Source organism: Suncus etruscus, chromosome 13 (assembly GCF_024139225.1).
Source record: "Suncus etruscus isolate mSunEtr1 chromosome 13, mSunEtr1.pri.cur, whole genome shotgun sequence".
Classification (NCBI taxonomy): domain Eukaryota; kingdom Metazoa; phylum Chordata; class Mammalia; order Eulipotyphla; family Soricidae; genus Suncus; species Suncus etruscus.
In genome coordinates, this window is record NC_064860.1 from 15,890,845 (window position 1) to 15,962,583 (window position 71,739).

The 71,739-nt window shown below is 46.5% G+C and overlaps 1 protein-coding gene across 1 annotated transcript; it reads left to right on the plus strand.

The window, feature by feature from the left end:
• The first annotated feature begins 9,010 nt into the window (after nt 1–9,010).
• GRK7 (G protein-coupled receptor kinase 7) lies at nt 9,011–39,985 on the plus strand. The gene is made up of 4 exons (XM_049785981.1): nt 9,011–9,655; nt 12,035–12,472; nt 32,305–32,579; nt 39,649–39,985. Exons 1-4 carry the CDS (start codon nt 9,011–9,013, stop codon nt 39,983–39,985), a joined length of 1,695 nt encoding a protein of 564 aa, XP_049641938.1.
• Nucleotides 39,986–71,739: the final 31,754 nt, after the last annotated feature.

Consider the following 71,739-nt stretch of genomic DNA (forward strand, 5'->3'; position numbering starts at 1 on the left):
GGTCTGACCCAAAAAACCAAAAAAAAAAAAAAAAAACACAAACAAAAAAGAAAAACTGTAAACTAGCAATAATAACTTTAAAACTTTAAATAGGGGCCTGAGAGATAGCATAGCGGCGTTTGCCTTGCAAGCAGCCGATCCAGGACCAAAGGTGGTTGGTTCAAATCCTGGCATCTCATATGGTCCCCCATGCCTGCCAGGAGCTATTTCTGAGCAGATAGCCAGGAGTAACCCCTGAGCACTACTGGGTGTGGCCCCCCCCCAAAAAAAAAACTTTAAATAAAGTGCAAAAAACCGTAGCTTAACAGCTCATCAAGCTAAATCACAAAGGTTAAAATCCTTCAAAACTGGATTCCTCCTCCTCATCATCTATGTCTAAACAGCTTCAGCTGTATTCGATGTGAGGCTATCAGCATAGACATTGTCATCATCACTGAGTTCACAGATATCATCATCACTGCTGTCAGTCTCATACGAAGCGCAGAATATTGTGGGTTAAATAGTTCAATGGAGGGGCTGGAGAGATAACATGGAGGTAAGGCGTTTGCACCCCTGAGCACTGCTGTGTGTGACCCACTCCCCCAAAAAATAGTTCAATGGCATCCAGTTCAGTTCAGCCACCTACCTCCTCAGCTCAGCCCTGATTTGTGGACTGAGCTGAAGCACCGCCCACACTGAATCAAATAATCTGTATGGCCCAAGTTTAAGCTGAGTTCAGGTTTGGGGGCACAAATTTTGTGCCCGAAAAACTCGGCTTATTCTCTAGTATATACAGTAAATCCTTGGCACTTCATATGGCCCCTGAATCCTACCAGAAGTGCTCCCTAAGTATAAAGCAAGGAATAAGCCCTGAGCTCCAAAGCCAAATAAATAAAATGCTCCGGGCCCGGAGAGATAGCACAGCGGCGTTTGCCTTGCAAGCAGCCGATCCAGGACCAAAGGTGGTTGGTTCGAATCCCGGTGTCCCATATGGTCCCCCGTGCCTGCCAGGAGCTATTTCTGAGCAGACAGCCAGGAGTAACCCCTGAGCACCGCCGGGTGTAACCCAAAACCCAAAACCTAAAATAAAATAAAATAAAATAAAATAAAATAAAATAAAATGCTCCAACAGGGGCCAGAGCAATAGCACAGCGGGTAGGACGTTTGCCAGGCATATGACCTGCCAGCATTCCATATGGTCCCCAAGCTCACAAGGAGTGATTTCTGAGTGCAGAGCCCAGAGTAACCCGTGAGCACTGCTGGGTATGGCCCTAAAACAAACAAAAAATGCTCCAGCAGAACCTGAATGATAGTATTGCAAAGAATCCCACCAAAAGCAAGCAAAAACCCAAGCTATAAGTCTTGAGAAGTGGGAATGCCTGGTATAGTATAGTAGTAGATAAAATGGGTATCTTACACAGTGGACCCAGTTGAGCTCATGTTCCAAAAGAACTGGGTTCTGAACAAAGGCAGAACCTCTGTTTTATAGAATATATGATGGGGTTCATGGTATTTTTAGGGAGCTCACTGGAGAATACAGAAGCAGAAATTCCCAAGCATGTTATTTTGCAAAGCAGGGTCTGGACCACCTCAAGGCCATGAGCACATTTGGTTCTGTTCCCAAGTTCCCAAGGTCACAAAGCAGACTCAGACTTCTCAAGGACATCCCAAATGCACTCCATGGTTATGTCATGGCGCCAGACTCAGCTGTCCCTTGGCATCCCCTGTTCTCTGGTGTTAACCTGCCTGAAGTGAACCTGTGGGCAGGGGCCATTTTCCTCATAAATAGTACAGTGGATGGGCCTGTAAAGATAGATCACCACTAGAAGTGATCCCTGAATGTGATCTCCAAACCCAAATCCTAGCCCACCTCCCAAAATATAAGCTAATGTGTTGGTCTGAAAAAGACAGTATAAAACTTAAGCTCCTTGTCTTGAATACTGCCTACTTAATTCGATTCCTGGCACTATATGTAGTTCCTTGAGCACTGCCAGGAGTGATTCCTGAGCATAGAGCCAGGAGTAAGCCTGGACCATAGCAGAGAGTGGTCCAAAAGCAAACAAACAAAAGCCAAGATAGTGCTGGTGGTGGGTGTAGAATACATTGCTTAAATGAGGCTCAGTGGTAGCAACAACATCTTGCCTTTCACGCAGGCACCCCTGGATGTGTATTTTAGCATTATGAAACAAAAAGAAAGAAGGGAAAGCTTACTTTTTCTTTGGGGAGCACACCTGTGATAGCAGGGGCTATCACAGTTCAATGATCAGAGATTCCTCCTGTCAGTACTTAGAGGACCTTGTGGTACCTAGAATGGAATGTGGGCCTTCTGCATCTCATGCACGGCATATGCTCCTGTCCTGTGAGGACTCTCTGGTGCTCAAGGGCTATTCCCACTCTGTGCCTGGGGTACTGAGGATTTGAACCATGGACCATGGCTGCCAGCAAGGCAACTGCCATATTCTTGCATTATCTCTCCAGCTCCCAAAGATAATATATATTTTGTTGTTTATTTATTTGGGCCATACCCAGCAGTGCTCAAGGCTCAATCCTGGCTCTGTGCTTAGACTTAGGGCTAGCAGGGCTCAGGGGACCATATGTGGTGCTGGGGAAGGAACCTGGAGTCTGCTGTGCACAAACAAGGCACTCCATCTTATCTCTGACCTGTTCTTCTCTCTCTCTCTCTCTCTCTCTCTCTCTCTCTCTCTCTCTCTCTCTCTCTCTCTCTCTCTCTCTCTCTCTCTCTCTCTCTCTCTCTCTCTCTCTCTCTCTTCGCTTTTTGGGCCACAACCTGTGATGCTCAGGGGTTCCTCCTGGCTCTGCTCAGAAATCTCAGAAATCGCTCCTGGCTTGGGACACCGGGGATCAAACCAAGGTCCATCCTGGATCAGCTGCATGCAATGCAAATGCCCTATCTCTGTGCTATTGCTCTGGCCCTACATTTAACTTTCTGGAGAACATACTCAAGAATCAACATGCATTATCTATTTTCAGATATGAAGAAGACTCAGAGAGGTTAAGTAATTTGCTGAAGGTTACGCAGTCAGGATTTTCTGGAGCTGGGGTTTAGCTCCCCCAAGCTGTGCTGGAATGTGTAGGTCACTGAGAGGTCACATGTAATACAAGATTTTTGGTATTTTTCCCTATTGGTTCAGGGAATCCTGGACATGTCCAGGAGTTGGCTCCATTTCTGTGCTGTTCTTTAACTGGATGTACAATCACAATTTTATCAGTTTCAGAAAAGTTCTGAACCCTTTTTATTGGGAATGACAAGTAAGAGGGCTGAAGAAGATGCTGCAAGGATTAAGGATTAAGGACCTTCACACACACACACACACACACACACACACACACACACACACACACACACACACACACACACACACACAGAGTCACCCAGAATTGTCCTGACACTATGTGTGGTCCTCTCAGCACCACCGGGATTGCTCCTGAGCACAGCCAAGACACAGTCCTGAGCACTGTTAGATTATGACCCAAAACCAGAAAGGCAATCAATGGGATTGGATTGGGATTTAAATGAATTGAATGAGAATCAAATCTATTCATTTTATAACTTCTAAACTAGATTTTCAACTCCGTGCCAGCTTTCAAGCATGTATGACACAAGCTTTTTTTTTTTAATAATTAAATCACCATGAGATACAAAGTTAAAAAGTTGTTGATGGCCAAATTTCAGTCATAGTGTTTTACCATCCATCCCTTCACCAGGATGTGAGTCTGGCCACCAATGTCTCCAGTTTTCCAGTTTCTCTCTGCTCCCCAACCAGGTTTCCTCTATAATAGACACTTTACTTCTCTCTCTCTCTCTCTCTCTCTCTCTCTCTCTCTCTCTCTCTCTCTCTCTCTCTCTCTCTCTCTCTCTCTCTCTCTCTCTCTCTCTCTCTCTTTCTCTCTCTCTCTCCTCCCTATCCCCTCTTTTTCTTTTACCACCATGATTTGCAATATTCTTACTGAAAGGGTATCATACGTATCACTTTACCTCCTTTCAGCACACAGAGTGATCAGTCATTATCATAGTGGACCCTTCTTAAGACACATCTATCTTCTTGAGCATATCTATTCCCAGTCAGATACTTTTCCAGAACTAAGAGAAGGAATATTTTTGGGGGGTGGTAAGGAGGCCACATCCGTTGTCATTTAGGTGTTACTCCTGTTTCTGCACTCAGAAATTATTCCTGGCAGGCTCCGGAGACCATATGGGATAATAAGAATTGAACCCAGGTCGGCCACATACAGGGCAAAGACCCTACCTACTGTGTTATCACTTTGGCCTCTTGGGAAATTAGTTTGCTTATTTTTTTGTTTTGGGGCCACACCCAAAACAGGGGTTACTTCTGGCTCTTCATTCAGGGGTCATTCCTGGCGGTGCTTGGCAGACCATTTTGGATACCGGAGATCAAATCTGGGTCAGCTGGGTGCAAGGCAAACGCCCTACCCACTGTGCTATTGCTCCAAACCCAAAGGTTTTTTTTGTTTGTTTTTAGATCACCCTCGGTGGTGCTCAGAAGTTAGTTACTACTGGCTCTGCATTCAGAAATCATTCCTGACAGGCACGGGGGGGACCATATGGGAAACTGGAATCGAACCACCATCCGACCTGGATCAGCTGTGTGCAAGGCAAATGCCCTACAGCTGTGCTATCTCTTCAGGCCCCTTATATATTTTTTTTTGGCTTTTGGGTCACACCCAACAGTGCTCAGGGGTTACTCCTGGCTCTACACTCAGAAATCGCACCTGGCAGGCACGGGGGACCATATGGGATGCCGGGATTTGAACCACCATCCTTCTGAATGCAAGGCAAGTGCCCTACTTCCATGCTATCTCTCCAAACCCCCAAGATTGTTTTTAACACAAATGTTTTATGGTATTAATTGATAGAAAAGGAAGGAAAGAAGGAAGGAAGGAAGGAAGGAAGGAAGGAAGGAAGGAAGGAAGGAAAGAAGGAGGAAGGAAGGAAGGAAGGAAGGAAGGAGAAGGGGAGGAAGAAGAAGGGAAGAAAGGATTCTCACAGATTGAGGCTTTATTAAATAAGTTCATGTAATTTTCTAAATCCAGGCCAGAGCCATAGCACAAGACGCTGAGACACTCCTTACATGATGCCGGCTTTACATGTAGGAAGGAAGGAGAAGGGAGGGAAGGAAGGAAGGAAGGAAGGAAGGAAGGAAGGAAGGAAGGAAGGAAGGAAGGAAGGAAGGAAGGAAGGAAGGAGAAGGGAAGGAAGAAGAAGGGAAGGAAGGAAGGAAGGAGAAAGGGGGGAGGAAAGGAGGGAAAGAAAAAGAAAGGGGCTGGAGAGATAGCATGGAGGTAAGGCATTTGCCTTTCATGCAGAAGGACGATGATTCGAATCCTGGCATCCCGTATGGTACCCCCGGGCCTGCCAGGAGCAATTTCTGAGCATAGAGCCAGGAATAACCCCTGAGTGCTGCTGGGTGTGACCCAAAAACCAAAAAAAGGAAGGAAGGAAGGAAGGAAGGAAGGAAGGAAGGAAGGAAGGAAGGAAGGAAGGAAGGAAGGAAGGAAGGGAGGAAGGAAGGAGGGAGAAAGGAAGGAAGGAAGGAAGGAAGGGAGGGAGGGAGGGAGGAAGGAAGGAAGGAAGGAAGGAAGGAAGGAAGGAAGGAAGGAAGGAAGGAAGGAAGGAAGGAAGAAAGGGAGGGAGGGAGGGAGAGAGGGAGGGAGAGAGGGAGGAAGGAAGGAAGGAAGGAGGGAGAAAGGAAGGAAGGAAGGAAGGAAGGAAGGAAGGAGGGAGAAAGGAAGGAAGGAAGGAAGGAAGGAAGGAAGGAAGGAAGGAAGGAAGGAAGGAAGGAAGGAAGGAAGGAAGGGAGGGAGGGAGGGAGGGAGGGAGGGAGGAAGGAAGAAGGAAGGAAGGAGAAAGAAAACCGAACACACACCCCTTACCTCTGAATGAGAAAACAATATAAAGAAAAGTTCAGTCTGGGCTGTGGATGCAGCTCAGTAGATAGACGTGACCCTTGACTGTGGAAACAATTTTGATTTTGATTCTGTTTTTTGGGAGTCACACCTGGCAGTGCTCAGGGGCTACTTCCAGTTCAGGACTGAGGGTTCTATCCTGCCCGTGCTCAGGAGACCATGCATTGCCAGGAATTGGAACAGGTCTCCAGCTGGCTCAGCCTTTCCACTTGCTTCTTTTACCTTCCCCCTCACCAGGTTTTGGAGCCGTACCTGACAGTGCTCAGGGCTTACTCAAAGATCACTCCTGAGTTTCTCAGGGAACCACAAGGGGGACAAGTCTAGTGTCCTACCCATCGAAAATCGCTCTCATTTACCTTTTTTGTTTGGTTTTGCTTTTTGTTTTTTGGGCCACACCCTGTGACACTCAGAGGTTACTCCTGGCTATGTGCTCAGAAATCATTGCTCCTGGCTCGGGGACATATGGGATGCCGGGATCGAACCAAGGTCAGTCCTGGATCTGCTGCATGCAAGGCAAACACCTTACCACTGTGCTATTGCTCCGGCCTTCTCATTTACCTTTTAATGCAGCTTCAAAAAATGTTCCATTGCTTCTGTGGTTCTGTTTATTCCTATGAGGGACAGTGCTGGGTTCACTGACTAGCTGGTCATCAGAGAGAAAGCATTTCTGAGAGCTCCCAATTCCCCACCCCCCACTCATGGTGGACAACAGTCCTCCACTTCCTCCAAGCTCTGGCCCCTGTGGTCACCTGCTCCGGGGCCAGCATTTCTTCTCCAGAAGAGACTCCGGATATCTCACTGCTTAGTCACAGGGCTAGGGTGACATTTCAGGAACTGAATCAAATTGAAGGGCTGACTCCAAGTAATGGCCCTTTATGGGATCGCCCAGATGGACCTGAGGCAGCCAGGTCACTGCACAGTGGGTGAAGCCAAAGGGCGCCCAGAGTTCTTACATAATTCTCGGTAGCGTGGGGCTCAACGCCCAGCCGGTACTGGGGAAATTGTGAGCAGGCCCCTACGGGCAGGCAAGGGCCTGTTTAGACAGAGAATGTACTAAAGGTTGTTTGTTTGAGGGAACAAAAAAAATCACCAGCTCCCCTCATCTCCTCCTTCCTCCTTAACCTTTCTCTCCCTCTCTCGTTTCTCCCTCCGTCTCTCTCCCTTACCCCCTCTTTTCTTTCCCCTCTCTTCCTCCATCACTCTCTCTCCCTCCCTCTCCTCTCTCCCCCACTCTCTCTCCCACCTCCCTCTTCCCCAAACATCAAGTCACATCACTGAATAACCTTGTTTGCTAACTGGCCTGAGCCTTGCTTTGAGCAGCAAATGCCTGCTGCGTAGGACTGTTATTTTTGGAACCCAGGTTCTTAGCCTGATCTCTGTCTAAACCAATTTCAGTCCTCAATGGGGCCATCTCTTAGGGAGGAGGAACTGTGAGCCCAGGGAAGAGGGTGGGGTCCCCCCCCCAGATTCACTGCTCAAGCTGCAACAAGAGGCCGCTCTGCATTTTTCTCTGGTTTGTCACCTTCTGAGACTGCTTCCTTGGCACATTGGAGATCAAAGGAATCCTTTTCCTTTGCCTTCCACACACTTTCTCTTTTTTGGGTGTGGGGGCACACTCAGGAGTGGTCAGTGTTCTGAATTCAGTGTTCAGAAATTACTCCTGGCAGGCTCAGGGAGATCATATGTGATTGCAGTATTAAACTGGGCTTAGCCATGTGCAAGGCAAGTGCCGTGTTCCTATACCATCTGTCTGAAAATCACCTCTTCTTTTTTTAACCGGAATGCAGCCCTCTTCTGTGGCACAACCTACTATGGGAGAAAACACACACTTTGAGTTTGAGTCCCCAGGGGTCTCTGAAAACTGATCTCAGGACTCAGAGTTCAGAGGCCAGAGAGTTAGTGTAGAAAAGTGAAGGCATTGCTTGCTGTGGACCTGGGTTTGATCCCTGGCACTACATATGGCTCAGAGCTCCACTAGGAGTAAAATACCTGTTTAAAGAGCCAGGAGTTAGTCCTGAGCATCCTGGCATGACTCCCTCTAAGAAAACAGCTCCTTATTGGGCTTAGGATGGGGCTCAAAGGCAGCTTTGGCTTTGCCACAGGAAGCCCCCATTTATTCAGGATCCCCTGAGTACCTTCCATTGAGAGATTTGGCTGTAGCACTACTGTGTATGTCATAAAACAATTATATAAAAATAAAAACTAGGGGCTGGAGCGATAGCACAGAGGGTAGGGCATTTGCCTTGCATATGGCCAATCCAGGTTTGAAATCTGGCATCCCATAAGGTTCCCCGAGCCTGCCAGGAATGATTTCTATGTGCAGAAGCAGGAGTAACCCCTGTGTGCCGTTGGGTGTGGCCCAAAAAACAAAAGGCAAACAAACAAAACAAAAAAACAACTAACCAATCAACCAATCAAAAACCTGAAAAGGCTTCATTTCTGAGGACCCAGCAATAGCACAGCAGTAGGGCACTTGCCTTGGACGTGATAGACCAGGGTTTGATCCCTGGCACCCCATATGGTACCTCAATTTACACCAGGTGTGATCTCTAAGCACAGAGCCAGGAGTTAGTCCTGAGCACTGCCAGGGATGGTCCCAAACAAACTCCCTTCTTCAGACAGCAGTTTTTTTGGTTTTTGTTTTGTTTTTTGGGTCATACCCAGAAGCACTCAGGGATTACTCCTGGCTCTATGCTCAGAAATCGCTCCTGGCAGGCTCAGAGGACCATATGGGATGCCGGGATTCGAACCACTGACCTTCTGCATGCAGGGCAAACACCTTACCTCCATGCTATCTCTCTGGCCCCCAGACAGCAGTTTTGAAGGCTGCTGTGAACTGGGGTTTACAGGTGTTTGTGGGGAGTTATGCAGATGACCCTGGAGAATTAGTGGGCCCTGCCTCCTGGAGAGTGGGGAGACTGCCTCCTGGGGAGGGGGTGGCCAGGAGCTAAGAGGCTGGGCCCTCACCAGCCTGGCTGTACATAGGCAGCAAAGCTTCTTACAGGAGCAAACAGCACCAGCGCCTTGCTGCCTGTCTCAGGGGCGCAGACAGGGAAAGTGGCCGGTGCATTGTCTTTTCTCAGCCATGGTGGACATGGGGGGCCTGGACAACCTCATCGCCAACACAGCCTACCTGCAGGCACGCAAGAGCTCCGAGGCCGACAGTCGGGAGCTGCAGCGGAGGCGCCGGAGCTTGGTGCTACCCACGTTGCAGAGCTGTGAGCCGCTGCGTCAGGCCCTGTCCCAAGACTTCCACAGCCTGTGTGAGCAGCAGCCCATCGGCCGCCGCCTCTTTGCTGCCTTCCTGGCCACCGTGCCCGCCTATGCACAGACGGCTGCCTTCCTAGAGGAGGTGCGGGCCTGGGAGCTGGCCGAGGAGGGCCCGGTTCGGGCACGCATGCTGCAGACGTTGCTGGCCTCCTGCGTGGCCACTTGCAAGGACACCTGCCCGGCCACCTGCAAGGCCACCTGCACTGCTGCCCCGCAGCCCTTCCTCAGCCCAGCTCTGGCCACCCAATGCAGAGCCCCAAACACCGAACAGGAACAGAGGGTCCTGGTGGCACAGGCCAAGGAGGAGGCCATGGCTTTCTTGCAAGACCAGCCGTTCCAGGATTTCTTGGGCAGCCTCTTCTATGACAGGTTTCTGCAGTGGAAGGCCTTTGAGAGACAACCCGTGTCCGATAAGTACTTCACTGAGTTCCGGGTGCTGGGCAAAGGCGGATTTGGGGAGGTAAGTGGGACCAGCCAGGCCCAAGGGGGACACGGCAAAATAAAAGCCGTTTTTGTGTTAGGCCCTTTTTCCCCTTCTTCGATCCCAAGTGAGCTTGTTTAGGACTCATTTGAGTGCCAGATGGGGGAGGATTCCAGGCTCAGCATGGGAACAAACGGAATGGGGAAGGACAAGCGCAAAGAACAGCAGTACCAGGGAAACTTTGGGGTGTGGAGGGCACTGCCTCAGCAACACAACTGAGGTGGGCATTTGAGGGTTCTCCCCTTCATAGTGGTTCGGGAGGTAACCTGAGAGTCCTAGTGGGTAACTAGAGTGAGGTAACACTCATTTAGGACTCACCTACTGCCATGTCAGTTCTTTGTGGGATCCAACAAGTGTTTGGAGGGTAGGAGAGATCTTTCCGAGGGCCGAACGCCTGCTTTTGCATCTGAGCTTTCATCAAGGCACCCCCCCAGCCACCCCCCAGCACAGAAGCTGGAGCAGCTCTCCCTGCAACACCACTAAGTGTGGCCCCAAAACCAAGCAAATGAAACATTTCACAAAATTCACTGCAGTATCCACTAACCATTTTCAGGTGTTCAAATCTCACTGGTTATTTTCCCCATTTTAGTGACTGTCTCACACACACACACACACACACACACACACACACACACACACACTGTCTTTTTCTAGAAATCCAGTATCTACTTCTGATGGCTGGATCTTCCTTATTCAGGTGTTCCATAAAAATGGAATCACATGGAGGGCTTGATCGATAGTATAGCAGGGAGGATGCTTGCCTTACATGCAACAATCTGGATTCAATTCCTGGCGCCTGATATGGGCTTCTTAGCCTCATCAGGAGTGATTCCTGAGTACAGAGCCAGGAATAACCTCTGTGCAGCACCGGATGTACCCCCCCCAAATAAACCCAAAGGAATCACAAGGTGGAACAGATAGTATTGCAGATAAGGTAGTGACTTCCCTTGCACATGACTGATCTGCTCCCTGGCACCACCTGCTAGGAATGATCCTTGAACACAGAACCAGGAATAAGTCCTAAGCATGTCAGGTGTGGCACAAAAGACAAACATAAAAAGGAAGCATACTTGAGCCCCACACATACATGACCTTGTAAGTATTGCTGCATTAGCCCTGCTTTTAGACTTTGGGGTGAATGATGCCCCACCCCCCAGGGACTTAGAGCCTTCCTCTCCTATTCAAGGGCTGCTCTGTCTGTGGCAGAGCCCTTGGTTCTATCCTTTTATGCCTGTTGTAAGCAGTGCTGTTGGAATCCTTCCTGCAGGCAACTGCATGTCAGCACAAGTTTTCATTTCTCTTGGGATATTCCCGGCAGTGGAGGGAACATTTCCTGTCATCACCAGCAACGCATGGATTTCTACATCACAGGTGGGAGACAGAGGTCAAAGGTCAAAGGGCATGAGGGAGGCCTGGGGTCTAGCCCAAGTGCCTCATGGTCATCCTCTGCCCTAGTACCACCTAGATTCTAGGTTCTAGAACAATGATTAAGCACCAAACTAGAAACAGCCCCTGATCACTAACAATATGTGGCCCCCAAAGAAGGAACAAAACCAGTGCAAGAGAGATAGTACAGTGGGTACTCTTTGCCCTGAAAGAGTCAAGCCAGGTTCTATCCCTGGCAACACATAGGATCTCTCAAACTCTGCCACCACTACATGTGCCCACCCACCCCCAAAGAAAGCAACCGAATTCTCTTCCTCCTTATATTTTCCTTCAGTCAAGCAAAATAGCTTTTAGTGAAAGAAAGTTAGAGAGGGGGCCAGAGAGATAGCACAGTGGTAAGGTGTTTACCTTGCACGCAGGATGGATTGCACATAGACCCAGGATGAACTCAGGTTCGATTCCCGAGCATCCCACATGGTCCCCCAAGCCTGCCAGGAGCGATTTCTGAGTGCAGAGCCATGAGTAACTCCTGAGTGCTGCTGGGTGTGGCCCAAAAACCAAAAATACAAACAAAGAAAACCACCAAAAAAACCCAAAAACAAACAAAAAATAAATCTAGAGAAATGTGAGGGAAGAGAAGGAGAAATATTAGTTCAAGAGAGAAGGGTGGGGGGGGGATGCAAAGCAGAAATACATCAGGTATGTATGATGCTTGCCTTGCATGTGCCTAACCCAGGTTTCATCCCTGGTATTCCATTTGGTCTCCTGAGCCTGCCAGGAGTAATTCCTTAGTGTAAAGCCAGGAGTAAACCCTGAATACCACCGGGGATGGCCCAAAAAACAAAAGCGAGTGAGGGGGCAAGAGAGAGTGATCTTGGCCTTTCCATGGGAAAGAGGGAAAGGCCTTTCCACCAGCCCTCTTCCTTCTTTGGCTCTTCCTCTTCAGCATCCCCCTCGCTTTTGTCCACCCAGGTCTGCGCCGTGCAGGTGAGGAACACCGGGAAGATGTACGCCTGCAAGAAGCTGGACAAGAAGCGGTTGAAGAAGAAGAATGGGGAGAAGATGGCGCTGTTGGAAAAGGAGATCATGGAGCGTGTCCACAGCCCCTTCATTGTCTCCCTGGCCTACGCCTTTGAGAGCAAGTCGCATCTCTGCCTGGTCATGAGCCTGATGAACGGGGGAGACCTCAAGTTCCATATCTACCATGTGGGCACACGCGGCCTGGCCATGAGCCGCGTGGTTTTCTACTCGGCCCAGATGGCCTGCGCCCTGTTACACCTGCATGGGCTCCAGATCCTCTACAGGGACATGAAACCAGAGAACGTTCTGCTGGATGATGCGGGCAACTGCAGACTGTCTGACCTGGGGCTGGCCGTGCAGGTCCCGGAGGGCAAATCCGTCACACAGAGGGTGAGTGAGGTGTGGAGCTAGAAAGGAAGGGCACAGAGAGGCGTGTGGCTGCCCTCCTCCCTGCAAAGAGCATCTTCTGCAGTGATTTCTCTAATGTCCTTTTTTTAACTCCAAAGCCCTTAAGTTGTGGGTTTGTCTTCAGCAGTAAGAGGATTACAGTAAATAAGTCCGACAGATTCCCCAGAGACCTCTCTGCTCTTAAGAACCTTCTTTGGGGGACCGGAGAGCTAGCATGGAGATGGGGTGTTTGCCTTGCATGCAGAAGGATGGTGGTTCAGATCCCGGCATCCCAAATGGTCCCCTGAGCCTGCCTAGAGCGATTTCTGAGCTTAGAGCTAGGAGTAACCCCTGAGCGCTGCAGGGTGTGACCCAAAACCAAAACCAAAACAACAACCACAAAAAGAACCTTCTTTGGGGGGTTGGTAAATGGGCCTGGGTGAATCTTGAGTTCCAGCCTAGGGCTGTCTCATCCAGAGCCCCTCCCTCCCAATTCCAGAAAGAAAGCTTGAGGGGGAACCTTGGCACTTGTCTCAGAGAAGATTCTCCGCTGTGGTGGGCAGAGTGGGAGGTTTTTGCTCTGAGTCAAGGGAACATTTCAAGTGAAAATGTGGAAAAGAAGACAAGGCAGCAGATTCATGTTTGGGTTTGGAATTTGGCATGATTTGTTGAGAATTCTTTGACTTTCATATTCAGTGTTTACTTATTCTTGTGTTAAGGGAACAGCAAGATCTCTGAATTGTGTTGCTGAGTTTGAGGGTATAAAGCCCTTCGTCGGGGACTTAGACAGTCGCCTGTAAGATTTTTGTTTTTCAGAAGTAAAAGAGATAGTACAGCAGCAAAGGCACTTGTGGTTGTAAGCAGCTAACCCAGGTTTGATCACCAGCACCCCACATAGTCCTCTGTGCCCTGCTAGAAGTGATCCCTGAATGCATAGTCAGGAGTTGGCCCTGAGCACCATGACATTTGGCCCACAAACCACAAATCAAAAAGGTTTTATTTCCCATTTCTTTTTTTATCTTTTTTTTTTCTTTTTTTTTTTTTTATTTAAACACCTTGATTACATACATGATTGTGTTTGGGTTTCAGTCATAAAAGGAACACCACCCATCACCAGTGCAACATTCCCATCACCCAAGTCCCAAATCTCCCTCCTCCCCCCCCAACCCCCGCCTGTACCCTAAACAGGCTCTACATTTCCCTCATACATTCTCAATATTAGGACAGTTCAAAATGTAGTTATTTCTCTAACTAAACTCATCACTCTTTGTGGTGAGCTTCCTGAGGTGAGCTGGAACTTCCAGCTCTTTTCTCTTTTGTGTCTGAAAATTATTATTACAAGGGTGTCTTTCATTTTTCTTAAAACCCATAGATGAGTGAGACCATTCTGCGTTTTTCTCTCTCTCTCTGACTTATTTCACTCAGCATAATAGATTCCATGTACATCCATGTATAGGAAAATTTCATGACTTCATCTCTCCTGACAGCTGCATAATATTCCATTGTGTATATGTACCACAGTTTCTTTAGCCATTCGTCTGTTGAAGGGCATCTTGGTTGTTTCCAGAGTCTTGCTATGGTAAATAGAGCTGCAATGAATATAGGTGTAAGGAAGGGGTTTTTGTATTGTATTTTTGTGTTCCTAGGGTATATTCCTAGGAGTGGTATAGCTGGATCGTATGGGAGCTCGATTTCCAGTTTTTGGAGGAATCTCCATATCGCTTTCCATAAAGGTTGAACTAGACAGCATTCCCACCAGCAGTGGATAAGAGTTCCTTTCTCTCCACATCCCCGCCAACACTGTTTATTCTCATTCTTTGTGATGTGTGCCATTCTCTGGGGTGTGAGGTGGTATCTCATCGTTGTTTTGATTTGCATCTCCCTGATGATTAGTGATGTGGAACATTTTTTCATGTGTCTTTTGGCCATGCGTATTTCTTCTTTGTCAAAGTGTCTGTTCATTTCTTCTCCCCATTTTTTGATGGGGTTAGATGTTTTGGGTCACACCCGGCAGTGCTCAGGGGTTACTCCTGGCTCTATGCTCAGAAATCGCTCCTGGCAGGCACGGGGGACCATATGGGACGCCGGGATTTGAACCACGGACCTTCTGCATGAAAGGCAAACACCTTACCTCCATGCTATCTCTCCGGCCCCTATTTCCCATTTCTTACAAACTGGAGAGATGGAGGGATTTCGGCTCTTATCTGACATAGGCTGACTGATCATATTTTCAGGACAGCACATATACATATGGTCCCCTGAGCACCATCAGGGGTCACTCCAGAGCACAGAGCTAGGAATAGCCCCTGAGCACCACTGGGTGCTCCCTCCCCTTAAAAACATTCAAACCCAAGAAAAACTGTTTTCACATATTTATTACTGAGACCTAGAAGAGGTGCAAAAGTGTATACACAAAGGCCAGGAAGGTAGGCCAAAAGATGGGAATACAGGTTTGCCAGGCGGTAGCCAAGTTTCAAAGTCATTTCTGCATTACACATGTCCCAAAACAGGAAGGAAGGAAGGAAGGAAGGAAGGAAGGAAGGAAGGAAGGAAGGAAGGAAGGAAGGAAGGAAGGAAGGAAGGAAGGAAGGAAGGAAGGAAGGGTAGAGGAAGGAAGGAGTAGAGAAAGGAGTGGAGGAAGGAGTGAAGGAAGGAAGGAAAGCCAAGCCTCAAAGTCATTTCTGCTTTCACATGTCCCAAAACAGGAAGGAAGGAAGGAAGGAAGGAAGGAAGGAAGGAAGGAAGGAAGGAAGGAAGGAAGGAAGGAAGAAAGAAAGGAAAGTAGGAAGGAAGGAAGGAAAGAGGAAGGAAGAAAGGAAGGAAGGTAGGAAGGAAGGAAGGAATGGAGGGAGAGAGAAAGGAAGGAAGGAAAGCCAAGCCTCAAAGTCATTTCCACATTACACATGCGCCAACAGTAGTGATGTTTTCAGCTTCCCAAGTCAGTTATGGCAGCAAAAATGTGTGTGTATCTCACGTGAGTTTCATAGACCTCATTTGGTTCTTCTCTAGTATCTCTGCCTAGGAATGCACATTTGTACAGAATCAAGCATTAAACCCAGGTCCCACATACATGCTTTACCAACCCCTGGCCCTGAGATCAAACATGATTTTGTTACCAGTTTGCATCTGAATCCAATGGACTAAGTTATGCTCTGACAAGTAGACGGGGCACATCTGGCAATGCTCAGGATTTACTTCTGGCTCTGTGCCCTGTCATTCCCTTGACTGGTTAATGGAAAGTCGAGGATCAAACTAGGGTCAGCTATGTGCAAGGCAAGTGCCCCACTGTATTATCACTTTAGCCCCTATGGTATACCCCCCATGGTATAATTTTTTTTCGGGGATCACACCCGGAGGCGCTCAGGGGTTACTCTTGGCTCTACACTCAGAAATCGCTCCTGGCAGGCTCAGGGGACCGTATGGGATGCCGGGATTTGAGCCAATGCCCTTCTGCCTACAAGGCAAGCACCCTACCTCCATGTTATCTCTCTGTTCCTCCCCCCCTTGGTATAATTTTTATCTAGAATAAAACATCTTTCTTTGGGGGGTCACACCCGGCAGTGCTCAGGGGTTACTCCTGGTTCTATGCTCAGAAATCGCTCCTGGCATCCTTGGGAACCATATGGGATGCTGGGATTCGATCACTGTCCTTCTGCATGTAAGGCAAACACCTACCTCCATGCTATCTCTCCGGCCCCAGAATAAAACATCTTTCATAATTGGAGTCAAGGGGCCAGAGCAGAGCCAGGAATTAGCCCTGAAAAAGGCTGGGCGTGGCCTCAAAACAAAATAAAAATATAAGAAGGAGGGCAGAAGCAATGTACAATGGGGAGGTCCTTTGCCTTGCATGCAGCTGACTGGGGTTCAATCTTTCGTACCGGATAAGATTTCCTGAGCCTATTAGGAGTATTTCCTGAATGCAGAATCAGAAGTAAGCCCTGGGGACTATCAGGTGTACCCATAAACCCAAAACAAATCAAACCTGGCCAAACCAGGTTCAATTCCTGGTATCCCTTATGGTCCTCCAAGCCCTACCAGGAGTGATACCTGAGCTCAGGTATAAGCCTGAGGACTGCCAGGTATGGTTCCCCCACCCCCTCATCACCACCATTTTTCAACACTAACTGAAATCAATTCTCACAGATTGAGGCTTTATTAAATAAGTTCATATAATTTTCTAAATCCAGGCCAGAGCCATAGCACAAGAGGCTGAGACACTCCTTACATGATGCCGGCTTTAGATGTAGGATTCCTGGGTTTAATCCACAGCACTACATATCCTCTAAGTCCCTGCATATGTCCGCAAGTGGTCTCAAATCCCAAACTAAAATAAAATAAAACTGCTGTTACTGTTGATATTTTTACATGCTCCCATGGATTATAAATTCTCCTAATGGCATCCTGGATGGTGAATTCTTTCCAGAAGGTTTTCAGTGTGTTTGGCCCCATTCCATAAGAGGAAGCACTATTTACAGCAGCTGTGCCTTATAAAATAGCACTTCCTAAATAATAAGACTTAAAAATTGAGGGACTGGAGTGATGGTTCAGTGGGCAGGGTTTGATCTCTAGTACCACATATGGTCCCCTGAGGACTGCCTGGAGTAACTCCTACCTCTAGTAAGTACTACCAGGTTGCCTCCCACCTACCCCCAAAAGATTTAAAAGTTAAAATTGCTCCTTTTATTTTATTTTTTTAGTGATGCCGGGGGTTGAACCCAGAACCATACACAGGCAAGGCGAGTGTTCTCCTGCTGAGCTATAACCCTACAATCCTAACTACGGAAATGTTTCTTGGTTTTGATGTTTGGGCTATGCCTGGCAGTGCTCAGGGTCACTGCACATGTGTCTGGGGCTCCTACATACAAACATGCTTACTAAACTAGCTGACATCCCTTTATTATTGTTTTTGGGATTATACCTAGTGATGCTCAGGGGTACCATATAGGTGTTAGGGATTGCACATGGGTCCAATATGTGCAAAGCAAGTGTCCTATCCACTGTGCTATCACTCCAACACCTTGGTTGTTTTTGGTTTTGGTTTTTGGGTCACACCCAGTGATGCTCAGGGGTTCCTCCTGGCTTTGTGCTCAGACATTGCTCCTGGCTTGTAGGACCTATGGGACTTTAGGGGATTGAATGTGGTTCGTCCTAGGTCAGCCATGTGCAAGGCAAACGCCCTACCGCTGTGCCACTGCTCTGGCGCCATCTTAGTTAATTTTGAATTGGGGATTTAATGCTACTCTCCCACAGGCTCCAACTTCTGACTGCAGTTCTCCAGCACAGACTGCATGAGTGAGGCCCCAGTTGGATCTACTGCCCTTCTCATCCCAAACTGTTAGGATGCCTCTCCCCAAATAAAAAACACTAAATGGGGCCAGAGCAAATTCACCCCGGTTTCTATCCTCAGCATACTATGGGGTCCCCTAAACACCACCAGGATTAATTCCTGAATACCATTAGTAACCCCTGACACTGACAAAAGAAAAAAAAAAGGGGGGGAAGGACTTAACCAAGGGGACTCTGTATTTTTGACGGGAGGCTGGATGGAGGCTCTGAGCCACACCCAACAAGTTTAGGGGCTGTTTGTGATCTCAGGTACCCTCATCTGTGCTGGGGATTCAAATTAGGCTCGTGCAACAGAAGTGCTCTCCGTTTGGTCTGGTGTCTCAGGCTGCAGTACCAACTTGTTCAATAGCCCCAGTAAGACTCAGAGCATGTCCAGTCCTGTGTGGTCATATGAGCCAAGGACTCTACCGGGATACCAGGCTGGCTGCTTGCTGGCTGCAAACAGGGAGGTTTGGAATCAGCCTGTCTCTCTCCTACCCCTAGCCCCCCATAAGATGCTGAAGATGCCAGGAGCCTGGGAAATATTGACACCTTTTTGGATGGGAGTGAGGAAGGGTGGATGGAAATGCGAGTGTCTTCGAGGGTGCTCTCTAGAAATAACTGCCACTTGGTTCTATGGTTTTGTTTTTGTTTTTCTGGTTTTTGGGCCACACCCAGTGATGCTCAGGGGTTACTCCTGGCTATGGCTCAGAAATTGCTCCTGGCTTGGGGGACCATATGGGATGCCGGGGGATCGAACCATGGTCTGCCCTAGGCTAGCTCAGGCAACGTAGATGCCATTACAGCTTGTGCCACTGCTCTGGCCCCCACTTGGTTCTATGGGAAAGGCACAGGTTTCAGCCTCGTTCTCTGAAGGGCATCAGGTGCTCACAAGATTCCAGGCGCAGCTAGTGGAAGAGTTAAGGGCACAGCTGAACTACAGGTGAGTGTCTCCTCACAGCTATGTGGATCCTCACACATACTCTCATTTGTATGTTTGGGGCCATAGCCAGCAGTACTCAGAGTTTACTCCTGGCTCTGCACTCAGGGTTCACTCCTGGGAGTGCTCAGAGGACCATATGGGAGGCAGGGATAGAACTTGGGTCAACCTGGGCAAGCACCCTCCCTGCTACACTGTGGCCCCACAGTTGCTTTGATTTGTTTTTGGCTTTTTTGCATCCTTCCTCCTCAGTGTTCAGGGGACCATGTCATGCTGGGCATCAAACCCTGGTCTCTGGCATACGAAGTATATGCTCCAGCCTTGTGACCCTCTCCCTGGCCCTTGTGAGTTTATTTGTGGAGGGACTGTGGACATACTTGGATGGACTGCCTAGCACCTGCTAGTCTCTTACTGCTCAGCTTTCCGCTGGATGATGTCTCTGAAACTTGTGGCGTTCTTTCTGGACTAGCTCCCCTGCCTCAGACTACCAGAGGCAAGTTCATAAGCTGGAGAGATTATTACATAGCAAGTCTCATACCTTCATCTTCACTCCAGGCCCTCAAAATGAAGAGTTGTGAGGCTCAGGGACCAGAGAGCTGGCTTAACGGGCCAAAACACAGGCTAGGCTGAGCATGCCCAAGATTTAGGGTACCATCTCTGGCAACTCAGGGGGCCTTGAACATCGCTGGAAATGACAACCGAGAACTGAGCCAGTCACAGGGTATGGTCCTGCTCATAGAGAGCTCAGAGAGGCTGTCCCTGCAAGAAGGTGACCAGCAGAGGATCAGTAGGACTGGACTAGGAAGGGCTGGACAGCCAGAGCAGCAAGGAGGGACCCAGCATGGTCTTGGCCAGGGCGTCAGGGAGAGCAGAAGCCCATTCTGGTGAAGGGGTGCTGCCCACCCAGGAAGTGGCTGGCAGAAAGCAAGGAAGGGGCAGAACTGAGCCAAGCTGGCCGCCTAGGGTGCAGCACCTGGGGCAGGTTCTCTGTAGCTCAGTCCCCTGGGGTCCCGGCCCACATTCCTTGGAAGCCACCACTTAAAGGCACAGAGCAGCAGCTGGGAAGGAGAACAAAGCGCCAAGCCCCCTGCGGGGGGAGCAGGGGGGAGCCCCTGGAAACCGCAGATAGCGCCAAGCTCAGCTTGTTGTTTCTCTGCTGGCTGCTCGACAGTTCTTCTGCCACGGCAAACAAAAGATGGACATTCTGATGCCTGCACTGTTTGGATTGTGCTGTCGAGGGGAGGGCTGGGCAGAGCCAGAGGAGCAAGGGGGGGGGGGAGGCGAGTTCTGCATGGCCACAGAGACACAGAGTCTGTACCTCGAACCTCAAACCCCCCCATTCCCCAAGCTCTGCATTCAAGTCTGGCTGCACCGGACCAGGACACTTGGGAAGCACTTTAGATAATGGAATTTCATGCAGCCTAGACTTTGGAACACGAGATCTCTGTGTCTTTCTGTCTCTCTGTCACTGCCTCTTTCTCTCCTCATCTCCATCTTGAGCTATATAGGGACATTCAGCTTAGGTTTTATTCCTCAGCTCCCATAGGCCCTGGGGTGGGGATTGGGGTGAGGCCACCCAGGTAGGCCTCATGCAGCAACAAGGCAACAAACAGGACGTCTGTCTACCCAGACTCCCAGTCTCCACTCCTATCCACCTAAGGGATTCTTTTGCAAACAGGCATCACAGAATCCATCCATGAATGCTGTGTGCGTGTGCGAGCCAGGTGGCCTCCCGCCTTACTGCCCAGGGGAGGGGATGTGGTGGATGGTCACACCACTCTGAAGTCTGTGGCTTGGTGTCCCTCATTGTGCTGGCAATACTGAACTTAGCCCCAGGGATTGGTTTTGAGGACTGGCCAAAGGTGGTCAAAGAAAAAGAAGGGGCTGGAAGCATAATACCAGGGAGAAGGCACTTCAATCTGTTTGATCCTAGCACCCCATGTGCCGCCCCCTCCCCCCCAAGCCCCATCAGGAGTGATCCCTGAAAGCAGAGCCAGGAATAAGCCCTGAGGCCAGAGAGATAGCACAGCCTTAGGGCATTTGCCTGGCAAGCAGCTGATTCAAAATTGACGGAGGTTCGAATCCCCATATGGTCCCCCGAGTCTGCCTTTGATTTGTTTTTGGAGCAATTTCTGAGCACAGAGCAGGAGTAACCCCTGAGTGCTGCCGAGTTTAACCAAAAACCAAAACAAACAAACAAAAAAATAAAACAAGAATAAGCCCTGAGCATCACTGGGTATGGCCCTCCAAAACAAACAAACAAACAAACAAACAAAAAAACAAGAGCTTGCCAGAGTGGAAAAAAAACAAAAATGAAGAAAAACTAATGACAGGGAGGACACACAAAATGTTACTCCAGGAACTGTGCTCTGAAGTTGACAACACTCAGGTTGCATCCAGGGGGGGGGGTCTTCCCTTGGTTACCAGGGGGTTAGTGATCTGATACCTAAGACTGTGGACACCTCTTAGTGATGGCCCAGGATGCAGGGGGATGGGTGGTGCAGAGCAAAACCCAGAGGTCAGCAGGGTTGGCTCCACACCGCGTGGGCGGATGTTTCCTTTTCCATGGAGGCCTCACACCTCCAAGGCCTTTGGCACCACGGACAGGCAGCACAGTTTTTCAGATGGAGATTGGAAGCTAGGATGGAGTTCAGGACTCTGAGTCCAAGGAGGAAAATCCCAACCCTGGCAGATTCTCAAGTGCTGGCAATGAGCAGAAAGCAGCCCAGGTCAAGAACCCAGGTTCCACCTTCCTTTCTTTCCTGATAATGAGGCCATGGGGGACTCAGGGCACTCAGGGGCATGGTCTAGGGTCAAACCTCACTTCCTGCCTCCCCTGGCATGGAGATACCAACTGGACCTCCAACAGAGATCTCCACAGAGAAAGACTTTCATACAGAGTAGAGGGCACGGCCAAGGGCTCTCAGTTTACAATCAGCTGACCCTGCATGGCGCCACATATGGTCCCCTGAACACTGCCAGGAGTTATTCCTGAGTATACTCCTGAGCATAGAGCCTTTGAGTACTACAGTGTAGTTCAAAACAAAAAAAGTTTTAAAAATATATTGTTTTTTTTTTTGGGGGGGGGGCGCGGAGAGATAGCACAGCAGTAATGTGTTTGCCTTGCATGCAGCCAACACAGGACGGATGGACCCTGGTTCAAATCCTGGCATCCCATATGCGCGCGCGCCCCCCCCCCTCCCGGGCCTGCCAGGATCAATATCTGAATGCAGAGCCAGAACTAACACCTGATTACTGCCAGGTGTAAACCCCCCCAATATATATATACATAATTATATGTATAATATAATAAAATATGTAAGATTATATTATTATATAGTTTTGGGGGCTGGAGCAATAGCACAGCAGTAAAGCATTTGCCTTGCATGCGGCCAACCCAGGACAGACCCAGGTTCAATGTGATTTCTGAGTGCAGAGCCAAGAGTAACCCTTGAGCGCCTCCAGGTGTGGTCCCAAAACAACAGCAACAACAACAAAATATATTCAGTTTTTTGGGGAGCCACGCTTGGTGGTGCTTACTCAGATTACTCCTGGCTCTGTGCTTCAAGATTATTCCTGGTGGGCTGGGGGAAACATGGGATGCTGGGGATCAAACCTGGACTAGCTGTGTACAAGGCAAATGCCTTCCCCGCTATACTGTCACTTCAGCTCCCTAAAAAATATGTTGAATGATTTAGCACCCCCCAATCTATCATCTTTAGGCAAACAACCCAAAAGTGTCCCCTTTTGCATCTGAGGTAACTATGCCCCTGTCATTACAACACGCCACCCACCCTGTAGTGCTCAAGGGTTATTCCTGGCTTTGCACTTAGGAATTACTCCCATCTGGCTTGGTGAACTATATGGGATGCTGAAGGTTGAACCCAGATCAGTTGCATGCAAGGTCAATGTCTTCCAAAAAAAAACAACAATGCAAATATTTGCAAGTGAGATAAAGTTTAGGATAACCTGTGGCAGTGGTTGGAATATTGCAAAGTTGAACATAATTTGGGTTGGAGAGAAAGTTCAATCGACTAGAAGGCCGTGTCTGATCTTTAACATCACATGATACTTAGAGCACTGCCAGGAGTGATCCCTGGGCACAGAATTCCAGAGCACTGGCAACTGGGGCCTAAAGACAAACAAAAGCAGCAATAGCAGAAAAAAGCAGAAAAACGTTGACCTTGTGATGATCATTGTTGAAGTCGAGTACACTAGACTCATTCTTCTATGTGCATGTCTGAAAGTTTTCATAATGAAACTCTTTTTATACTTATATTTATTTATTTATTTGGTTTTTGGGTCACTTTGTCTGTGTTCAGAAATGGCATCTGTCAGGGTGAAAGATCCTATGTGGTACCAGGGATCAAACCCAAACTGATTGGCTGCTTGCAAGGTAAGCCTTCTACTTGCTGTATCATCTCTCCAGACCCTCAAACAGTTTTTTTTTTTTGGGGGGGGGGAGGTTGGGTCACACCCAGCAGTGCTCAGGGATTACTCCTGGTTCTGTGCTCAGAAATTTGCCCCTGGCAGACACAAGGGACCATATGGGATGCCAGGATTTGAACTACCATCTGTCATGTGTTGGTTGTGTGCAAGGCAAACACCTTACTGCTGTGCTATCACTCCGGCCCCTCTCAAACAGTTTTAATGAGATTTTATTTAGACTCTTAATCATTTAATTGGGGCCAGAGAAATAGTACAGCAAGAAGGGTACTTGCCAGCATGTAGGGCATTTGCCTTGCATGTGGCCAATCTGGGTTTAGCCCCCAGCATCCCATATGCTCCCCTGAGCCTGCCAGGAGTGATTTCTGAGCACAGATCCAGGAGTAACCCATGATCATCTCCCGGTGTGGCCCAAAGTCCAAAGAATTAAAGAAGAAGGGTGTTTGCCTTGTACATGACTGACCTGGCTTTGATCCCTGACATCCCATATGATGTGTTCCCCCCCCACCCTCTATCTACCAGAGTACTCCCTGAGCACAGAGCCAGGAGTAGGCTCCATGTGCCACCAAACAAAAACTAAAATAAAATAAACACCATAGAACTGACCTATTTGCATGTTTACATAGATCTATAAACACATAGCAAGGGGCCGGAGAGATAGCATGGAGGTAAGGCGTTTGCCTTTCATGCAGGAGATCATCGGTTCGAATCCCGGCGTCCCATATGGTCCCCTGTGCCTGCCAGGAGCAATTTCTGAGCCTGGAGCCAGGAATAACCCCTGAGCACTGCCGGGTGTGACCCAAAAACCACAAAAAAAAAAAAAAAAAAAAAAACACATAGCAAATTATTTTGCTGTTTTCTACCCTGCCCCTACAAAGAAGCTTTGTCCCCTTAGCATCACTTCATTCCCAGCTCTAGGTAATCACTAAACTACTGTCTGTCTTTGTCGAACTGCTGGGGTTTATTTTGGGGTTTGGTTTCATTTATAGCTATGCCAGGGTTTCACATAGGCAAGGCAAGTGCTCCACTGCTGAGCTATGTCCCCAATCGATAGCCTATCACCTTGGACATCACATAAAAGTAGGATCGCACAGCATGTGTCTAGCTTCTTTCATTCAGTATGATGTCTCCAGAATCCATCCATGATGTCATTTGGGCACAGGCTTAAGATGCTTGCCTTGCATGTTGTTGACCATGATTCAATCCCTGGCAGTGCAACACCAGGTGTAGTCCTGAGTACCATGGGGTATGCATCTCCCTTTAGCCCAAGGAAAGAATTTATTTATAATGTAGCTTAATTCCTTGCTAGCAGAACACCATTCCATTGTACATCACTAGATTTTTACTACATTGACTATCCAGGTGGGTTCCTCTCTCTCCATCCATTCATCCATCCATCTTATTTCTGTTCTATTTCCGACTATTTTCCCTCCCCCCTCCAACTTCGCCTTGGACAGTCTGCAATTAAATTCATATCCTGAAGTCACTCTAGGTGCCATGAAGACTGACAGTCCTTTGCCTTCTGACTTCTATTCTGAGCTGCAGAGTTGAAGGAGACAGGAAGTTGGCTCCTCCTTCATTGACATACAGCACTTCTCAGCCTCATGCATAGCTCCTCTGTTCCTCCCACACCATCTTCCACAAATCTCATGTTGCAGAAATGCCACAAAAGAGAGATAGACTAGACTTGCCTTGCATGCAACTGAGCCCAGTTTAATCTTTGGGACTGCATGTGGTTCCTCAGTCCTGCCAGGAGTGATCCCTGAGTAAGAGGCAGGATCTGAGCACCTCCAGGTATGGTTCAAAACAAACAAACAAACAAACAAACAAAAACACAAATAAAAACAGAAGGCACCCCATGCCCCATGTACAATTTATGCTACTCTCATTCTTTTATCTTTTTGTCTTCAAGGACAGGGGAATGGAGTCTTGGTATCCCCAGAGCTCTCTGTGGGTTGAGCCCAATGTTTGTCAAATGGTGATTGGAAAATATCCTGTTACCAGCCTTTCTGTTACTTCACTAACACACATTCTGTTAGGCAGTTCTGTAGTCAGTGCCTGGATTAGGAAGACAAGTAAAACTATAGCCTGGGCCTCAAAGGGAGCCTCTGGAACTCTTATCTCTGGGCCAGTAAGACTAAACAAGATGCCAGGGCAGCCACTGTAAATCAGAACTGTCCCCAGCAAACTAGAATAGAGACTCACCCAAATTACAGGTCAGTGTCTGGGAAAACCACAGTTCCTGGCTGACTCATGCTTAGCCTGCCAGGCCCTCATCACTTCCAGAATTTCTTACAAAGGCCCATTATTCCTCATCAGTGCATAGATGGCTTATGTTTGGTCATTGTTTTGATCCATGCAAACATTTATTGGAAACTGATTCCATCCATACAGTGTGCAATTGAAAAAACACAGCCTTAGGGCTGGAGAAATAGTACAGGGGTTAAGATGCTTGACCTGTGTCCCACTGACCCCAAGTCAAGACCCCGAGCTGCATAGGGTTCTCTGAGCACTACTGGGTGTGATCCAAAAACTTAACCCTAAATGTAAAATGTAGAACTAAATTAATTACATAAAATAAGTGCTGGCTGAAGAATAGGAGCAGTTGACCCAAATTATTTTCCTTTCCTAGGAAAAGGAAAAATCTTTTTCCTTTTACCATACCCTCTGGTTCTCAGGGGCCACCCCCCATTCTGTGTAGGGAACCACATTGTCACAGTTGCAGCCATATGTAAGGCAAATGCCTTGCCCTCTGTCCTGTCTCTCCAAACCAGACACAGATCGTGTTTGTTTTGTTTTGTTTTGTTTTGTTTTGGGGGGGGGACACTCCCAGCAGTGCTCAAGGGTTATTTCTGGCTCTGCTCTCAGAAATTGCTCCTGGCAGGCTTGGGACACCATATGTGATGCTGGGAATCGAAGTTAGGTCCATCCTGGGTCAGTCACGTGAAAGGCAAATGTCCTACTGCTGTGCTATCTCTCCAGCCCCCACAAATTGTTTTCTGTTCTCTGTCATACTTCCCTAAATATCTGGGTCAGTTTTTCAGCACATCTATTTTACACCTTTTTGCCAATAATTTTTGCCATCATTTTGGGAGTTTCCTAACCAATGCTCAGGGAGCCTGGGAGACCACTTTTGGTGATATTCAGCCAATTAAACCAGATTGTTCTAGGGTATGGCTGGCCATGCAGTATTGCTCAGATCCAGTGGTATTGGGTAATGCCAAGGTCACCCAGCAGTGCTCAGAGTCCCTCCAGGGCTATAATCAGTGATGCTAGGGGTGGCATGCCATATGAGCCTTGAATAGACCAATCATACACCTCTGCAACCATGAGATGTCTCTCCTCTGTGTACATATAGAAACGTATTGAGAGCCAGAATGATAGTATAGTGGTGAGGACACTTGCATGTTGCTGACTTGGGTTCAATCCTTGGCATGACATATGGTCCCAGAGCTAGAAGTGATCCTGACCACTGCTGGTATGAGAATGAAAGAAGGAAGGAAGGAAGGAAGAAAGGAAGGAAGGAAGGAAGGAAGGAAGGAAGGAAGGAAGGAAGGAAGGAAGGAAGGAAGGAAGGAAGGAAGGAAGGAAGGAAGGAAGGAAGGAAGGAAGAAAGGAGGAAGGAAGGAAGGAAGGAAGGAAGGAAGGAAGGAAGGAAGGAAGAAAGGAGGAAGGAAGGAAGGAAGGAAGGAAGGAAGGAAGGAAGGAAGGAAGGAAGAAGGAAGGAAGGAAGGAAGGAGGAAGGAAGGAAGGAAGGAAGGAAAGAAGAGAGAGAAGAGAGGAAGAAAGAAGAGAGAAGGAAGAAGAGAGAGAAAGAAGAAAGAAAGAAAGAAAGAAGAAAAAAGAAAGAAAGAGAAAGAAAGAAAGAAAGAAAGAAAGAAAGAAAGAAGAAAAAGAAGAAAGAAAAAAGAGAAGAAAGGAAGAAAGGGAAGGAGGGAAGGAAGAAGGAATGAAGGAAGGAAGAGGAAGGAAGAAGGAAAGGAAGGAAGAAGGAAAGAAGAAGAAGAAGAAAGAAAGAAGAAAGAAGAAGAAGAAGAAAGGAAAGAAAGAAGAAAGAAAGAAAGAAAAAGAAAGAAAGAAAGAAAGAAAGAAAGAAAGAAAAAAGAAAGAAAGAAAGAAAGAAGAAAGAAAGAAAGAAAGAAAGAAAGAAAGAAAGAAAGAAAGAAAGAAAGAAAGAAAGGAGGGAGAGAGAGAGGGAGGGAGGGAGGGAGGGGGGGTTGAAGAGATAGCAAGGATGTAAGGCCTTTGCCTTTCATGCAGAAGGTCATTGGTTCAAATCCCGGTATCCCATATGGTCCCCCGAGCCTGCCAAGAGCGATTTCTTTTTTTTTTTTTTTTTTTTTTTTTGGTTTTTGGGCCACACCTGGCCGTGCTCAGGGATTACTCCTGGCTGTCTTCTCAGAAATAGCTCCTGGCAGGCACGGGGGACCATATGGGACACCAGGATTCGAACCAACCACTTTAGGTCCTGGATCAGCTGATTGCAAGGCAAACACCGCTGTGCTATCTCTCCGGGCCCCAAGAGCAATTTCTGAATGTGGAGCCAGAAGTAACCCTGAGCGCTGCCTGGTGTGACCCAAAAACAAAAACAAAAAAAATGGGAGGGAGGAAGAAAGAAAGAAAAGGAAGGAAGGAAGGAAGGAAGGAAGGAAGGAAGGAAGGAAGGAATGGAAGGAAAGGAAGGAAGGGAAGGAAGGAAGGAAGGAAGGAAGGAAGGAAATGAAAGGAAAGGAAGAAGGAGGGGCCAGAGAGATAGCATGGAGGTAGGGTGTTTGTCTTGCATGCAGAAGGACGGTGGTTCGAATCCCATCATCTCATATGGTCCCCCAAGCCTGCCAGGAGCAATTTCTGAGCGTAGAGTCAAGAGTAACCCCTAAATGTCAGGAAACTGACATTTAGGCCTTTGTATGTGCTTTTCATTGCTATTGTGTAACACTATATATTCTATTTTCACCAAAAGCAATCTTATTTTTATGAAAAACATGTTATTATGCAGAAAATAAACTATCATTACAAAAATATTATAATTATTTGTCGAATGAATGTTTTGAAATCACAGGCAGAGTAACTACACATGTAGTTACTATATTTCTGTATCCTAAAAAAGGGTAAACCCAAAAAGAACACAAGCAGGGCTGAAGGCATAGCTCAATGGGATGAACATATGCTTCACATGTCAGAGGGCCTGGGTTTGATCCCTGGACCCCTGAGCATGGTCCCCTGAGCACTACTGGAGTAACTCTAAACATAGCTAGGTATGGCCTCTAAACACTGCTAGGTATGAACCAATATACACACACACACACACACACACACACACACACACACACACACACGGGCAGTCAGCAGAAAGGCAAATACTGCCTGACTAGTTAGATAAAACTACACTAATTAGCTTCATAGGGTCAGACAATAGAATGAGGGTTGGGGTTTGGTGGAGATGCTGTTTTGAATGAGGGTGGTTTCAGTTTTGCGAGATGTCATAAATTCTCAGATCAGTTGCACTACAGTAAAATGTACTTGATATATTTGAGATGTGACTATTCGAAATGAGATCAGAGCAGGAGATAAGGCACATATTAGCCTTGCCCTTGCACAATGCCCACCCTAGTTTGATCCTAAATACCATATACAGTCTCCTGAATACCACCCTGGGTCACTCCTGAGCACAGAGCCAGGAAGAGCCCCTGAGCACTACCCCAAAAGATGAAGGAGCTAAGTTCTATCTTATGTGCAGTTCACAATTCAATAAATATATGTATATGCTTTGGTTTTTTGTTTGTTTTTTGGGGGGAGGTTGGGGTCACACTGGCAGCGCTCAGGGGTTACTTCTTGCTCTGCACTCAGAAATTGTTCCTGGCAGGCACAGAGGACCATATGGGATGCTGAGATTCGAACCACCTTCTGTCCTGGATCTGCTGCGTGCAAAGCAAACACCCTACCACTTTGCTATCTCTTCAGCACCTATGCTTGGTTTTTAATCCAATAATTGTTTTATATTGTCACCAGTGTGCCCACAAATTCTCATCAGGTACATACATCTATGAGATGCAGTGGAGATTTTACTGTGCAGAATCCAACAGGCAGAATTTGTGAGAGTAATGGCTTACAGAGAGTAACAAATCACAGATAATAATGCACATAGCAAATAAAGCAAGACATGTCATGGACTGGGTAGTATCAGAACATTAAGTATTATATTAGTAACTGCTCAAAAATAATTTGCATTTAAATCTTTGTTTAGTTTTGGAGCTACACTGCAATGCTGGGAGAACTACTCAATTACTTGCTTAACAAGTAATGCAATGTGGGTGGATTGAACACAGGGCTTCTACATGCAAAGCATGAGTTCCAGCCCTTTGAATTCTGTTCCTAGTCTAAGATTTAATTATTTTTAGTAAGAAAAAGAGGTAGAGCTTATGGGATCTTAGAGACAAACTTTTAACCTTAAAGATGATGTAGTGAAAGGCAGGAAGGATAGCATAGTGGGTAGGGTGTTTACCTTGCATGTGGCCAAGCTGAATTTATACCCTGACATCCCTATGGTTCCCAGAGCCTCCCAGGAGTGATTTTTGAGTTCAGAGTCAGGAGTAACCCCTGAGCATTGCTGAGTGTTATCCAAAAGCAAATAAAATTAAAAAAGAAAAAGATGAAGTGATGATTAAGAAAGGTGATTTGTTGGCCTATTTCAAGAATAGTCATATCTCAAAAACAAAAACAAAAAACAACAAAAGCAAAAAACAAACAAACAAAAAACTGGGAGGAGTTCATCTAGAGGCTATAAATATCAATTTAAGAGAAGAAAGGAAAAAAGGAAGAAAAACATAACAAAAAGACAAAACAAAGGGGCCGGAGAGGTAGCATGGAGGTAAAGTGTTTGCCTTTCATGCAGAAGGTCGGTAGTTCAAATCTTGGTATCCCATTTGGTCCCCTGAGCCTGCCAGGTGCGATTTCTGAGCATAGAGCCAGGAGTAACCCCTTAGTGCTGCTGGGTGTGACCCCCCCAAAAAAAACCCAAGAAAACAAAACAAAAAAAAAAAACCCAAATCTACAATGACAAAAGAAAAATAAACAAAACACCCAAAAAGCACACAGCAATAAAGACAACCAAACAATAACCACGATCCCAAAATAAAAAAAAATAAATATAAAACTGTGCTTCTTTTTTTTGCATAGGCAAAGTAAATATTGGAGATATTAGAAAGGAAATTCCCTTGGCCTAAGAGATACAGGGTTTCTCCGCCCTTGAAGCATATCATGGGAATAACTACAAGCTTCGTACATGCTCTTTTTTCACTCCCCTAGGTCTTTTTTATGGTGCCAGGAAACTTTCAGCTCAGTCATGGATGATAAAATCAGGTCTCTGTAACTAGAGATCTTGGTATTTGCACGGGTCATAGGATGAAGCCTAGGATAGTCTTTCGTTACAGTTCTAGAAGTTCTAGTCCATCACTGTTGTTTAATCAGTCTTCTGTAATTGGTGGTCTTGGTTTTTGCACTGATCCTAGGACGAAGCCTAGCATAGAGTCTTTCATTATGTTTCCAGAAGTTCTGCTCAGTTGCAGTTGTCTCAGTCAGACCTCTGGAATTAGAGGTCTTGGTTGTTGTACAGATCGTAGGCCAAAGCATAGGCTAAGGTCTTTCTTATTGGTCCCAGGATAAGTTCTGCCCAGTCATGGTTGTCACAGTCGGTCTTCTGTAGTTTTCTTGGTTTTTGGACAGATCAAAGGATGACATGTCTTCTGATTTCATCTTATTGTTAGGTGATGAGATAAGACAACCTGCTCTTAGATAAAGTTGTTGCCATTTCCTCATTGTCAGAATGTCATATCAACACTGGCACATATTGATGTCAGAGCAGTTTTAAGAATGTTCCGGCCGGGCGGTGGCGCTAAAGGTAAGGTGCCTGCCTTGCCTGCGCTAGCCTTGGACAGACCGCGGTTCGATCCCCCGGTGTCCCATATGGTCCCCCAAGCCAGGAGCAACTTCTGAGCACATAGCCAGAAGTAACCCCTGAGCATTACCGGGTGTGGCCCAAAAACCAAAAAAAAAAAAAAAAAAAAAAAGAATGTTCCAGAGAAGTGGCTGGAGAGATAGCACAGTGGTAGAGTATTTGCCTCGCAAGGGGCCAACCTAGAACCAATGGTAGTTCGAATTCTGGCATTCCATATGGTCCCCCACCCTCACCCTGTGCCTGCCAGGAGTGATTTCTGAGCACAGAGCCAGAAGTAACCCTGAGTGCCACTAGGTGTGGCCCAAAAACAAACAAACAAAAAAACAAAGACAAAACAAAGAAACAACAACAACAACAACAACAAAAAGAATGTCCCAGAGGGAGTTTGGTTTCTGGAGCTTTTGCAAAGAACTGTGTCGTTCTATGTCTGAGATGTAGGGTTCGTGATTTGATGGTTGCTGTCTAATCACATGGAGTCTTAAGTTGGGTCCAACTTGAATCATCTTGTTCGACCTCATAAATTGAGGGGGGGGGAAATGGATGGTACCAAGACCAAACAGTTGTATAAACATTGAGTAGAAATAAAAAAATGAAAAAAAAATGATCAGACTTAAACACCAAATTTAAAGCCAACAACAACAGAATCGATACCCAATCTACAACAAGCTAGACTCAGAGGGGACCATTATACTAGCAGCCTGGGGGGCAAAGGAGGGGGATATGCGATATATGCTGGAAACAGGGGGGTGGAAGGAGGACAACATTGGTGGTGGGGATGCCCCTGATTCAATGTCACTATGTACCTAAAATATTACTTTGAAAGATTTGTAATTCACTTTGGTCACAATAAAATTATTTAAAAAAAAAGAATAGTCATATCTCTTCCTTCACCATTATAAATCATTTATTTTATGTTACATATTCATTTTCTATACATACCAGCCAAATCATCCTTCTATTTCATTGGAAAGAATGGACCACATGACCCACCCAACTGCTTTAGAGGTTGTTGTGAAGTTAAGTAATAGAACCAGTGAGGGACAGAGCCACCCCAAGGAAGGAAGACAGGCCCTTTCACAATGAGAGAAGGAGAGTGGCATCTATAACTAGGACTACCATAACCCCATTTACATGTACAACAATGTTTGATTTTTCTTTGTGGTGTGATAGGCTGGAACCCACGGCTATATGGCACCTGAAATCCTAATGGAGAAAGTTAATTATTCCTATCCTGTGGACTGGTTTGCGATGGGCTGCAGCATTTATGAAATGGTGGCTGGACGAACTCCATTCAAAGACTACAAGGAAAAGGTCACAAAAGAGGATTTAAAGCAAAGAACCCTCAAAGAAGAAGTCAGATTTCAGCACGAAAACTTCACAGAGGAAGTCAAAGCTATTTGCAGCCTCTTCTTGGCCAAGAAACCAGAGCAACGCTTAGGCAGCAGGTAAACTGCCCTCAAACACAGATGACTGAGGTCAGCACTGTCCACAGCCACCTGGAAAATACTCAGGATTGGGGGCCGGAGAGATAGCATGGATGTAGGGCATTTGCCTTGAATGCAGAAGGATGCTGGTTCGAATCCTGACAACCCATATAGTCCCCTGAGCCTGTCAGGAGCGATTTCTGAGCATAGAACCAGGATTAACCACTGAACGCTGCCGGGTGTGACCCAAAAACCACACACACACACACACACACACACACACACACACACACACACACACACACAAATACTCAGGATTAATGAAACCCTGGGATTAAGTTGTAGGTCATAGCTTTTCCTGTTTGTTAATTGTATATTATGTGGTTAACAATTTCCCATACTTTTAAACACTATGAATATGCAACACAGAATAATTTCATATCTATGTCTACATAAATATATATTTGATCGATTTGGTTTTGGCCCAAATCCATCCATGCCCAGGGGTTATTCCTTGCTTTGCACTCAGAAATCACTTCTGGTGGGCTTGAGGGTCCATATGATGCTGAGGATTCGATCAGAGTGGGCCTTGTGCAAGGCAAGCACCCTACCTTACTATCTCTTTGGCCCAAATTATTTTATTTTATTGGTTTTGGAACAACATCCAGCAGCACTCAGGGGTTACTCTTGGCTCTGTGCTCAGAAATCACTTATTTTAGGCTCAGGAAACCATATGAGATGCTGGGGATTGAACCCAGATTGGCCACATACAAGGCAAATGCTCTACTCACTGTGCAATCACTCTGGCCACAGTTTTATTATTATTATTATTATTATTATTATTATTATTATTATTATTATTATTATTTTGGTTTTTGGGCCACACCCAATGGTACTCAGGGGTTACTCCTGGCTCTCTGCTCAGAAATCATTCCTGGCAGGCACAGGGGACCATATGGGATGCTGGGATTCAAACCACCGTCCTTCTGCATGAAAGGCAAGTGCCTTACCTCCATGCTATCTCTCCGGCCCCTCGGGAGCGATTTCTGAGCATAGAACCAGGAGTAACCCCTGAGCACTGCCAGATGTGACCCAAAAAACAAAAATAAGGGGGGGGGGCAGAGAGATAGCACAGTCATAGGGTATTTGCCTTGCATGCCTCAGACCCAGGATGGCTCGGGTTTGATTTCTGGCATCCCACATGGTCCCCTGAACTTGCCAGTAGTGATTTTCTAAGCACAGAGCCAGGAGTAACCCCTGAGTGCCACCAGGTGTTAGTAACCTCCCCAAAAAATGGGGCCAGAGAGATAGCACAGCGGTAGGGCATTTGCCTTGCATGCAGCTGATCCAGGATGGATGGTGGTTCGAACCTTGGCATCCCATATGGTCCCCTGTGCCTGTTAGGAGCGATTTCTGAGCACAGAACCGGGGTAACCCCTGAGTGCCACCCCGTATGATTCAAAAACCAAGAAATATGTTTGTAGTTGGGTTTTGGGTTTCAGTCATCGAACGTACTCCACCCTTCACCAGTGCAACTTTTCTGCCACCAATGTTCCCCATTTCCTCTTCCCCCACCCCTTGCCTGTCTTCAGGAGAGGCATTCTATTTCTCTCTGGCTCGCTATCATTATCATAGTAGTTGTTAGTGCAGTTATTTCTCTAATAGCACTCATCACTCTTTGTGGTAAGCTTTATCTCAGTCCTTCTGGCCCACATCTCTATTGTCTCTGTGTTTTGTTTTGGTTTGGTTTGGTTTTTGGATTTTGGGTCAACTTGGTGGTGTTCAGGGGTTACTCCTGGCTCTGCACTCAGAAATTTCTCTTGGCTCAGGGGACCTTATGGGGATCAAATCCAGGTCTGTCCTGGGTCAGCCGCATGCAAGGCAAATGCCCTACTGCTGTGCTATCACTCTGGCCCTCTCTATTGTCTCTGGATATTATTACCTACTATCTTTTATTTTTCTTAAATCCCACAAATGAATAAGACTATTTTCTTTTGTGTATATCTCTCTCCCTTTGATTTATTTTACTCAGCATGATAGTCTCTATGTCCATCCATGGATAGGCAAATTTCATGACTTCACTTTTTTTTCTAACAGCTATGTAATATTCCATTATGTAGATGTACCATGGTTTCCTTAGCCACTCATCTGTTGTCGAGCATCTGGGTTGTTTCCAGATTCTGGCTATTGTAAATAGTGCTGCAATGAATATAGGTGTGAGGAAGGCATTTTTTTTTTTTTTTTTTTTTTTGGTTTTTGGGCCACACCCTGTGAGGCTCAGGGGTTACTCCTGGCTATACGCTCAGAAGTTGCTCCTGGCTTCTTGGGGGACCATATGGGACGCCGGGGGATCGAACCGCGGTCCGTCCTAGGTTAGCGCAGGCAAGGCAGGCACCTTACCTCCAGCGCCACCGCCCGGCCCCGGAAGGCATTTTTTTTGTATTGTGTTTTTGTGTTTCTAGAATATATCCCTAGGAGTGGTATTGCTGGATCATATGGGAGTTCAATTTCTAGGTTTTTTTGTTTTGGTTTGGTTTGGTTTTTGGGCCACATCTGGTGGCGCTCAGGAGTTACTCCTGGCTCTTTGCTCAGAAATCGCTCCTGGCAGGCTTGGGGGACCATATGGGATGCCTAGATTTGAATCACCGTTAGTCCTGGGTCGGTCACTTGCAAGGCAAACACCCAACCACTGTGCTATCTCTCTGGCCCACAATTTCCAGGTTTGTTTTTTTTTTTAAGGAAACTCCATATTGTTTTCCAGAAAAGCTGAACTAGATGGCATTCCCACCAGCAGTGATGAGAGTTCCTTTCTCTGCACATCCCCGCCAGCACTGATTTGTTTTTGTTCTTTGTGATGTTTGCCAGTCTCTGTAGCATGAGATGGTATCTCATTGATGCTTTGATTTGCATCTCCCTGATGATTAGTGATGTGGAGCATTTTTTCATGTGCCTTTTGGCCACCTGTATTTCTTCTTTAGGAAATGTCTTCATTTTTTCTGCCCATATTTTATTTTATTTTATTTTATTTTATTTTTTGATTTTTGGGTCATACCCAGTGGCACTCAGGGGTTACTCCTGACTCTGCACTCAGAAATCACCCCTGGCAGGCTCAGGGAACTATGTGGGATGATGGGAATCTAACTATTGTCTCCTGTGTCGGCCAGGTGCAAGGCAAACGCCCTACCACTGTGCTATCTCTCTGGCCCTTATTCTCCCCATATTTTGATAGAGTTAAATTTTTTTTTCTTGTAAAGTTCTGTCAGTACCTTGTATATTTTAAATATTAGCCTCTTATCTGATGGGTATTAGGTGAATAATTTCTCCCATTCTGTGGATGACCTTTGTACCCTAGGTCATGACTGTTTTGAATAAAACTATTACAACATCAGAGAGAAAAACATATAAAAACCAGCTGTGGGGTGAGAGAACCAACCAACATTTTCATCCAACCCTTGGATTTGTTATTATTTTAATTCATTCCAGTGAGATAATGTTTCATTTTTGTGGGTTCCCATAAATACCTTACCGATGTGCTCCCCCAAAGTGCACTTGGTTTGTAACCTGCACTTGACTGCTCTCAGGTTTTATTCCTGGCTCTGTGCTTAAGCATCACTCCTTGGCAGGGCGTGGGAGACCATAAGGGTTGCCATGCAATAGAGCTGGCTGCATGAAAGGCACCTTTAAGTCTTATAGCATCTCTCCAGGCCTGCATTGTTAAAGTTTTGAAATAAAGTAAGAGTCCTGGGGACCAGAGAGATAGTACAGTGCTGGACGTTTTTGCCTTGCATGCAGCCAACCCAGGACAGATGGTGGTTCGATTTCTGGCATTCCATATGGTCTCTTGAGCCTGCCAGGGGCGATTTCTGATTGCAAAGCCAGAAGTAACCCCTGATCGCTGCTGGGTGTGACTCCCCCCCAAATGTATGCTTTACCCCCAGAACACCTGGGAGATGTTCAGAAAAAGTTGTTGTTTTTCAAAATGTACTCACCAAAGATCTCTTCTCCAATCAAATCAAAGGCAAAAACCTTTGAACTCTTTTCAGGTTTGATTCTGCTCAGTCAATGCTGCAGAACAAGAGCAAGTGATTGGGAAAGACTCCTCAGCAGATTCCATTTCACCCATTGTTCGGGATGGACCAACCCCCAACAACCCACCCCCACCCCCGTGTCCATGAATGGATTCACTGTTGGGTGGGGAGTGTCTTGCCTTCAATGGCTATTCAGACAATCCATCTGGGGCCAGAGCATAGTACAGTGGATAAGGCACTTGTTTTGCATGTGTCCAATCTGAGTTCGATCCCTAACATCACAAATGGTTTGGCCGGAGGGCTTTTGCCTTATATGCAGCGGAGTCAGAACAGCATCCCATATGCCGCCCCCCCCCCCCCCATGCCTGCCAGGATCGATTTTGGAGCACAGAGCAAGGAGTAACTAACCCCTGAGTGCCACCTCCGGGTGTGAGCCAAAAATTAAAAAATAAAATAAAATAAAAGTTTCTAAGCCCTGCCAGGGGTGGTTTCTGAGTTCAGAGCTAATATGAAGTCCTGAGCATTGCTGAGTGCAGTTCCAAAACAAGCAAACAAAATTTAAGTCCATAATCAGGGCCAGAGAAGCGGCTTTTTTTTTTTTTTTAGGAGGTTGAGCATAAGCTTTGTATGTGGGAGCCGGGGTTTCATCCTTGGCACGGTATGGTCCCCAGAAGACAAAGTCAGAAGAAGCCACTGAGCTGGGTATGCTCCCAAAGCAAAACCAGAGTCACTGTGATGATGGGCCTGTTTGGATGGCCAGACTTAGGAGTTAAATCATTTTATGTTGTTTATCACTGCAGAATCGGAGAGGAGCTGGAGGTTTCATGAGACACAAAGCATGAACTTTGCAGTGGCCCGAGCTCTAGGCCCAAGGGAAAAGCAGTTGGAAAGCCTGGTCTTTAATCACCATCAGTGACCACAGAGATGCCAAGAAAAGATGGCCAAAACATGCTCTGCTATCGGGAGGGTTAGCAGAGGACAGTGAAGAACACAGAGGAAACCCGAGTAGATAGATACTGGTTTCACTGTCATTTGTATGATTGATTTTGGTGCTCAAGGCTAACTCCTGGGGGTCAGAGCAATAGCACAGCAGTAGGGCTTTTGCCTTGCATGCAGCCAATTCAGGACTCCAATAAGGCCCCCCAAGCCAGGAGTAACCCCTGAACATCTTGGGTATGGCCCAAAACACAAAACAAAAAAATAGGCTGACTCCTGGTTTTGTGCTCAGGGATCAATCCTGATAGGATTTTTTTGGGGGGTGGCATACCCGGTGATGCTCAAAGGTTACTCTTGGCTATATGCTCAGAAATCGCTCCTGGCTTGGGGGACCATATATTGAACCACAGTCCATCCTAGGCTAGCATGCACAAGGCAAACGCCTTACGACTGGCGCCACTGCTTTAGCCCCTACTTTTTTTTAAACTTTATTTATTTATTGATTGGTTGTTGGGCCACACCCAGCAGTGCTCAAGGGTTACTCCTAGATCTGCACTCAGAAATTACTCCTGGCAGGTTGGGGGACCATTTGGGATGTCAGGAATCGAAGTTGGTTCCTCCTTGGTCAGCTGCATGCAAGGCAAACACCCTACCGCTGTGCTATCTCTCCAGCCCCTCCTGATAGGAGTCCAGGTTGGCTGCAGGCATAGCAAGCACTCTACCCTGTGTACTATTATCTTCAGCCCTGTTTGTTTTAGTTTTGGCCAATCTGCCGTGCTGGAGGACCAGCCACATGGAAGGCAAGTTTCTTAATCTCTATATTATCTCTCCAGTTCAATGTTTTTTCTTAGAGGAGCTAGGGGTCAAACCCAAAACTTTATTATTATTATTATTATTATTATTATTATTATTATTATTATTATTATTGGTTTCTGGGCCATACCCGGTGATACTCAGGGGTCACTCCTGGCTATGCGCTCAGAAATCACTCCTGGCTTGGGGAACCATATGGGACATCGGGGATTGAACTGAGGTCTGTCCTAGACTAGCACACGCAAGGCAGACGCCTTACGCCATGCGCCACTGCTCAAACCAAGAACTTATACTTGCAAGGCAATTGCTCTAACATTGAGCTGTTCCCTCCCAACCACACCCACTGTGGCACATGAGCTCCCTGTCTTATTGTTGTTGTTTAAAGCCACACCTGGCAGTGCACAGGACTTCCTCCTGGCTCTGTCCTGGGAAATTAAACTGGGAGTCCGCCATGTGCCAGTCAAGTGCCTTCCCACTGACTATATTCTCTCTCCAGACCTCTTTTTCAAAAGTACCCATTGTTATAGTGTCTTTGCTGTGTGTGTGGACGAACTCAGTGATCAAGGGCTTCTCCCCTCACTTCCTTCTCAAGCTCTCTCTCTCCTCCCACTCCGTTACAAAATATAATGAGCAGGAGGGATACAGAAGAACTTAAGGTAGTTGCCCTGCATAAGGCCAATTCCCAGCAATCTCCCTGGAACAGTTCCAGGTCAGCCCTGGAGACCCCTGAGCACCATCAGAATGGCCTTCGTAGATCCCAACCCTGCAGGGCCCAAGCAGCACCCCATTCTCCGGAGCAGCACTCAACTGTGACCTGCTTGACTGAAGGCCCTCAGAGACTCCTGAGGCCACTCGACAGTACCCACATTTCCAAAAACACCAAAATGAAGGGAGAAGCTGGAGAGGCAGTACAGTGGGTAGAGCAGGCCTTGATCCTTGGAAACAGATCTGCCTGTCCCCCACCTCCACGCCTGCTTGGTGTGATCCCAGAACACCCAGACAGCCTTGAGCATAGTTTGCTGTGACCCCAAAACAAGTGCATAATTGGACAAGGATTCCATGCACCTTAGGGGCAATAGTGGGGAGGACACTTGCCTGGATGTGGCTGACCTGAATTCAATCCCCATCATCCTGCCAAGCCTGCCAGAAGTGATCCCTTGGTGACCCCCTGAGCACCACTGGGTGTACCTCTCCCACTCCTCTTATCCCCCCCCAAAAAAAAGAAAAAAAAAAAAGAAAAAGAATGCTATGCACCTTAGAGAGTGCCCCGTCTTTGGTTTATTGCTGTGTCTCAGGCTGACTTTTCTTCCCAGAGAAAAAGGTGATGATCCAAGGAAACATCCTTTCTTCAAGACCATCAACTTCCCTCGCTTGGAAGCCGGCCTCGTGGAACCCCCATTTGTGCCAGACCCTTCTGTGGTCTATGCTAAAGACATTGATGACATCGAAGACTTTTCGGAGGTTCGGGGGATTGAATTCGATGACAAAGATAAAAACTTCTTCGAAAGGTTTGCTACAGGGGCTGTCCCCAAGGCGTGGCAGGAAGAGATGCTGGAGACGGGGTTGTTTGAGGAGCTCAGTGATGCCAGCCGGCTCGCTGGGTGTGAGCAGGGATCCCCTGCTAAGTCCACGGTGTGTGTTCTCTTCTAGATTGTGTCCAGGCTCACACAGAGTCACTTTGAGTGCTCCCAATTCTCATTGTTCAGGATAGTGAAAACAGAACAGTCAAGCTCACAGTTAAGAGTACAGGTTCTCCTCCCCCTCCTTCATATTATAAATATTATAATATATAATATATATATAATATTATATATTATAATATATATAATATATATAATATAATATAATATATATAATATATAATATATAAATATTATAAATCCTTCATAGTTGTATTTGGCTGGGTGTGACCCAAAAACCAAAAAAAAAAAAAAAAAAAAGCTCCCTAAACAGGGGGCCAGAACCAGCCTGCAGCCTGCCAGGAGTAATTTCTGAGTGAAGAGTCAAGAGGAACCCCTGAGCACTGCCATATGTGGCCCAAAAAAAACCAAATACTCTCCAAAAGGTTCTCTAAACAATACTTTATGAATCAGGGAAAATAAAGATCTGTAAAGTTACTTCTATGGGAAATGGAGGCACAGAGATAGTACAGGGGTTAAAGCACTTGCTTTGCATGCACCTTACTCCAGTTCTTTCCCCAGCACCTACTATGGTTCCCTGAGCATCACCAGGAGTGATCTCTGAGCACAGAGCTAGGATCCAGCTTTGAACACTGCTGGGAATGTACCCCGAAACCAAAAATAAAATAAAACAGATTTATATGAGTGACAAAGAACTAGGGAACAATCATTTTGTAGGCTTCCAGCTGGCTGGGATTTATTTTGTCTTTCAGTTTGTTGAGGATTATTTCAATGTTTGTTTCTCAACAGAGATCAATTTGATAAACTGTTGAAAGGAACCTAGAACCGCTATGAGCAGAAGGTATGGGCCCTGTTTTCCTAGGAAATAGTGATGAATTGTTGATGTCCAGATTGCAAGCCACAAAGAATTAAAATGACTTCTCAATGGCTTTGTTTTGAAGATAAGTTTGAAATGTTTCTCACTGAAGTGACCCTGTGTAAATGTGAAAAGATGATGCGAAATACTTCAGTTGTTTAAACTAAATATTGTGCTTCCTCCTCATAGGAGTTGTGTGAATTTTTATTTGTTTGCTTTTTTTGTTTTTCTTTTGTTTTCTTTTCATTTTTGGGTAGGTGGGGCACATCTGTTGTGCTTGAGATTTACTCCCAGTTCCAAGGTTGCCCCTGGCAGTTCTCTGAGATCCAACTCTCCTGCATGCGAACCATGCTCATCCCTTTGAGCTAATTCTTTCTGTTGCATACTTACACGCTCTGAAGTAAGTCCTAAACACTGAATGGTGTGACTCTTAATCCAAAAACTGAGAACCGGAGAGACAGCACAGACTTCTGTAGGGTGTCCCCTTCCTTCCCTCCCAATGTTTAATCTCCTATAGCACACAATCCCCCAAGCACAGAGCTGGGAGCAGCTTCTGAGAACCACCTAGTGTGACCCCCAAAAGAAAAACAAAACACAAATATATTATGTAAAGAAATGCAAGGGACTGAAGAGATAGCACAGCCACAGCAGCAGGGCAACTTGCCTTGCACAAAGCTGACTCAGGACTGACAGTGGTTCGATTCTCTGCATCCCATATGGTCCCCCTGAGCCTGCCAAGAGTGATTTCTGAGCACAGAGCCAAATGTAACCCCTGAGTGCCACCGGGTGTGACCCTCCCCCCCCCCAGGGAAAAAATGCAGGACCCATCCTATTGGGAGTATAGACTACCTGGACAGCCTGATGGCTCTGTCAGTCCCCAGTGCCCTATGTCCCACTCCCGCCATTAGCCAGTGAGCCATCACCTCACCCTACACAGTGCCAATGAGGCACCTATGCATGAATTAGACTGTCAGTTTGATGATCCCAGCCGTGACTATGCTTGGTCAGAGGGGAAGTTTCTGCCAACCCTCAACTAAGTGGCTGAAGGCACAGTGCAAGTTGACATTTGATCCTCAGTTTTGATCCTCAGAACCACATCACCAGATGAAACTTGCTAGGCCTGCACTAGCACAGACAGCCAAGATCCTGCCCCCTGAGCAATTCTCTGGGACCCCCTCAGACCCCCCCCCAAAGGAAAGTGCAAAGAGTTTTACATTTGCAAGTCATTTTAAAAACAATTTGCAGGAGGACACACCCTGTAGTTGTCAGAGGTTCCTCCCAGCTTGTGGTCAGGGGTCACTCCTTCCTGCATTGCTCAGGGGGCCATACAGAGCAGGGAATTGAACCCAAATCCCCTGCATATAAGCTTTCTCTCTGCCCCTAGGTATCAAATATTTTATACTTTGCAGATGGAAACTACCTAAAGCTCCCTTTGTAGTGAAAGGGAAGGGGCCACAGGAGACATAATGTGGCTCATAGACAAAGGGCCAATTATGACTGTGTGTCAAGAGAACTTTGTTAACACACTAAGCCATAAAGATGTACAGCAGATAAGATGCTTGCCTTGCATAAGGCCAACACAGGTTCTCTCCCTAACACCCACTTATGGGTATTTGTTTTGGTTTGGTTTTGGAGCCACACCCTGAAGTGCTTTGGGGTTACTTCTGGCTCTGCCCTCAGGAATTGTTCTTGGGTTCCAGGAACATATAGCTGTTGAGTGCAGATAGACTGCAATTTTAAGTCCCACACTCGATGTACCTTCCTTCTAGCCCCCATGTATAGTATAGCCCCCCCCCTTTTTGTTTTTGGGTCACACCCGGCAGCGCTCATGGGTTACTCCTGGCTCTATGCTCAGAAATCGCTCCTGGCAGGCTTGGGGGATGCCGGGATTCAAACCACCATCCTTCAGCATCTAAGGCAAACACCCTACCGCTGTGCTATCTCTCCGGCCCCTGTATAGTCCCTTTTAAACTGCCACTAGTGATCCTGAGCACTGAGCCAGGAGCAAGCACTGAATATTGAGAGATGTAGCCTAAAACTAAAAAAAGAAACACGTTATTGATTAAAACAGGTTAATATTTCCAGATTTGATCCCTAAGCAGCAGTTTACTAAACCAGTTACTCTGTTATCTGATCTACTTTACAACTTTGTAAGATGTATATAAACTTTGGAATGCAAAATAATTCTTTTCTATAAACAGTTCATCCATCCTTCCATGCCCTGTATTTGTTGAGACTGACTGTTTTAACAACAGAAATTAGTTATCTAGTCAGCCTGAAAGCTAGAAATCTGAGCTGGGAGGAGGGTGGATGAGATGGATAACCTCCAGACTGGGTCCTTGATCCACCTGCCAACTCCTTGACTTCTCCTTCAGCTGAAATCACTCCCAATAAGGTTTAAAGGTCCGTATGAAATGTTAGGAATCAAACCCCAGCCAGTAATGCTGCAAGGCAAGTGTTTGCCTCTCTGTACTATTGCCCTGCCCCTGCCTTAGGCTGTGTCTCTCTTGAATCACTGGGATACCAGTGATGATAGGTTCTTGCCCTCATGGAGGTTATGGGACATGCCGGACGGGGCTACTCCTGGTGATGTTCAGCAAGTCATATGCAATACCATAAATCAAACTACGGTCAACTACATGCAAGGGCACCACCTGAACCCCTGTAACTATCTCTTTAGCCCCTCATTTTAACTCAAAGAATCTCTGCAAATAAATACCACCTCATTTTCTAGAAATCTTCAGTTCAGGATCTGAGGAAAAGGAATTTTCATGGCCTAAGAGATTCAGGGTTTCTCCATCCTTGAAGCATATCATCATGGGATCAACCCCTGGCTCCATATAAGCTCCTTACCCAATCCCAAAGGCTTTTTTGTGGTGCCAGGAAACTTTCCTCTCAGTTGTGTGTGAGAAAATTAAGCCACTGTAGCTAGCGATCTTGGTATTTGCGCAGGTCATGAGATAGGGTCTAGGTTCTGGAGGTTCCTATCCGTCATTGTTGTTGTGTTCAGTCTTCTGTAACAATTGCTCTCTGTTTTTGTTCAGTCACTAAACCGAAGCCTAGGATATTATGGATCTAAAGGTTCTGCTCAGTTTCTGTTGTCCAAGTTGAGCCTCTGCAATAAGACATCTTGTTGTTGTTGTTTTCTATAAGAGTCCTGGGCTACAGCCTAGGGTAGGGTTTTCCTTATAGGTCCCAAGGTTGGTTCTGTTTAATCACAGTTGTCAAAAGTCAGTTTTCTGTTGTTGGTGCTCCTATTTTTCACAGTTCAAAGGACGATACCTCTTCTGATTTCCATTTAGTGTTAGGTGATGTGATAGGAAAACCTGGTCTTAGGTCAAGTTGTCATTTTCTCGTTGTCATATCAAAACACAAGTTTGTGCCAGAGCAGTGTTATAAATCTCCCAATGGTGCTTAGCTCCTGGTGTTGTTGCCTGGAGCTGTATAAGTTCTATGTCTGTGATCTGGGGTTTGGAATTGGACTAACACTGTCCATTCTTCTGGAGACTGCGTTGTATCCACATGACACATGTTCAGGATGGGAGGCACCCTTCTGCTATAGAAAATGTGAGTTCTTATCCCTAGAAGATAAGATCTTGTTTTTGTATCTATGGTTTCCCCTCTTGTTACTGTGCCCATACAAAAATGTATGGTGTCATACTGTGTTGCTGGTGCTATTCTGGGTAAGGATGACAGGCTGCACACATAGTCTCTGTCGTCTGGTTTTGATCTGAGCTTTTATCTCAGTCAAGGCTTTTTGTACCAAGCAGCATTAAAAATGGTAAGGATAGAGAAAAAATGTATATATTAAAATAGAACAAATAAATAAAACTGAGTTAAAAAAAGGTATTCAAATAAAACAAGAGGTGGAGGAATATATTTATTTAAGAATACCTGTATATTTAGGAATACACATCTTAAGATGTATTATTATACAGGTATTGAGCTTCCATAGGCAATATAAGACTCCCAATTAGGTCTTTTGATATATTCTTGTGGGGAGTAAAAACCAAGATACATTTCATATCACAGGCCTTGGGGTTGAGTTTGAGACATGCTTTGCGGTATTACAAAACCCTATAGTGTCCTTGAGCTGGGGGTTTTACTGAAGCTGATTCCTGTATCATGCAACAGTCCATGATTTGGTGAGGGTGAGAAGGGCCATCAAGCATGAGTCAGCAGGCGTGCTGGTTGTAGTTCTTTGCTGAGGCATGAGAACAGGGACCCAGAGGGTGTCTTTCACTGAGGAGCTGGAAGGTGGTCTGTTGGGGCAGGAGGTCAGTCTTGGTGCCTACCGAGTTATGAACTAAGGGTAAAGAGGGTTAAATTAGGGAAAGATAACGGATCAGGATTGGGAGATGAGGGGGTAGAAGAGACACAGAAGTAAGGGAAAGGCAATACATGATAGGGGCTATATACAATATATATGAATTGTTTATGGTTTGGGCTTGGAGTCAGTATGGAAAGTCACATTCACATAAAGACTGACTTTAAAGATCTATTTGAGCGTTATCATCCAAATCTTCAGCATTCCGTTTCCTTTCCTTGGAACCATCTAGAGTACAGAGCATTTTTAGATAATGCTTTAAAAGTATATTTGTCGCGTGGGCACATTTTGAAAATGAGTATTAATAAGAAAAGACACCGCTGCAGGGGGTCCAGTATGCATAGGGGAGGAGTTTCCCTCCTCTCTCCTCCCCCAAGAGCTCAGTTGCCAGAACTGGCCTTGAAGGCCAGTCTGGCGTGGGGGGATCTCGGTCTCCTGGACTAAGTGGTCAGCCCAAGAGGCCTGTGGCCAGCCGTCGTCTGCCCAGATTCCCAGCCATGCCAGTAGAAGAGGAGCAGAAATCCTGGCATGTGGGGTCTTCTGGGTCCAGCTGCAGCCTCCCTCTCCAGTTTGAAAATGCATAGGGGTGGAGTTTCCCTCCTCCCCCTCCCTCCAGAGCCCAGTTGCCGGACCTGGCCATGAATGCCAGTCTGGCGTGGGGGAATCTGGCGTGGGACTAAATGATCAGCCCAGGAGGCTTTTGGCCAGCTGTCTGCCTAGATTCCCAGCCATACCAGTAGAAGAGGAGCAGAAGTCCTGGTTTTTGGGCCACACCTGGTGATGCTCAGAACCTACTCCTAGCTATATGCTCAGAAATCGTCCCTGGCTTGGGAGACCACATGGGACGCTGGGGAATCGAACTACGGTTCATCCTAGGTTAGCATTTGCAAGGCAGATGCCTTACCGCTAGCGCCACTGCTCCAGCCCTTCTCATTTTCTTATTAATATCCAAAGGATAATCTGTCACAAAGGCAGCTTTTTTTTCTTTCTTTCTTTTTTGTTTTTGGGCCACACCCGGTGGCATTCGAGTTACTTCTGGTTCTGCGCTCAGAAATCGCTCCTGGCAAGCTAGGGGGACCATATGGAATGTCAGGAATTGAACCCAGGTCCATCCTGGGTCCACTGCGTGCAAGGTAAATACCCTACTGCTGTGCTCTCTCCAGTCCTCCCTCCTTCTCTCCCTCCCTTCCTTCCTTCCCTCCCTCCCTTCTTTCTTTTTCTTTCTTCCTTTCTTTATCCTTCCTTCCTTCCTTCCTTCCTTTCTTCCTTTCTTCCTTTCTTTCTCTCTCTTTCTCTCTTTCTTTCTTTCTCTCTTTCTTTCTTTCTTTCTTTCTTTCTTTCTTTCTTTCTTTCTTTCTTTCTTTCTTTCTTTCTTTCTTTCTTTCTTTCTTTCTTTCTTTCTTTCTTTCTTTCTTTCTTTCTTTCTTTCTTTCTTTCTTTCTTTCTTTCTTTCTTTCTTTCTTTCTTTCTTTCTTCTTCCTGGGGGACCATATGTCATGCTGGAATTGAACTGGTTAGCAGAGTACACCTTACCTTCTATACTCTCTCCTGTCCTCATTTTTATTTCTATGACATTGTTTTGTGGTTTCTCTTTAAAGGGTTTCTAGTCACAGTCTGGATTTGGAAAAAAAAAAAAAAAAAGTCACCATCCCATCCCTATCTGGGTAACTGAGACTGGGTTTTGAGATTATGTTTTTTGGAGCTCTGGCTGCTAGCAAAATTTCTGTCTCCTTGTGCTTTCTTATGAACACAGCAGAGAGAAGTAGATTTAGGCAGAGACAGAGGTGGGAGGTGAGAGGAGGGAACAGAGTGAGTGGAGGCAGCCAAGTGCTGCTAGCGTAGCCCTTGGGGCTGTCAGGGGGAGCTGGTGAAGGGACACCATGCCAGGTGACTAGTACATATTTGCAAACCTATCTCTTAGCCCCATCTCTCCCACTGTATTGCCAACTATGTACATTCCTTCAGGGCTCACAGTCCTGGCATGCAACGGGCAGAATGGTAGCAGCTGGATGGACAGACAGAAGAAAGTCAGCCTAGAGAGCTGACTTGATTGCAGGGTTACCTCTGGTTACCTACCTGAGACTTTAGTATTAGACCTTCGCTGGACACAAACTCTCAAGAAATAGAAAAAATGGAAGTATGGAAAGTTTATTAAAGCTCAGTACTAAGGATCCTCAAGCCAAAGAGACTCTGAGAGCCAGTGCTGAACCTCCTGAGTCAAAGAGACTCTGAGAGCCTGAGCAGGTTTTCTACACACATTATATACTTTCCTTACATAGGCTGGGGAATATCCTACCTTATCTGAAGCAAAGCAGAGGTATAAAAGCAAATGTATAGTGGTTAGAGTATTCTGAGTAGATGTAGCATGTTTGTTTTTCTTTAATTTAGATGGTCTAATTTCTGGCAGGCTCTAATTTTGGCTTCCCACCTAAAAATGTCCCAGTTCAAGGCTAGGTTTTCTTCTTGTTCACTGTCTCACAAGAGCAAATGTGGCTTCCAGAAAGGCATCAATGTGAGTCTTTTTTTTTTTTTTTTTTTTGGTTTTTGGGCCACGCCTGGCGGTGCTCAGGGGTTACTCCTGGCTGTCTGCTCAGAAATAGCTCCTGGCAGGCACGGGGGACCATATGGGACACCGAGATTTGAACCAACCTCCTTAGGTCCTGAATCGGCTGCTTGCAAGGCAAACACCGCTGTGCTATCTCTCCGGGCCCCGTGAGTCTTTTTTTAAGTAGGGGGCAGAACTGGTCCACACCCAGTAGTACTCAGAGCTTAATTAACCCTGTCTGGACTCAAAGCTCACTCTTGTTGGGTTTGAGGGAACTTATGGGGTGCCAGGGATAAAATTTAGGTCAGCTGCCTGAAGACAAGCACCCTACCCTCTCTACTATCACTCTAGCCCACTGCTTCTCAATTATTTTCTGTCATGCCCCCCTAGAAAAAGAAAACATTTTTCGCACCCCCTGCACAATGACTGTAAATAGTATCTTTATTTAAAAAAATTTTAACCTGCAAAACAAAAATATATAAAATTATTTGAGCTGATTTTTTTTTTTTTTTTGGTTTTTGAGCCACACCCATTTGACGCTCAGGGGTTACTCCTGGCTATGCGCTCAGAAGTCGCTCCTGGCTTGGGGGACCATATGGGATGCCGGGGGATCGAACTGCGGTCCATCCTAGGCTAGCGCAGGCAAGGCAGGCACCTTACCTCCAGCGCCACCGCCCGGCCCCTTGAGCTGATTTTTTAATCAGAGGTGATGTCTGGATGAATGGCTACAATGAACACGTTTTGCAATGCATAGCTTTTTGAAGTGGGGTTTGAAGCAGGACACAGCTTCAACTCCAGAGACATGCAGAGACATAAACTCGGGGCTTAGCTTGTTATGACAGTATTTTTCGAGGTCAAATGTGCCCCCCTTTACAAAGCCTCGTGTCCCCCCTGGGGGGCATGCCCCACTATTTGAGAACCACTGCTCTAGCCCCATCAGTGTAGAATATGTACCCCTCCGAGTGTTATCAGTTCTATCTCAATTAAGGAAAACAAAGGAACAGGATATTTTTTTGAGCCCAAGTATACTCCAAGGGTTGTGATACTAAAACCCCTAACTTTAAGGTTTTTTTTTTTTTTTTTTTTTTTTTTTTGGTTTTTGGGGGCCACACCCGGCAATGCTCAGGGGTTACTCCTAGCCTGGCTGTCTGCTCAGAAATAGCTCCTGGCAGGCACGGGGGACCATATGGGACACTGGGATTTGAACCAACCACCTTAGGTCCTGGAGCCGCTGCTTGCAAGGCAAACACCGCTGTGCTATCTCTCCGGGCCCTAACTTTAAGTTTTTAGACTGAAAAATATACAAGGGTTAGGTACTTACTTTGGTTACTTAAACAAGTGATCTTGGTTCAATGCCTGCCAAAGCATATGATCTCTGGGACACTGCCAAAAGTCATCCCTGAGCACAGAGTCAGGAATAAGTCAGGTGGGCCGGGCGGTGGCGCTGGAGGTAAGGTGCCTGCCTTGCCTGCGCTAGCCTAGGACGGACCGCAGTTCGATCCCCCGGCGTCCCATATGGTCCCCCAAGAAGCCAGGAGCAACTTCTGAGCGCATAGCCAGGAGTAACCCCTGAGCCTCACAGGGTGTGGCCCAAAAACCAAAAAAAAAAAAAAAAAAAAAAAAAAGGAATAAGTCAGGTATGGACTCAAACAACAAAAATTATTGGGGAAAGGACCAGAGAGATAGCATGGAGGTAGGGCATTTACCTTGCATGCAGAAGGACAGTGGTTCGAATCCAGGCATCCCATATGGTCCCCCGAGCCTACCAGGAGTGATTTCTGAGTTTAGACATAGGAGTTAACCCCTGAGCACTGCTAGGTGTGACCCAAAACCAAAACAAAACAAAAAAAATTGGGGGGAAGTGTAATTGGAGCAATAGTTCAGTGGGTAGGGCATTTATCTTGAGCGTGACTAACTTGGGTTCAACCCATAGCATTTCATATGGTTTCCTGAGCCTGTCAGGAGTAATTCCTAAATGAAGAGCTAGGAGTAATCCCTGAGTATCACCAGATGTGCCCCTGTTGGAAAAGGACAGCCAGAGAAATAGTATAGAGCAGGGGTCTTCAAACTACGGCCCTCGGGCCACATGCGGCCCACAGAGGAGTCTGATCCGGCCGCCAGCAGTGAGTGCTGTTTGGTTGCCAAGATACCTGCCAGCATATACACTCAGTGTATTTCCAAATATCAGGAACCATGCACTCAAAATGGTCACCATCTTTGGTAGCACTTATGCCTGTGAACAGACTTTTTCAAGAATGAAACATCTGAAATCTTCAACCAGATCAAGATTAACTGATGCCCACTTGCATCACTTGTTACGGCTGGCAGTGACAAATATGGAAGCGGACATTGACCATCTCTTTAGCCAAAAGCAGGCCCACAGTTCCCATTGAAATACTGGTGCGTGATCTGTTTATTTATAAATGGTTTTCATTTTATTTATATAAGATATGTGCAGTGTTAGTAGGAATTAGTAGCTCATATAGTCCGACCCTCCAGCTCTCTAAGGGACCGTAATCCGGCCCCCACTTTAAAAAGTTTGAAGACCCCTGGTATAGAGAGTAGATAAGGTTCTTGCCTTGCATGCAGCTGATCGGCTTTGACCCATGACACCTTATATGGTCCCCTGGGACCCCATTCAGAGTGGTTTCTGAAACACCCAGGAGCACCTCTAAAAAAACCTCATTATCCACGCCAAAGGCAACAACCATGCAATCAAGAGACCCAAACTTTAACTGTCAGGCTGGGAGACAGGGGAAGTGGTATGTGATGCACTCAGAGAACATCGGTGGAGCGAGGTGGACACTGGTTGTGGGATTGGCCCTGATTCATTGTATGTCTGGAACCCAACTATGAAGGAGTTTGTAAATTATAATGGTTTCAATGAAATAAAATAAACATGTAAAAAATACTTCCCCAAACTGCTGTTGGGGCCAGAGAAAATAGTACAACAGATAAGGCACTTATTTGCATGTGACTAATACTGGTTCAAGTCCCAGCACTTTATATAGTTCCCCGTGTGTGTGTGTGTGTGTGTGTGTGTGTGTGTGTGTGTGTGTGTGTGTGTGTGTGTGTGTAGGTGACAAGAGAGAGACCTGTCTATTCTGATCTCATCTAAACCATGCTACGAAGTTTTCCATCTGTGACTGCTTTTCTGCCAAAAAGGACAGGAAAGTAACCCATGGAGAGAACACACACCTTCCATGTATGAGGCCCTGGGCGCCATCTTCGGGACCAAAACAAAAGAAAACAAGAACCCCAAACTGAGATTCAGACTAGTAAACTCCTTGCTACATTGCACCCAGAGTGGAAAGTTACAAGCAGGCTCGAAGGTACATCCCGATTGCATTTTGGCAAACGTGGTTTGAACAGAGACAGAGAGCCTGGCCAGCCTAGGCACTTGTCATAACTGGTACCAAGGCAGACAATGGTGAAATCTCAGCTCCACCAAACAAACACGAAGATATCCTCATCCCCCCTTGCTTCCCAGGGAGGGGGGGTATGCCCTTTGGCCCTGGCCTGCTGAAGGATTAAGTTCTGGGTGAGGCCCATAAAGCAGCCTGGTAGGCACAGCATGCCCAGCTTTGCCCCAACTCGTGGGCTTCTCTCTATTGTTCCTCCTGCAGATTTTCTGTCAGCAATAATTGCTGGCTCAGGTCTGTGTCGGATCCATAAGTCCTGGGAACACATCTGGGCTGACATGTAATGAGGGGATTCACTGTTCAGAGCATCTCCCTCCCCAGGTCCAGCTTTGGCCATTCTGTCAACCTCTGTGTCCCACTGTAAGGTGTTTGGTGGGTTGTGTTTGTTTGGGGGCCATAGTCAGCAATGCTCAGAGGTTATTTCTGTGCTTACAGATCATACCTAGTGGTGCTCAGTGCAATCTCATGCAAATGCCAGGGATAAAATCAGGGTGTGTTTTTAAATCAAGCTATGTGGAAGGAATGCTTTAACCTTGATAACCTTGACAATCCCTGCATTTAGGGAGTTTGAAAGTTAAATGAATCTCTTTGAATATGGGAAGATTTTTTTTTCTTTTGGGCCACATCCAGTGGTGCTCCTGACTCTACACTCAGGAATTACTTCTGACTAGGTGGATCATAATGGATTCTGGGAATTGAACCCAGATTGATCACGTGTGAGGCAAGCATCTACTCGCTCTAGCACCAGGAAGAGGAATTTTCTTTTTTTCTTTTCGTTTGGGGGGAGGGGTTCTGGGTCACACTTGGGGCAGCGCTCAGGGGTTTCTCCTGGCTCTGCGCTCAGAAGCTGCCCCTGGCAGGATTGGGGGACCATATGGGATGCCAATATTCGAACCGGAGTCCATCCTGTGTTGGCTGCGTGCAAGGCAAATGCCTCACCACTGGGCTATCGCTCCAGTTCCTCTTTTTTTTTTTTTTTTTTGTTTATGGGTCACACCTGGCTGCGCTCAGGGGTTACTCCTGGCTCTACACTGAGAAATCACTCCTGGCAGGCTTGGTGGGTGGGGGGTGGGGAGGAGCATATGGATGCCCGGATTTGAACCAACATTCTTCTGCATGCAAGGCAAAACGCCTTACCTCCATGCTATCTCTTTGGCCCTATTGAACTCCCATATTCCCTAGTAGAGCTCAGAGCCTATTTCCAGCTCAATATGTTGGGCCTCGGAGGTGCTTGGTGACCACAGTGCAGACTTTACACCTCCGGCATATAGAGCCTGTGTTCAAACCTTTGGACCATCTTCCCAAATCCTCATCTGGGTTTTTGATTTGGGGGCTACACCTTTCAGTGCTCAGGGCTGAGTCCTCAGGTTCTTTGCTTAGAGTTAACTCCAGGAGGTGCTAGGAACACTATAGCAGTGCCAGAGATCAAACCTGGTTAGCCAAGTGCCAGGGCTGTATTCTCTTCCCACCCCCTACACCCCCAAAATCTAAGTGCAGGATAAAGCCAGGAAGGAGACAAAGGGAACATTATTGAAAGATTTTCATTGTTCTTGGGTAGGCCTTGGGCTCTGTCTTTTCTTCTTGGGATGATTATAGGCTTATTGTCTTTAGTCTCCTTACAGCTCTTACTCCCCTGGCCTTGCCCTTCCTTCTTGTTTGCATCTTGGAAGTCAGAGGAGTAAAGAGGTTTCCCAGTCCACCCTGGGCTTTCCCCTCCAAGAGACTGGGATTATTTGTAGTTTTTGTAGCAACATTATTTCCTGCTGGAGATTTTCCTTCCCCAGTTGTGAGAGCTTTCATTGTTTCCAGCAACTCTTAGTAAACTGGGGCCTGGCTCCTTGGTTCTCACAGGAACATCCCTACCCAAGACAGACTGGGGAAGGGAGGAAGAATGTGCAGAGCGATAGTACAGTAGGTAGGACTTTTGCCTGCAGTCAACATGGGTTCGATTCCCAATATTCCATATGGTCCCCCAAGCCTGCCAAGAGTAAGCTCCTGAAAAATACCAGGAGTAAGCCCTGAGAACCACCAAGTAGGGCCCAAAACAAACAAACAAACAAACAAATTCACTCCAGGAATGTGGTCCTGGAGAGATAGTACTGGGGTAAGACACCTTGGATGTGGCCAACTTGAGTTTGATCCCTGGCATTGCATATCATCCCCAGAAACCACTGGGAATAATCCCTAAGCACAGAGGCAGGAGTAAGCCCTCAGCATCACCAGGTGTGACCCCCCCCAAATCAAAAATTTAATATTAGGGATGACATGGGGAGGTGGGTAGGAGGTAATATATTAGAGGTAATATGATTTTTCATTATGGAAAATGGAAGGTATTTTTATTATGAAAATGAAAGGTAATAAGATTTTTCATTATAAAAATATTATGAAAAATCATAATCTTTGTATGTGTGAGCTCCTGGGAGTGACCCCTGGCACAGTTAAAAAAGTCTGTGGGTCAGACAACGACCAGGTAGGTTTGGCAGCACATGAGTGCAATCCAGAATTCAAACCATGTCATCATCACTCGGCCTTCTGGGGCCTCAGCCTGGCTCTTCACACACATACCTTATGTGAGCTGGCAGATGGCTGTCTCTAGGCACAGCATTCTTTTCCTCTTAGGCCCTAATTAAACATTAAACTAATTTTAGTAGGGCTTCTTTCGTGTCTTTCTCTCTTAGTCAAAACAAAACTAAGCCTCAAAAATTCATCTAAAAAGCATCTCACAGCAGGCATCTACTACATCTCATTGGCCAGGGCAAAGTCATGTGAATGTGCCTTGACCAACCACTGATAAAGGGTAGATTCAGTTTAAATCATTCCTGATTCACCAGACTCTCAACTATGTTTGGCTTCTGAGTGGAAGAAGAAATGGCAGTCGGAGGCACGATCCTATGACCTCCCAACTTCTCTCTCTCAAGCTGTACTACTCAAAGGGCTCAAAATGCAGAAGGCCTAAGGCAGGGTCAAGGAGCAGGGGAGAATGTTTTCTCAGAGGGGAATCGCATAGTTACCCAGAGGGTAACTGACCACTGAATTTTCTTTTAAGTCCCCAGCAATTTCTTTCTTGTTTGTTTGTTTGTTTGGGTCACACCTGATACTGCTTAGGGGTTACTCTTGATTTGGGGGACCATATGGGACACCAGGGATCGAACCGAGGTCTGCCCTGGGTCAACCGCATGTAAGGCAAATGCCCTACCGCTGTAGCTCTGGCCCCCGAAATTTCTTTTTATTGTTATATTTTTTTCTGTTTATTGGGTCTCTCTTGGCAGTGATCAGGACTTACTCCTGGTTCTGCATTTAGGGATCACTACTGGCAATGCCTGGGGGATTGTGTGTAGTGAGTGCCCGGGATTGAACCTTGGTCTGCTGCATGCGTGCAAGGTAAGCATCCTTACCTGTTGTACTATTGCTTCAGCTCCAGTCATCAGAAGACTTTTAAATGCCCAGGCTAGGAAAAATTTGTTTCATTACTGCATTCCTTTCCTGTAACTTCTGTGACAAACATCTCAAATAGGGTCTGAGCATGGGGGAAGGCTCAAGTCTTTCATACAGTCAACATGGGTTCAATCATTGGCATCTTCATGGTCCCCTGACCACCGCCAGAAGTGATTTCTAAATGCAGTCAGAAGTAAACTCAGAGAACCACCAGGTGTGAACTAACACTATATGCCCATCCCATCCTTCCTTCACAAATAATGCTTGAATAAGGTGACAAGAAATTTTCATGCATTCTCAGTGGCATGAAACAGCCCAGCAGCTCATGACTGTGGCTTTGGGTATCTGTGGTTGGTTTATTTTGTAACAGGTGCTTGGGGTATAGTGTTTGAGCCTGAAGTCAGATTCCCCTTCCAAAAGGGTCTGGAGTCAGTGGGGTGAAGGGACATGTGACTACCTGTGTGCTTAGTATTTGGTCAAGTGAGGATACCCTTTGATGTGCATGAGGTTGCACTGCCATTACCGTGGAGTCATTTTGCCAAATCCTGGGCCCACACTAACTCCACATTCATTTATTTATTGTGGTTTAGGTCACACAACCAGTGGTAGGCAGGGACTATTTCATACTCAGGGTCTCTTTTGACAGTGCTGAAGATCCAGCTGACTGAAAGCTAGGTGGCCAGACTAGAGAGATAGTACAGGGAATTAGTTTTGCCTTACTTGCAAAAGACCCTGGTTCCTGGCACCTGTACGCTCCCCTCAGTGCCACCAAGAGGGATTTGTGAACACAGAGTCAGAAGTAACCCCGAGCACAGCTGGATTTAGTTCACACAAACTATTTCTCTCCCCTTTGCTTCCAGGTCAGGCAGTTGCTGCTAGTGTCCAACTTCTCCCTCATCTTCCCTCCAACTGCAACCTGGCCTTAACCTTTCCCTGGTGTCTCTGTTTCTGTTTTTGTTTTGTTTTTGGTCACACTCTGAGGCGCTCAGGGGTTACTCCTGGCTCTGTGCTCAGAAGTCGCTCCTGGCAGGCTCAGGGGACCATATGTGATGCTGGGAATTGAATTGAGGTCTTTCAGGGTTGGCCACATGCAAGGTAAACGCCCTACCGCTATGCTATCACTCTGGCTCTGGTTTCTCTGTTTCTTTCTTGCCTGTCTGGGCAATAACTGCGGTCTGCATGTGGTATCTGCTTTATGGACCAATCAATCCACCCACCACTAGTGGCACCCCAGTCCGGGACAGTCCCCATTGGGTCCCTAGGCAGATTCGCTTTGGACCACCAAGGATATTTCTATATTGTCCAGATCTTAGTGCATGCTCTGGGCTTTTGAAATTTCCTCTTTCTGGAGCCGAAACAATAGTACAGCACATAGGGCATTTGCCTTGCACATGGCTGACCCAAGACAAACTTGGGTTTGATTTCCGGCATAACCCCATAATATGGGTGTTGAAGAGCAAGACAGCAACCAGCCAACAGTAATTTTAGAAGAATAAATTTTTGCTGTGTGTTTTTTGTAAAAGAAAGGAGCTCTCCCCACCTTGTGAATCATTCACCTCTATTCCTTTTTTCCCCCCAGCTTATTTCCTTACTTCTAGCAAATGCCAATTCTCCCCCCCCCCCCCCACTAGAGGAAAATAAGCTCTTTGAGCTAGTCTCCTGTCTATGGTGCCAAAATCCTGCCAGTCGCACCACCTACTCAAGAACATATGCTCTAATTGTCTCTGAGAGAAAAGAATACTGGGCAAGCTCTGGAGACAGAGACCTGGGTCTCATCTGAGCTGGGCCTTTAGAGGTTTTTGTTTTGTTTTGTTTGGGCTCAGGGGTAACTCTGGCCTGTACTCAGGGATCATTCCTGCCAGTGCTCAGGGCACCATATGGAATGCTAGGGATGGAACTCAGATCAGCTGTGTGCAAAGCAAGTATCCTACTATGATTCCAGACCTGTCTTTTAGAGTTTTAACAATCCATCAACAACTGGTGAGATGGCTGAAGGAGCTGAGCACATGATTTATACACAGGAAACCTGGCTTCCATTCCTGGCACTACCAGGAGCCATCCGCATCACGAAGCGGGGAGTAGCCCAGAGAACCTTTGGGTGTATCCCCAAAACAAAGCAAAAAAAGGCAAAAAAAATAAAAGAAAAAAAAGAAAAAGACAACAGTTCAGTGGCTGGACGATAGTACAGCAGGCAGGACACTTTGCCTTGCATGAGGCAAACCTGAATTTGATCCTGGCATCCCATATGGTCCCCTGAGCCAGCCAGAGGTCACTTTTGAGTACAGAGCCTCCCTCCATCCCTCCCTCCCTCCCTTCCTCCCTTCTTTCCTTTTCCTCCCATCCTCCCTCCCTCCCTCCCTCCCTCCCTCCCTTCCTTCCTTCCTTCCTTTTTCTTTCTTTCTCTTCTTTCTCTCTTTCATTCTTTTTCTCTTTCTTTTCTTCTTTCCTTCTTTTTTTGGGGTGAGGGGGCCACACCGGTGACGCTCAGGGGTTTCTGCTGGCTATGCACTCAAAATTTGCTCCTGGCTTGGGGGACCATATGGGACGCCGGGGGAACAGAACCGTGGTCCGTCCTAGGTTAGTGTGTGCAAGGCAAACACCCTACTGTTTGTGCCACTGCTCCAGCCCTCTTTTCTTCTTTCTTTTCTTCCACACCAAGTGATGCTCAGGGATTCCTCTTGGTTCTACATTCAGGGATCACAACTGATGGTGCTCAGGGGGCTCTATTTGGTGCTGGGCATTAAACGTAGTCAGCTGCATGCCAGGCTGCCCCCATGATTTCCTCTTTATATAGAGACAGAAGCCAAGTTTTACATGTTCCCCTGAGATTCCCCACCCCCATCACACACACGTCGTGAATGTGTATTCCAGTGAAAATGTCAACTACTTTATTAAGAACTTTTCCATATCCTCTTCTCCCATTCCTGAACACTTTGAACTGGGTACAGCTCTTCTTTTATTTTTTATAATTATCTTTATTTAAACACCGTGATTACAAACATGATTATAGTTGTATGATTACAGTCATGTAAAGAACACCCCCCTTCACCAGTGCAACATTCCCACCACCAATGTCCCAGATCTCCCTCCTCCCCACCCCCCCTACACCTGTACTCGAATCAGGCTTTCTACTTCCCTCATTCATTCACATTGTTATGATAGTTTTCAGTGTAGTCATCTCTCCAACTGCACTCATCACTCTATGTGATGAGCTTCATGTCATGAGCGGGTGCAGCTCTTCTTGTCTGTGCTTCTAGCTCAGATTTAATCTTGGAGCTGGGTTGCCCCCCCCCCTTTTGTTCTTTTTTTACTTCATTTTGGGCTCCCTTTTGTGTCTAACTAGTCTCTCTTGGTTCCCAGATTCAGCAACAACCCCTCCCCACAAAGTGTGAGGAGCTTTCTACCCAGCTCTACCTGCCCCTACCCTCCAGTTCCCACTGTGGACTTCTGTATTTTATCTCTGTGGTGGGTGAGAGAGAAGTGGTGAGAGAGGAGAGAGAGGGGGAAAGGGAAAGAGTGGGAAAGAGACTCAGGTTCCCATCTAGCTGGATGACCTTGACTGAATCTTGGCCCATCCCAGACCTAAGCAACATTTCTGCATTTAAGATTGCCCTATATCCCCGAGGGATTCAGGAAAGGGTCATTCTGTAGGCTTTATAGCTCTCAGCTCTTTGGGTGGGACAGCCTTGGTCTCTCTGCTATCTGATGCCAATGAATTCTTCCTGACAGCTTTATACTCCACTTTTTGTTTGAGAGCTCATATGGTGGCATTTGGGAGCCTCTCTCAAACAGTGGAGCTTGTTCTTATTACTGGGCATGTTTGGGATCCAGGCTGTGCTGGAGAGCTCCTGCATGCAAAACTGTTTAAATGGAACGATTGTGTGATTTCTACTGAGTGGTGTCTTGATAGCTGCAAAATGCTCTGTTTTGTTTCAGTGGTCACCACACTCAAACAGTTTGGGCTGCCCCACCCCATCATGGTACAGGATCAGAGAGATTACTAGATGTTTAATTGTTTTGTTGGTTGGTTTGAGGCTCACATCCAGATGTACTCAGGGTTTATTCCCAGCTCTGTGCTTGGGGATCCCTCCTGGCAGGGCTCAGGTGTGCAGTGCCACGGATGAAACCCAGGTCAGCTATATGCATGGCAAATGTCTTTAACCTGTGCTATTTCTCTGACCCTGAAAAGTTACTGGATAGTCATTATCAAGAATGCCTGGATCAACTAACTAGTAATGTCTCAAATTATACTGAACAGCTCATTCCCCACACACTTGGAGATCTGATTGGCTTTGTTTCTTCAGAGCTCCACAAAATGCAGGATTTTGTTTGTTCATTATGTTTCAGGGAGACATTTAGCATGGTGTTGGCGTTTCTCCCATGGGTGCTCAGAGTATCTTGCTTGTCAAGAATCAAGGTATGTCCCTGACACCTAAAAATGGTAGGTTTTGGGGCCGGGCGGTGGCGCTAAAGGTAAGGTGCCTGCCTTGCCTGCGCTAGCCTCGGACGGACCGCGGTTCGATTCCCCGGCGTCCTATATGGTCCCCCAAGCCAGGAGCGACTTCTGAGCGCATAGCCAGGAGTAACCCCTGAGCGTTACCGGGTGTGGCCCAAAAACCAAAAAAAAAAAAAAAAAAAAAGGTAGGTTTTTGTTTGATTGTTTTAGGGTTACACCCAGAAGTACTCTACATGACTCCAGGATCTGTACTGAAAGTTGTTCCTGGCTGTGCTTGAGATCATGTGGTGCTGGGATCAAACCCAGGCCTTCCATATGCAGAGTATGCACGCAGCCCATTGAGCTATGTCCCTCTATCCCCAAGTAAACAGTTTTAAAAATAGTGGGTTTTTTTTTTTTTTATACCTGTGACCTCTTCTGGTTCTCAGATCAAAAGTTAAAAACAAAACAAAAATTATGATTTTAGGGCTGGAGAGATAGCACAGTGATAGGGCATTTACCTTGCATGTGGCCGACCCAGCACAGACCTGGGTTTGATCCCCGGCATCTCATATGGTCCTCCAAGCCTGCCAGGAATGATTTCTGAGCACAGAGCTAGGAGTAACCCCTGAGTGCCGCTAGATGTGACCCCACAACAAAAAAAAATTATGATTTTATAATCGGAAAGACAATAGGATAAGTTCATTAATGAAAGAACTAGACTGTACAGGGATGAAAACATTTACCTTGTCTGCATCCAATCCCAGCTTGATTCCCAGCACTGTAACTATATGGTTCCCCTGAACCCTAGCACTGTATATACCTTCCTAGAGTACAACTGGTTGTGATCCCTAAGCACAGAGCCAGGAGTAAGCCCAGAACATAGTTGGGTGTAATACAAACCTCACCCCCCAAACAGAGAAAATAAAAGATTATTTCAGGCAAAACTGCTTTCCCTTGAGGAAAGGCGCCTGGGGTCTGTCCCTTCCTCTCTGTTTGTGGAGGTTGCATCTTGAGATAAGATATTTAGAGACCATGGGGATTTGATGGCAAGTGTGCTCTCTTGGGGACACAGAACACCACGTGTTTCTGGGGAAGGGGTGCTTATTTTATACAGATGGCTCTATGCCTCATCAGAAAGATCATTAGATTACCTTTGTGTGTGTGTGTGTGTGTGTGTGTGTGTGTGTGTGTGTGTGTGTTTGAGTCACATGCAGCTGCAAGCAGGAATCACTCTTTTTTGGGGAGCTACACCCAGTGGTGCTCAGGGGTTACTCCTGACTCTGCTCTCAGAAATCCCTCCTGGCAGGCTGGGGAGACCATATGGGATGCTGGGACTCAAACCCGGTCCATCCCAGGTCGGCCACATGTAAAGCAAACGCCCTGTGCTATCACTCTGGCCCTAGATTAGCTCTTTAGATTAACTGATTATATCAGATTAATTAAGTAAAATTCAACTCTGGGGAGAGACTAACATTGTTTGGATGATCAGTAGTTGGTCTTAGATTTTTGTGTATGTCACCTTTTGGGGCCTGTCTTCCTTTTCTAAAATTAGACATGGGTTAGAACCAGAGCACAGCAGGGAGGGCATCCGCCCTGCATGCAGCCAACCTGGGTTATTGGGTTAAAGACATAATACAGTACTGGTAGTTGTCTTGCAGTTGGCTGGCCTGGGTTCTAATTCTGGGCACCCCATATGGTCTCCTGAGCCCACCAGGATTGACCCCTGAATACAGAGCCAGGATTAAGTCCTGAGAAGCACTGAGAGGGGCCAAAAACCTAAAATAAACAGAATTGGGGATGTCCACTTGCAAAGCAAGTGCCATAACCCCTGGACTATATTTCCATGCCAAGAAATATGACTTCTTTCATCCAACATAATATTTGTGAGAAGCCCCCATGTCCTGTCTGGGTGCCATCTGTCCCTTTCCATTGCTGTATAGAATTCCATGGGACAAAGCTAGCAGTGTTTGCTCACTTAGTGATCCTGTGCATCGACAGGAACCTTTTTCCGGTTTGAGCTGTGAGAAAAGAGAGTGTTCTGCGTATCTTCCCAATGCAATATTCCGTGCTTACTAATCCCATAGTGCTTCTTAGTTTCTTATGTGAGGAATGATGCTTCGTCATCGTGGAAATTTGCATTCCAGCACTTATTCTGTCAGGTTGCTTAGAAACGCAGGCCTTGGACAGGAAGAGCTGAGCACTGTTGAAGAAACGGGAATCAAAGCCTAGTCAGAGGCCTCCCTTCCTCTCGGCTTCAGATTCCATCTCTGATAACGATGGCAACAACAATAATCAAGACTTGAAAGCATGAAAAGAATTCTTGTTTATTTCCTCCAGGTTTTTGGGGGAAGTAGGAGAAAAAGGGGGAGTGCAGGAAAGGCTGGGCCCAGGGACTGAGAATCCTGGGGTTCTACTTCAGCACTGCGTGTGTGTGTGTGTGTGTGTGTGTGTTGTTGTTGTTGTTGTTGTTGTTTGTGTGCAAAGGAGGCTGTGTGTGTTGTTGTTTGTGTGCAGAGGAGGCCGTGTGTGTGTGTGTGTGTGGTGTGTGTGTGTGTGTGTTGTGTGTGTGTGTGCAGAGGAGGTTGGGCCCAAGGACTGAGAATCCTGGGGTTCTACTTCAGCAGTGTGTGTGTGTGTGTGTGTGTGTGTGTGTGTGTGTAAGGGAGATAGGCGGCACCATGGAACCACAGCCCCAACTTTCTGATATTGGGGGACAGATAGAGAAAGCAGTGGTCAAAGGGTTTAATCCCAGCTACAGATAGGGAAGAGGCTGGCTGTTGGCAACGGCAAGGCCTGGATTGCATTCTGGCAGGTTCAGTGATGTGTTTGCGAGATCTACTAGCCCCGAAGGGGTGCTGCATAAACTTCAACGAGCCTATATCAGGCCAGTGGGCTTCTCAGGAGGGAAATGCTGTGGCACTGGAAATGCCTTACTGATAGTCAAGTCAGAGCAGAGATAGCTCTGTACTTAGAGAGCCCACGCCCCTCCAGGAATCTCCTGCCTATGCTAACCTCCTCCTCTGAGGGAGGGGCCAGCTAGCTGCTGTGGCTTCTTTTCACGTCCCGTTACTTATTTATTTTGTTTTGTTTTGCTTTGGGGGGCCACACCACCACTGTTCTGGATTTATTACTGACTCTGTACTCAGGGATCATGCTCCTGGTGAGGCTTAAGGAACCATATGAGGTATCAGGGATAGAGCCTGGGCTAGAACAAGGCCAAAATCCTACCTGCTAGGGCCAGAGAGATAGCACAGTGGTAGTGTGTTTGCCTTAGACGAAAAAGGACTGTGGTTCGAATCCCGGCATCCCATATGGTCCCCTGAGCCTGCCAGGAGCGATTTCTGATCATAGAGCCAGGAGTAACCCCTGAGTGCTGGCAGGTGTGACCCAAAAACCATAAAAAAAAAAAATCCTACCTGCTGTACTATATCTGTACTATATTTCTCACTGTACTATTTCTCCTGACTCACCACTTTCTACTATTTTAGTTAGTTTGTTTTTTTTGGGGGTGCCACATCTGGTGGTGCTCAGGGGTTACTACTGGCTCTGCACTCAAAAATCACTCCTGGTGAGCTCAGGGGACCACATGAAATGCCAGGGATCGAACCCAGGTTGGCCGCATGCAAGGCAAGCATCCTATCCACTGTGTTATCACTCTGGTCCTTCACTATTTCCTTATTTTTATTTTTGTTTTTGTTTTTGGACCATACCTGGCGGTGCTAGGGGTTTGTCCTGGCTCTGCAATCAGAAATCTCTCCTGGCAGGCTCAGGGCTGATGCTGGGGATCAAACCTGGATCTGACCCCTGTTGACCACATGCAAGGCAAACCCCCTATCACTGTGTAATTGCTCCGGCCCCTCCACTATTTCTTTCAGTTGGACTTTCATGTTTTGTTTGTCTTGATAGTGCTCAGGGGCCTCTTCCCAGCTCTGTACTTGAGGGTTGTTTTGGGCAGCTCAGAAATCATGTGGCCAAAGCTTGAACTTGGGTCTACCACATGCAAAGTGTGTGCTGCAGCCCATTGAGCCATCTTGGCACCCCAGATTTCCAGAATGTTAATAATAGTTTCTCTACAATAGTGTCCTGGGTTCTGCCTTTCTGAGAACTATTTGGTCATCGGAGTCTGACACCTAAAAATGTGTTTTTCCCTTTAACTTGGCCATTGGCACCTCGGAAACCAAAGCAATGATCAGATAATGGATATAGGAATATTCCTCGAAGAATGGAAGCTGGAGGTGGCCCAGTTTGGTGTCCCACAAAGGAACCAGGTACACAATCTCTGGGTACTTTTATAACCATTAAAAATAAAAAATGTGGGCCCGGAGAGATAGCACAGCAGTGTTTGCCTTGCAAGCAGCCGATCCAGGACCAAAGGTGGTTGGTTTGAATCCCAGTGTCCCATATGGTCCCCCGTGCCTGCCAGGAGCTATTTCTGAGCAGACAGCCAGGAGTAACCCCTGAGCACTGCTGGGTGTGGCCCAAAACCAAAAAAAAAAGGTTTTTGGGGGCTGGAGCGGTAGTACACTGGTAAGGCGTTTACTTTGCACATGGCCAACCCATGATCAAGCTGGGTTCGATTCCCGGCATCCCACATGGTCCCCTGAGCCTGCCAGGATCAATTTCTGAGCGCAAAGCTAGGAGTAACTCCTGAGCTCCAGTGCGATCCAAACCCCCTAAAAATGGTTTTGGCTTTTTCAGGGGAGATCATACCAGGTTGTGCTCTGGGGATATTCATTTCTGAGTGCTTGGGTTGGCTCCTGGCAGTGCTTAGTGGATCATATGCTGCTGGTGGGTATCAGATGTGTCCTTCTTCAGGCAAAGCCTGTACTCAGCTCAGAGAACTCTCTAGCCCTGTTGTCAAAGAATGTTTACTAGTGGGAATGTGTGAGTGTGTGTGTGTGTGTGTGTGTGTGTGTGTGTGTGTGTGTGTGTTGAGGGGAGCCACACCTAATAAGGCTCTGAGACTACCCTCAGAAATATTTGGGGACAAAGTGATTCTGGGACTAAGCTGCAAGCTGGAGTTGGCTGTCTGCAAGGCAAATGTCTTAATCTCTGCACTATCTAGCCAGCCCTCATTTCCCCACTTTTGTTTTGTTTTATTTTTTTAGACCTGGTGGTGCTCAGGGCTTACTCACAGCTCTGCAGCTAGGGATTCCTGGCAGTTCTTTTTTATTTGTTTGTTTTGTTTTGTTTTGTTTTGGAGCCACATCTGGCAGTGTTCAAGAGTAACTCCTGGCTCTGTGGTAAGGATTCATTTCTGGTGGACTTGGGGGACCATATGAGATGCCAGAGATTGAACCCAGGTTTGCTGCATGCAAGGCAAAGACCCTACCCGCTGTACAATCACTCCTGACAGATCTGTGGATGCAGAAGTAGAAACTGGGTGGTCAAAACAAGTACCCTACCCACTGCACTATTTTTCTGGACCCTTATTTTCTTTTGTATTTTTGACTTTTTGGATCATACCTTGTAATACTCTATGGTAACTCCTGGCTCTGCACTCAAGAATAAATCCTGAAAAAAAAAAAAAAGAACCCTGGCGGAGGGTTAATTAACATGGCAGAGGACCATGTGGGATGCCAGGGATCAAACTAATGTCAAACACGTGCAAGGCAAACACCCTACATGCTGAACTATCTCTCCAACGTCTCTCTCTCTCTCTCTCTCTCTCTCTCTCTCTCTCTCTCTCTCTCTCTCTCTCTCTCTCTCTCTCACTATGGGACAGTACTCAGGGCTTACTCCTGACTGCAAGCAGGAATCACTCTTTTTTGGGGGGCTACACCCAGTGGCTCTCAGGGGTTATTCCTGGCTCTGTGCTTAGAAATCACTCCTGACAGGCACAGGGGACCATATGGGATGCCGGGATTCAAACCACCGTTGGTCCTGGGTCGGCTGCTTGCAAGGCAAATGCCCTACCACTGTGCTATCTCTCCGGCCCAGGAATCACTCTTGGCAGTGTTTGGGAGACCATCTGGGAGCCAGGGGCCAAACCCAGCTTGGCATCAACTGAGATAACTGCATACTATCTACTGTACTATCACTCTGGTCCCCATTTCCTATTTTTAAAGAGTGCTGGAGAAACTCAAAATGATTAGATCTTACTAAGCCTTCAGAACACAAAATGATTATAAGCATGAAAAGTTGTGTTGCAGACTAGGAGTACATGTTTTGCAGATTCAGTCCCCAGGACTGCCTAGTCCCTATACATTGCTAGGAGGGACCCCCAAGCAACACTAGGTAACGCCCAAAGGAAAAAAAGAAAAATCAAATGAACTGGTGATTGAAGAGAAGAAAAACCAGTTCAGGAGTTGCCTGTGTGCTTGTTAGCTAACACGTGGTGACATGGAGCTGAAGTGCAGCCAGCAGCCAGCCCTGGGCTGTGGCTCTGGATTGAGCAAGAATTCAAGAATTCATGCCCTCTTGAATCTAAAACAGTGCCAAAGAATTGCACCCCTATCGTGATTCAGCCTAATCCTCCTACAAGAAGTTGTGAGATGAGGGCCTTTCTGCTCATGCCTTATCTTGTGGTCTTTCCTCTCCCAGACCCACTCTCACTGATAGAACTTAGGAAGAAGAAACATCTAACCCCACCCAAAAATGGGGAGAAGAAATGAACAATTTCTCAAATAAGAAATACAGATGGCTAAAAGATACATGAAAGAATGCTCCACATCACTAATCATCAGGGAGATGCAAATTAAAACAATACTGAGATACCATGTCATGCCAGAGACTGGCACACATAACAAAGAATAAGAACAACCAATGCTGGTATGGATGCAGGGAGAAAGAGACTATCATCCACTGTTGGTGGGAATGTAGACTGCTTCCAAAAAGGCCCAATCCCTAGGAATCCAAAAGTACCATGCAGAAAAGCCCTCAGTATTTCTATGTTAGTCGCAGCACTATTTACAATAACCAGAATCTGGAAACAGCCCAAGTGCCTGAGAACAGATGAGTGGCTAAAGAAATGGGGGCTGGAGGGACAGCACAACAGGTAAGTTGTTTGCCTCACTTGTGGGCTATAAGAAAAATAATAAATAGTAACAAATAGTATGGTAATAATACCCAGAGATGATAGAAATGAGTGGCAGAAGGACCAGTCCATGATGTGAAGCTTGCCATAAAGAGTGGTGAATGTGGGGACCAGAGAGATAGCACAATAATAGGGTGTTTATCTTGCACATGGCCAACCCAGGATGGATGGCGGTTCGAATTCTGGCATCCCATGTGGTCTCCTGAACCTGCCAGGAGTGATTTCTGAGCGCAGAGCCAGGAGTAACCTCTGAGCATTGCCAGGGTTAACCCCAAAACCAATAAATAAATAAATAAATAAATAAATAAATAAATAAATAAATAAATAAATAAATAAATAAATGAGAATGGTGAATGCAGTTAGGATAGTGAACAGTCCACAGTGACAGTGGAACTGGTCACACTGGACAAGAACTGGGTGCTGAAAGGGGATAAATTGATATACATGGTACCCCTTAATTAGCAATAGTGCAAATCACAGTAGCAAAAATAAAAAGAGAGAGAGAGAGAGAGAGGACCAGAGAGATAGCATGGAGGTAAGGTGTTTGCCTTGCATGCAGAAGGTCAGTGGTTCAAATCCCAGCATCCCATATGGTCCCCTGAGCCTGCCAGGAGCTATTTCTGAGCATAGAGCCAGGAGTAACCCCTGAGTGCTTCTGGGTGTAGCCTAAAAACAGAGAGAGAAAGAGATGGGGAGTGAGAGAGAGACACAGAGAGAGAGAGGGAGAGAAAGAGAGAGAAAGAGAGAGAGAGACAGAGACAGAGAGAGAGACAGAGAGAGAGACAGAGAGAGAGAAGTAAAAATGCCTGCCCTAGAGGCAGTCAGGGAATGGTAGAGGGTGAATACTGGTAGCAGGAAATGTGCAGTGCACTGCAAAACACAGTGTCTAAAAGAAAAAAAGAAAGAGAGAGAGAAAGAGATAGAAAAAGATGAAATATGTATACCCCTACATAGAAATGGGAGAGGGCATCAGGGAGCGTAAGAGGGAAAATGGGGACATTGGTGGCCAGAAATGTGCCCTAGTAGAAGGTTGTTGTACATTGTATGACTGTAAATCAATCATAAACAACTTTATCTGTGAGAAAAAATACCCAACGACTTTATTGTTAACAACCTTGTAGCCAAAATATTTAAATGAAAAAGAAATAATAAAAGATTTCTGAGTGTAGCTACCCTGAACACTGCTCCATGTGGCCTTAAAGCAAACCCAGAAAAACTGACAGAACAAAAGTGTACTAAAGGACTTGGCAGTGAGACTAGAGTATCCATGCTGAAACGAGTAACCTGTGGAAGATGATGGCTGAGAGCTGCATCTGGGCCTTCCCTGCCTCTGTTGCCAGGCCTTTGCCAGGACTGGAAACTACCTTCTCACATGTACTACATCATACGCTCCCATCTCTATTCTGCAAGGAAAGTGTCAGTCTGGATGAGTAGGAAAAGGGTGGCAGAGGGTGGCTGCTCTGCTCTGCTGTTGGTGGATGGCAAGAGCTGAAATGACATAGTGGGAGCTAGAATGATAGTACAGCATGTAAGGTACTTGCTTTGTACATGGCTGATCCAGGTTCAATTCCTATCATCTCATATAGTCCCCCAATCTCCACCAGGAGTGATTCCTGAGTGCAGAGCCAGGAGTTAACCCCTGAGCACTGTCAGATGTGGCCCACAAACCAAAATGAGAAGTGACAAAATGGGGCAACACTAAACAGCTTTGCTGCACATCCTTCCAGCTTCAGTGGGGCTCTCACGGAAAAAAGCCATCTGGAGCCCTACATCTGCTGCTCCCCAATCCCAACAAATCACTTTTGCTTTTTCTACCAGGATGAGTTCCCCCTACCTGTCCATTAGAAGTCCCTGTATAGCCAATCCAGAACCAAAGGTGGTTGGTTCGAATCCAGGTGTCCCATATGGTCCCCCGTGCCTGCCAGGAGCTGTTTCTGAGCAGACAGCCAGGAGTAACCCCTGAGCATTGCCGGGTGTGGCCCAAAAACAATTTAAAGTATTTTCTTATGGGGATAGAGCATAGATATAGTACAGTGGGTAGGACACTTGCCTTTCATGGGGTTGGCCCATGTTCAATTCCCTGCATCCCACATGGTCCCCCAGCCCCACCAAGGGAACAGAGAGCTAGGTTCTTCCCTAAAATTGAAAAAAAAATATTTGCCTATACAACTACTTATTCTAGAAGATGAGGATCTTGGCCTTTTTTGAGGGTTTTATCTGGCACATCCATTCACTTGCATTTCTCTGCTTCAGGAAGTCCCAGACCAAGGAAACATGTATTTGCCATTCTGGGGATCAAACTAGGGTCTTACATGTGTAAGGTAAGTGCCCTACCACTGAGCTCTATCCCTGGACAACAGTTTTTAAGTAATTGTTGCTGATTTTATTAAAGTGTGTTGACCCCCTAATGTTGTCCTATTGTAGCTCTAACTTGTCTGAACAACACAACCAATCCTGGGAGTGAAGTCAGGGTGGAAACAGAAGCCTCTGGTCTCTAAACAGCAGCAGAGGGTCTCGGGCCTTACTTTCCCTAATGCTGACCACTGAGAGAAACAATGGTTCATTCATAAGGAGTTCTGAGCATTTCCAGTCCAGAGTCACACCGGAGTGCATGTGATGGGGTTGGAGGTACTTTTAGATACAGCCTTCTCCCTGAGTTTGAGCTCAGGAGAGCTCAAATTTGTGCACTGTTCTTGGTGACAGCCCATAGCCAACAATGTGGAATCCCTGTAACTTGAGGGTGGGACAGAAAGTGCAAAACCAGGAAGCATGAAAAAAGCATGGAAAACCAGAAAGACTTTTCAAAAGATGGAAATCATTTGAAGGCATTTCCCAGCACCTTCATGCGAGTCTGAGCAAAGCCCAAAGGCTAGATGTGACTGCTGGCTAGATTTTCCTTCCTCAGATCACCTTTGAGTCACCTCCCCAGTCCATGTCTACCCTCTCCTGTGACTCAGAACTCAGTCAAACTGAAGCCAGAGTGATAGCATAGCGGTAGGGCATTTGCCTTGCTCGCAGCCAACCCCGGACCAACTCTGGTTCGATTCCCAGCATCCATATGGTCCCCTGAGCCTGCCAGGGGTGATTTCTGAGCCCAGAGCCAGGAGTAACCCCTGACCACTGTCAGGTGTGACCCAAAAAAACAAACAAAAAGAACTCAGTCAAACTGCAGTTAAGAAGTCCTGCTTCCTTTTCTGGTTCACTCTATCTTGGAACAAAGGTGCTGGACTATTCTTCTCTTCTTACTCCATTCTCATCTCTCTCAATGAAACTCCACGATCTCAACAGCTACAAAGAACCAAGTACCCTCTGATACTCTCTGGTCTGATAGCCAATATATATGGTTTTATTTTTTAATTACCCTACATATATATAGTCTTGTTTTGTTTTGTTTTGGGTCTTAGGGGTTACTTCTGGATCTGTGCTCAGAAATTGCTCCTGGCTGGGGCCGGAGAGATAGCATGGAGTTACAGTGTTTGCCTTGCATGCAGATGGACGGTGGTTCGAATCCCCACATCCCATATGGTCCCCCAAGTCTGCCAGGGGCGATTTCTGAGTGCAGAGTCAGGAGTAACCCTTGAATGCTGCTGGGTGTGACCCAAAAAACAAAAAACAACAACAAAAAAAAAAAACAAATAAAACCACTCCTGGCAGGCTCTCGGGATCATATGGGACACCAAGGATCGAACCCAGGTCCTTCCTAGGTCTCCTGCGTGCAAGGCATAAGCTTTACCGCTGTGCTATCTCTCCGGCCCCTATATGTTTTTTTTTTAACATAAATTTTGGGAAGGGGGATTGCACTATATTTAGTGGTGCTCAGGAGCTACTCTTTTGTTGTTTTTTTTTTGGTGTTGTTGTTTGTTTGTTTTTTGGCCACACCCAGTGATGCTCAGGGGTCACTCCTGACTAAGTGCTCAGAAATCACTCCTGGCTTGGGGGACCATATGGGTCAGGAACTCCTCCTGGCTCTATGCGGGGGAATCACTTCTAGTGACAGTGACAATGCTGTAGCAGGGACCAGACCCAGGCCTTCCACATGGTTGGGGTTTTTTTTTTGGGGGGGGGGTTGGGTTACACATAGTAGTGCTCAGAACTTACTTTTGACTGTATGCTCAGGGGTCACTCCTGGTAGTGCTCTGGGCACTCTATGTAGTACTGAGGATTTAACAGGGATTGACATTAAGCCCTGAACTATCTCGCTTTCATGAAGCACATATCTTTCTGACACACCCACAGATTTATCTTTCCAATGAATATTTGTCAAAGTGGGTATATTCACTGGAAGAATAACTAGCTTTTCTGTCCATTTGTTCACCTTTTGTTTGGGAGTCACACCTGGCTGTGCTCAGAGTTGTTTTTGTTGTTCTTTGGTCTGGGGGCTATATGCAGGGTTACTCTGGAGTTACCCTCTATGTGTTGTTTGGGTTAGCTCCTGGCAGCACTGAGAGGTAACAGTTGAGGACTGCAGTAAGGGGAATAAATCTGAGTCATATTTCTACCCAAATGTGTGCTCTCGTCCTTTGGACCATCTCCCAGACCACACATTAGGTTCTTTATTTCACCACAATGGGGATGAGTAAGTGAGTGGTCAATCCTAGAGTAAGTGACCTTCTTTCTTGTCTTTGACACATGAGATTAAATCTATTTGTAACTCAGGGCAAGAGCTGGGGAGGGAGTTTGGCCTTTAGGGAGCATCTGATAAATTCCTTGATTTCATCAAGGTCACTCTGAAAGGTATTGGCACCTGTGAGTGACCTTCAGGTCATTGGATTCTTCTGTAAAGGGTCACATCAGATCCTTTTTAGATAAAAAAGATGGGCCGGAGAGATAGCATGGAGATAAGGTGTTTGCCTTGCATGCAGAAGAATGGTGGTTCGAATCCCAGCATCCCATATGGTCCCCCTGCCTGCCCGGAGCAATTTCTGAGCATAGAGCCAGGAGTAACCCCTGAGCACTGCCGGGTATGATCCAAAACACACACACACACACACACACACACACACACACACACACACAAACACAAAGCTCTTGCCTTGGCTCTGTCCTGTGCACCCCACATTATTTCTACCTTCCCAATTGATTTACTGACTCCATTTCCTCCCTACATTCTGCATGTGAAGCATTCTTTTTTGTGGGGGAGTTGGGTCACACTCGGCTGCACTCAGGGGTTACTCCTTGCTCTGCACTCAGAAGCCGCTCCTGGTAGGCTCGGGGGAACCATCTGGGATGCTAGGGATCATACCTGGGTCACCACCACATGCAAGGCAAATACTCTACCTGCTGTGCTATCACTCTGGCCCCACCAATTTTTTTTTTTTTAGTTTTTGGGCCACATCTGGCAGCACTCAGGGGTTACCTCTGGCTCTGTGCTCATAAATTGCTCCTGGTAGGCTTAGGGGACCATATTGGATGCCGGGAGTCGAACCAGGGTCTATCCTGGGTTGGCCGCGTGCAAGCAAACACCCCACTGCTGTGCTATTGCTCTGGACCCTACATGTGAAGCATTCTAGTAGAACCATTACTTTCATTAGGGAGTGCATTGGAAACTACGTGCACATCAAAAAGAGAAAGACAGGAGCAGAGGGATAGTTCAGCAGGCAAGACACCTGCTATGTGTAGTTTGAAAAATTAATAATATAAATGACTGAAAAACTTGTATCTCAACTCAATTCTTTATGTAATCATTGACTCATTCAACACTTCCT

Bases quoted from the DNA above. Each gene is read 5' to 3' on its own strand.
- GRK7 (XM_049785981.1), top strand. From the start codon at position 9,011: ATGGTGGACATGGGGGGCCTGGACAACCTCATCGCCAACACAGCCTAC. The intron at 9,656-12,034 runs GTAAGTGGGACC...TTGTCCACCCAG, and splicing joins GCAAAGGCGGATTTGGGGAG to GTCTGCGCCGTGCAGGTGAG. The intron at 32,580-39,648 runs GTAAACTGCCCT...TTTTCTTCCCAG, and splicing joins GAGCAACGCTTAGGCAGCAG to AGAAAAAGGTGATGATCCAA.